Raw genomic sequence first — 72,089 nt, forward strand, 5'->3', positions numbered from 1 at the left:
CATTGCAGGAGAATTTCCTAACAGGCATATTTATGAATCATCTTTTCCATTAAAATTCCCCGAAAAAGGTTGCACATTTAAGTAACGTTGAAATTTAACTAACTAATGATTGGAGGGTGCTTCTTCCTTTTATATAAAAAAAAATGGATAGCGTAGACGTTTCAGTGCTACACACATAGGGGCCTATTTATACATCATTTTGTTCATGAAAATTTCCCGAAAACGTTTAAACAACGTTGAAATTTATTAAGAGTGCATTGCAGCAGATATCATAAATATGTACTGCTTTGCATTCCTCTTTGAACTACAAAGCAGTCCACATAGATGTCTATCGGGATAGTTATTTTGCATAAAGCTGGCATTAGCCATCGAAACCTATGGGGAAGGCATTACAATAGAGGGATCTTCAGATCCCTCACCACAACTTACCTGCTCCTCTGGTGACCACTTTACGATAGTGACCATAGAGGACATAGCAGACAGGTCTTTGCAGGAACAGCAGATTTCGTGATTGCTGTTCCTAGTAAAGATGTTTAATAAATAGTTATGACATTTCAATCCTTATCTTTCCGAGGATTCAAGTGGATTGTGTTGAAAATGCGGTTAATAATAAATATGCCCCTAAGAGAGATCTGTCAGTCAAGTATATCGGATTGTTTATCCACAATTATATGTATACACAGCGATAATGAGTGATTACATGAAAACTCATAGAAAAGATTGTGGTTGTTGAATCTATCGGCTTTTCTTCTCTTTGCCTATTTGCGAACATTCAGTGTTAGAAAACACTTCTAATGTACCGCTGAGAAAATGCGCTATCGATGAAATGGGTAGCTTGGCATTTATCTTTGAAAGTTAAACAGACTGTCGGTTAAGAATTGCAGAGAGTTTGCTGATGAGGAATTCGTGAATAAGTATATTGAAGCACTTTTTCGTTTCCAAGCATATGCTAACATTATACTAATAGCTGCAGAGGAATGTGAAGTGCAGCACGAATTTGAATATATATATTACTAATTCAGTTTAAAATAGACTGTGCTAGTATTTATGTGAATTGCGAGTCTACACCGTTATGAATATACATGTTGGCTGAATTTGATTTCTACATTTAAGCAGTTATAGAAGAGTCCATACAATACTCACAATCAGCGTATGTTTTGAATACACACAAAATAACATCAGGCGCTTATAAAAGGATGTATATATTTTTTTAACAATACTATTTTTGGTGTTCGCTTAATATCAATGCACTGAAATGGGTATAAACATTTAAATTGGATATATGACATCATTTATTGATGTTTTTATTGGTAATATGTTAATTTGAATATGTTGTTTTTTGAAACAATAATATTTATTTTATCTTTTGGATACATAATTGCATACTGTTGCCACTTGTTCAGTGTCAAATAATCACTTCTGATCCTAAATAGGAAATCTAGTAGAACAGGGGTAGTCAACCCGCGGCTCTTTTAGCTCTCACATGCGGCTCAGATGCTGACAGGGGCAGTTCAGTCCCCTGCCAGTGCTTCCTTGCTTTAGGTGTCGGCAGGGGCAGTTCGGTCCCCAGCCAGCGCAACTCCCCACAACGCAGGGAGGTCACAGGGTGTAATCAGTCTAATCAGTCTTACATGAAAAAACAGACAGTATTTTCCTTATGTGCAAAATAATAAACTAATTTGCACCCCTTGCAGTGTAACATGGTTTTGTCCAGGAGAAAACGTACTCATTTTTTTACCTTACTTTCCTTAATGAATCAGGCCCATTGTGCTAATATGACTGACTGAAACATTCAGTACTTTTGTTAAATTGCAGAATGATATAACTACATGTAGATTTATTTTCAATAAACCAAAATTGTTAAACTTGCTACCTGAGACAGTTTGGTGAATTATTTAATTGTTAATAATAACTTATATATAACCTATATTTTCAGTTTGTCATCGTAATTTTACCTGCTATAGATTACCACTTCAAATATCTGGCATTTTCTCCTTACTTTCTTACCAAAGTATCTGCCATTACAGTACTCTTATTTGCCTGGAATTCGGAATTATATTATTACTTTTTCTCATGTTCCCCCAAAACTCCCCTCCGTTTTCCCTTAACTAACTTTACTATGTAACTTGGATTATCACCATTTATTTAACTTTCTTTGCTCCACTTTTACTTTCAGTTTTGCTTCACTGTACCCCCAGTCATACAGGCCCCTGCTGACCTTGGTGTTTTTAATATATGGTAACATCACAGCCGAAACTTGCAATGAGATATGTATACATTGCCTAGGATCATAATTATTGTAGTACAACAGGAAAGGTTGCTTGGCGCCCTAAGCAAGGATTCAGCCTACCACCCCCCAATACTCACTTTCCAGCCCCTCACACACATGACCTTTGTAAAATAAAAATAATAACTCTTACCTCCTCCAGGCTGGATGGGTAGGCTGAGGCCCTGATATACTGATGTCTGACGCAGAATGCTGTCCAGGCTTCACTGATGTCCGGAAGCAAGTACAGAATATCTAGAGGGGAGGCTCCAAATGTTAGATTTCAGAACAAAACTAAAAAAAAACTTGACATCACACGTTAAACCTGACGGGCATGTTTGAGAAAAGTTGGGGGCAGCAGGGGACATGTCAATCTGCTCACAGCTATTCTCACAAGGTTAATTGGCTGCTAACAAAATTCTAGTCTGTGTGTCTGTGTGTGTGTGTGTGTTAGGGAATTTAGACTGTAAGCCCCAATGGGGCAGAGACTGATGTGAGTGAGTTCTCTGTACAGCGCTGCAGAATTTGTGGCACTATATAAATGATGATGATGATGCCACCCCTTGCCCATCAGCTGTTGTCACACATACAACCCACATAATACCACTTTACTCACATGCCCCCCTGCCCACCAAATTATCTCTCACATACACCCTTGCTGCAGGTCCCCTTGCCAGCTTTTTTCAAACATGCCCCCCCATGCCCACCTGCTTTTCTAAAACATGCTCCCCTGCCAAACAGCTTTCCTCTCATATGTCCCCTTGCCAACCAGCTTTTTTTCTCACATACCCTCTTGCCCACAAGATTTTAACAAATAAACAGTTTAATGGTTGAGCAACCATTTATATTTTTAATACTTGCCCACTACTTGTCTCTCCTCTGCTACTATTAGTATAATTAATTTTGCATCTGTGGCATCCTCTCCTCCCTCATTTTCTGTAGCATCCTCTATACCCCCCTTTCCCCCCCCCAACCAGTCTGTAGAAACCTCTTCACCCCATTTGTCTATAAAGGTGAACCCTGTATGGAATACATTTGGGACTGTTCTGGGAAAAAGAGAGGACTATTCTAGGATACAAGGAACCTCTAGTCACATAGGGATCAATAAATCTTCTCTGTGATCACAACTATATCTCAACAATATTTAGTTCTGACAAGTTCCCAAAAAGTTTACAGACCTATTTCTGAAAACTACTTGTATTTTAGTTTTAGTGGACATAAATATGGATAATTATAATTTTACTGACTTCTTGTTCTTTTCTTAATAAGGCACAGATTAAAATTTAAACCAACATGGCATTACAAGAGCCAGGATGATGTTAAAATTTGTTATTATATTAAATCTATGAATTCCCCAAGGAATGATATTTTTTTTACTCTGCCCATCTCTGAATTCCTATTTCCCTGAGCTGGGAGTTCTTCTGAGCCATGTGGTTGTATAATTCCTGATGATGCGGGTAAACTGGAGTTTGTGATAAAGTGGTTTTAAATAGCACAAACAATTTCAACCCTTTAGTTTGTAGACATTATTGAGGAGTATTTGTGGATTGTTTTCTGTGGCATCCCCCCGTGTGGCATACTCCACCCCTTCCCACCCGTCCATTTTCTGTGGCTTTCTCCCCCCCCCCCCCATTGTATGTAGCCTCCTCTATCCTCATTTTTTCTGTAATTACCTGGAAGGAGCCAGGCGCCAGGTGTGGAAAATGTGCAGCAACACAATGCAGACCTAGGATCTGTTGGATAGATAAGACTTGGGTTGGCGTTGCGCCCTGCGTGATCGCTCCACCCGCAATTACTTAAATAATGTCCCATTTTGAGACATTATTAATGATTGCTGAGCCACAGTGTCGCCCCCTAGAGGCCGGCGCCCTAGGCAGCTGCCTAATAGTGGCGCCGGCTATGACAACAGGGTTTGAACAGCAAAAGATGTATTGCTCAGCTGTGGATGAAGAGACAATTGTGCTGCCTTAGTTTAATACATTAGAAAGTTGTGCTGTTCAGACTGTAGTAATATATATATATATATATATATATATATATATATATATATATTATTTATTTATTTTTTTAATGATAATGATATAATGAGTACAAAGCTATCTTTTGTTATAATAGACTTATGTTAGAGATACATGTTTGGATGAGCTTTACAATATTACAGTAAGTAATAGCTACACAGCCCTGATTTATAGTAAAACATAATTATACATCATAGGCTTTCAGTAAGATTGCACAAATAGCTGTGTAGTCCAAGACTGCTGTAAGATTTCAGAACTCCTCCTCTCCTTACTAGCCTTCGTCATCCTTTAAAGCACCTTCTCCCTCCCTCCTCTCCTATTAACTTTCGGAAACCAGCCAAACCTCTTCAGGACATCTTTGAAATCTGCCACAAGTGAGTATCAGTTTATTTACTACTATTAACGTTTATTTACTACTTTGTTTTAATCTCTCAAACAAACATTGAAACCTTAATGCTTTGTTTTGCATAAAATGCAATGTTATTTGTTACAACACTGAGCCACAAGTAGAAAAATGTTAGATTTCTATGTAGTAGTGATCTATATATCATCATCAGTTATTTATATAGCGCCACTGATTCCGCAACACTGTACAGAGAACTCATTCACATCAGTCTCTGCCCCATTGGAGCTTACAGTCTGAAGAATTATTTTCTTATTATTAGGTTTGCCACCTCTGATTGGAGTCCTTTATACATAAAATCATGCTTTATGTAAAGTAGATCATGATGCAACATACGTCTGTTCAATGATTTAGGTTTTTAGTTAAAAAAACTTTCTGTTTATAATTTTCAGGTCCAATGGCAGATTATGCACCTTATGTAAGAAACAGATTGACCTTCTCTCTATGGGATTATGGGGTATTTGCTGCAATGCTCTTTGGATCCACAGGAATTGGACTATTCTATGCTGTGTCACATGGAGGACAGAAAACATCTGATGATTTCTTCATGGGGGGCAGGAGCATGTCAGCTGTGCCTGTGGGGTTGTCCCTATCTGCTAGCTTCATGTCTGCTATACAAGTGCTTGGAGTGCCAGCTGAATCTTATCGCTATGGTGCCAAGTTCCTGCAAATGTGTATGGGTCAGATTTTAAACAGTGTCCTAACTGCCTACATCTTTATGCCAGTCTTCTATAGGCTGGGGATCACAAGCACCTACCATGTAAGGGAGCTGCATAGTAAAGTATTGTGCCTTTCTCAACCTCCCTATCTAACTACAAGCATAGCTATAAATTGCTTATGTTCTTTTCTGCAATTTATTTTATACAGTAGTGTTCTCAGTTCTGCTTTTCTATATCTTGCAAATTCAACATTTACAGACCCCTTGCATTTCTTTCACCACAACAACCTGGAATAATGGTTTTCTTCTTCTACACAGTATTTGGAGATGAGGTTCTCCAGAAGTGTTCGACTGTGTGGCACTATCCAGTTTCTTGTTGCGACTGTAAGTATAAAGCTGTTATAACATATAATGCATTGGCCACATAGACATGCTGTAAATAAACTGTTCCCTTTCTTCTGCAGATGTTATACACGGGTATTGTTATCTATGCTCCCGCACTTATACTCAACCAAGGTTGGTATACCATTACTATTTTAATTGCACAGATGCATCATTGGAAGTTCCCCCTCTCACCTACTTTTTTCTTCTAGTCACAGGACTGGATATTTGGGCATCTCTGTTTTCTACTGGAGCCATCTGCACATTTTATACATCAGTGGTGAGTGAAAACAACATTGCAACATTCCCTGTACTTGCTGCTGTCGTGTCTATGGCTCAGTGATATACCATTGTATTCAGGTGGTCTGAACTATAGCGATTAATCAGCAATTAGCTTTATTCTGTCTAGTGAAAGTTAGGTTTGATTGCTTGCTATGGGTTAATGCATGTTTTGCACCTAAATGCAGTGTTAGTAAATTATCTCTTGTGTCTAAGATTTATACTAGGAAATTAAACCTGCCTGCATATTTGAAACAATTAGAAATCTATCCATGATTTTGATTGAATATCTGTGTTTGAAACAATTTGGGTGTCAGGATTCCCAATATAAGAACACTGAGAAATCGTAGTGAACGAAGTGGTTTTTATTAAACACCGGTACACAGGTTTCAGGATGCAATAATATAGTTCAAGAGTCAGTACTGAGAGGCTGGAAGACAAGTCTGATACTGAGACCTGACAGGCAGGTGAAATCACGGTTATCAGTATATCTGGATAACTCAAGAGGCAACAGGCACCGGAGGGGCGGGGGTCAGGGCTCAGGAGACATAAGGCACCGGAGGATCCACGGGGGTCAGGGCTTAGGAGACACGAGGCACCGGAGGAGTCACGAGGGTCAGGGCTCAGGAGACACTAGGCACCGGAGGAGTCACGGGGGTCAGGAGACACAAGGCACCGGAGGATGCACGGGGGTCAGGGTTCAGGAGACACGAGGCACCGGAGGATGCACGGGGGTCAGGGCTCAGGAGACTTGAGGCACCAGAGGATGCACGGGGGTCAGGGCTCAGAAGATACGAGGCACCGGAGGAGTCACAGGGGTCAGGAGACACGAGGCACCGGAGGATGCACGGTGGTCAGGGCTCAGGAGACACGAGGCACCGAGGGATGTTATTAAACACCTGTAAACAGGTTTCAGGATGCAATAATATAGTTCAAGAGACAGTACTGAGAGGCTGGAAGACAAGTCTGATACTGAGACCTGACAGGCATGTGAAATCACAGTTATCAGTATATCTGGATAACTCAAGAGGCAACAGGCACCGGAGGGGTCACGGGGGTCAGGGCTCAGGAGACACGAGGCACCGGAGGAGTCACGGTTGTCAGGGCTCAGAAGACACGAGGCACCGGAGGAGTCACGGGGGTCAGGGCTCAGGAGACACGAGGCACCGGAGAAGTCACGGGGTTCAGGGCTCACAAGACACGAGGCACCGGAGAAGTCACGGGGGTCAGGGCTCAGGAGACATGAGGCACCTCGAGAATGCACGGGGGTCAGGGCTCAGGAGACACGAGGCACCGGAGGATGCACGGGGGCCAGGGCTCAGGAGACACGAGGCACCGGAGGATGCACGGGGGCCAGGGCTCAGGAGACACGAGGCTTCGGAGGATGCACGGGGCCCAGGGCTCAGGAGACACGAGGCACCGGAGGAGTCACAGGGGTCAGGAGACACGAGGCACCGGAGGATGCACGGTGGTCAGGGCTCAGGAGACACGAGGCACCGAGGGATGTTATTAAACACCTGTAAACAGGTTTCAGGATGCAATAATATAGTTCAAGAGACAGTACTGAGAGGCTGGAAGACAAGTCTGATACTGAGACCTGACAGGCATGTGAAATCACAGTTATCAGTATATCTGGATAACTCAAGAGGCAACAGGCACCGGAGGGGTCACGGGGGTCAGGGCTCAGGAGACACGAGGCACCGGAGGAGTCACGGTTGTCAGGGCTCAGAAGACACGAGGCACCGGAGGAGTCACGGGGGTCAGGGCTCAGGAGACACGAGGCACCGGAGAAGTCACGGGGTTCAGGGCTCACAAGACACGAGGCACCGGAGAAGTCACGGGGGTCAGGGCTCAGGAGACATGAGGCACCTCGAGAATGCACGGGGGTCAGGGCTCAGGAGACACGAGGCACCGGAGGATGCACGGGGGCCAGGGCTCAGGAGACACGAGGCACCGGAGGATGCACGGGGGCCAGGGCTCAGGAGACACGAGGCTTCGGAGGATGCACGGGGCCCAGGGCTCAGGAGACACGAGGCACCGGAGGATGCAAGGGGGGCCAGGGCTCAGGAGACACGAGGCACCGGAGGATGCACAGGGGCCAGGGCTCAGGAGACACGAGGCACCGGAGGATGCACGGGGGCCAGGGCTCAGGAGACACCAGAGGATGCACGGGGGCCAGGGCTCAGGAGACACGAGGCACCAGAGGATGCACGGGGGCCAGGGCTCAGGAGACACGAGGCACCGGAGGATGCACGGGGCCAGGGCTCAGGAGACACAAGGCACCGGAGGATGCACGGGGGTCAGGGCTCAGGAGACATGAGGCACCAGAGGAGTCATGGGGTCATGGCTCAGGGGACACGAGGCATCGGAGGAGTCACGGGGTCAGGGCTCAGGAGACACGAGGCACCAGAGGAGACATGGGGTCAGGGCTCAGGAGACACCCAGAGGAGTCACGGGGTCAGGGCTCAGGGGACAAGAGGCACCAGAGGAGTCACAGGGGTCAGGGCTCAGGAGACACCAGGCACCAAAGGATGCACAGGGGTCAGGGCTCAGGAGACACGAGGCACCGGAGGATGCACAGGGGTCAGGGCTCAGGAGACACGAGGCACCGGAGGATGCACGGGGGTCAGGGCTCAGAAGATACCAGGCACCGGAGGAGTCACGGGGGTCAGGGCTCAGGAGACACGAGGCACCGGAGGATGCACAGGGGTCAGGGCTCAGGAGACACGAGGCACCGGAGGATGCACGGGGGCCAGGGCTCAGGAGACACAAGGCACCGGAGGATGCACGGGGGCCAGTGCTCAGGAGACACAAGGCACCGGAGGATGCACGGCGGCCAGGGCTCAGGAGACACGAGGCATCCAAGGAGTCACTGGGTCATGGCTCAGGAGACACGGGGGTCAGGGCTCAGGAGACACGAGGCACCAGAGGAGACACGGGGGTCAGGGCTCAGGAGAAACAAGGCACCAGAGGAGTCACGGGGGTCAGGGCTCAGGAGACACAAGGCACCAGAGGAGTCACGGGGGTCAGGGCTCAGGAGACACGAGGCACCGGAGGATGCACAGGGGTCAGGGCTCAGGAGACACGAGGCACCGGAGGAGTCAAGGGGGTCAGGGCTCAGGAAACACGAGGCACCGGAGGAGTCACGGGGGTCAGGGCTCAGGATACATGAGGCACCGGAGGAGATACGGGTGTTGGAATAGCTGGGCAACTGCTTCAGACTGTGGAAGCTGGGTAGCTGGGTAAGCAATACACTGTATACACAGTAACATAGAAGAGGTGTCAAGCAGCACAGGTAATAGCAATTGATCAACTGGCAAGGCCTGCTGGGGGGAAGGCAGTCTTTATAGGTCAGACACAGGTGCTAAGCATCCCAGAGTAATGAGCTTACCTCAGGCAGGTAGGAGAGCAGTCCAAGTACCACAGTGCCCCCTTTTGTGGAACAGTGGTACTGCAGGCTGGATACACTCAAAGGCAAAAGTCCAACATAGTACCTGGCAGACAGGAGCTGCAGAAGGCAGATTGTGACATTGAGGCATATGTTTAATTATCTGAAGTTGTTTTCCCAAGATTGTTCCACTTAAACTTCCCTTTATGACTATGTTGCCTATTTGTAACACTGCAAAGACGTGTTTTTTCATGGGCTGAATTTATTTTTACTTCATCCTTTCTTTCTGCCTGGAAAACACAGCAACATCAATAGAAGAGATATATTTAAACCATACTTGCCTACTTTTTGGACCTCCTGGAAGGGAGGCCGAGGGACAAGTGTAGGGGAAAGGCAGATGAATGGATTTGCGTAATCTCTCCCCCACCTCCAGCTGTGCAACAATGTGGTGGCAGGGCCATGTGATGTGATTCACATTGAATCGCTTTTATCAAGGTCCTGCCCACTTCAGAAGATAGTGTAGCACAATCCAGGGGGCTAACTTGCTCTGCCAGGAATCAGGGATGACTCCCTGAAAGTATGGAGTCTCCCAGACATTCCAGGAGAGTGGACAAGTGTTATTTAAACCTATTTATAATTTTAAAAATGTAAAAAATTATGTCTCTAAAGATACCATTACTTTCAATGGAACTATTAATTACACTTTGATATTTTGGCATTGTGTGGGAAGTATGAATGGATGAGGTATGGGCAGGGCCGGATTAACCATAGGGCTAACTGGGCTACAGCCCAGGGGCCTATGGCATCCAGGGGGCCCTTGAAAGTGCTCAGCAGCAGTATTGATCGGTCGGGGGCGCCCCCGGCACGATCAGTGCTGCTGAGCACTTTCACTGCGGTCCTTCTCCGGCGCGCTGTAGTCTCCTTACTGAGGAGATCTCGTGAGTCTCACTCTCACGAGACCTCCTCAGTAAAGTGTGTACAGCGCGCCGGAGAAGGAGGTAAGTGCCGGGGGAAGGGGGGCAGCTCGGATCACGAGGGGGGGGGCCTCACGGGGGAATGGAGGCCCCCTTAGCCCAGGGGCCTCCATTCCCTTAATCCGGCCCTGGGTATGGGACTGAGGTACTGGTGTATGAAAGGAATTTTCCCTGATAAAAATATTATATGCTGGGCAATAACAACTTTACATCATTTTTTGGTAGCCACAAAATATTTCTATTTGGCAAATGCGCCTATATGCCTGCCTCATGCATACATTGGTGGAAGTCCACATTCTGGATAGGGAAACCCGTGCTAATGTTGTGTGGTTGTGTCTATAACTGAAAATGCTCATTGTGGAACAGTAAAATTGCTGTTTCAAAGTCCATTCTATTATTACTATAGGATCACTCATTTATTTATTGACGCAGTACCTTGCTGGGAGGTATAGTGCTCTGAGGTCCCATGCTATACTAGAAACAGCCCCCCAAATGTTCCTTCTCCACCTCAGAATTATGATCCTTAGTGAGTGAACCATTACGGATACCACCATTTAATGCAGCTCCCTCAGACACTTCTTTCTACTAAAAGCATCTTTTTTTCCAATCAAAAAGAACATTAGACTAAATGGCATTGCACTGCAAACAATAAACATAATCTAATAAATCAGTTTATACTATCAGATGTCCATAAATGTGCAAGACTATAATTACACACCAGTGTGTTGGGACAGTGGGGCCTATTTATTTATGGATGCATTTCCTGTACCCAATTATCATTCTTTGTCACAACGAGATGATATACTGCAGTCATTTATTAAAAAATCATGCTGGGACAGCGCATCCGATAAGAGACTTTCCTGGTGATGACTTTACTATACTAACAGCTGACCCGGAGTCTTAGGTCGTGCTTGCGCAGAGCCATTTTCAGTATTAATGGAGAGGAGAGCACAAAGCCTGCCGTAGAGGGATACAAAGATCTCTCCGCTGCTATGCTCTCTCCTTAGGGCAGAACGGCATCTTCAGATGTCGCTAGCCATTGTGGTCAAGCTCCGAAAAGTTAGGCTTTTCAGAGCTTGATAAACTGGCCCAGACTGCAGGCCCCATTGAGAATTATGGAGACCGCAATATAATGCAATACCTAGCCCAATGCAGGAGATATCTCCTGTGGTAGACTTTTGTTAAATAACTAGGATTCTAAATTATGCCTTAACAATGCAGAAACAGTTGTTTCCACATGATTTAAGGCTTAATACATAAGCTCCATAGTCTGATAGTAGGGGTCCCATGTGTCACGGTTTTAACTGACAATACTTCTTCCATAATTTAAACCTGTTATAAACCCATATTAATCAGAAAATGTCCAAAAGGTTCATGTAACTCTTATATTTTATTTGGGGCCCGACAGAAATCGTGTGGTTTTTCTGCTTTTTCATTTGAAAGGTGTTATAGGAGAAATGTTCAAAAAGATTATGGAAAAGTGTTGGGGGATTTAATTATCTTCTTATGTATTCATATTTGCAGTTTTGTTTACAATATTTTCAAATTGTAATCTGATAAAATGTATCACATGGAATGCAGTGGTCGAAGTGGAAGTTTAGAAGTGGGGTATGGAAAATATAAGTGGATGGCATTTGATAGTTTCACAATGAAGGCAGTAAGAGAAGTGGCAGTAACCAGTTCGACCACTGATGGAATCTGTGTCACAAGTTGAATATGTCACCCAATTACGTGTTTTATCAGGATAACCAATATTCCCTAATAAGATTAACTACAGCCAACATATTTTATTATGTATTTGCAGTTTATCATCTTGTTCTTGTCTGTTGTAGGGTGGTATGAAAGCTGTGATCTGGACAGACGTATTCCAGGTGCTGGTAATGATCTCTGGGCTTTTTGCAATTGCTATTCGTGGTGCTCTACTTGTTGGTGGAGCCTCTGATGTCCTAGAGATTGCAAGAAACTACTCCAGGATAAACTTTGGGGAGTAAGTATATGTTGTAACCATGAAAGGCCCAATTGGTAATTTACCAAAGGGCAAAACATGTACCTCTTACAGAGCTTATGCTATTTGCACCTATATTTGCGCTAATGCACTTCTTTATACATGGTATTGCATGACAAGATGAAGTATCAGTGGGGGTGCAAAATGTTTTAACTTCTGATGGTAGGAGCGGGACAGAAAAGGGTGCTCCTTGATAAGTGTGGTCGAAGTGCATTATGCACCCATATGCAAATTTGACATTTAGTAGGACATGATTAATTAATTCAGATTATTGAAATGGGATTGAAGAGGTAGAGAAAGCACAATATGGTTGTTTTCTGTTTAGCTGAGGGGCTGCTGAGGATTTTTCTGCAAATGGACTTGAATTTTACACGTCCTTGGAGATGGTAGAAGCCAGGAGGAAACCAATGCTTTCAGTTTGACACCTAATGCTCCTTTAAGTTGCAGTGCATTCATACAATGCATTTAAATCATGATAGGATGCTAATGTCTTCTCACTATGAACCAAAATGAAAAAGGTACCTTGCAAAGAATAGATAAAAATAATAGGGCACAATAAATAAATCAGTTTTGTTCATCAAACAAGATCAAGCAGCTGTAAAGAAGGCTGCACTTCCTAAATAATGACACAAATTACTCGAAAAGTTTCAGCACTTAAAACCTGTGTGTAGCAAGTTTGTAAATAAAAATAAATAATATTAAAAAAAATATGAAAAAAGTTTCATGGGTCACCAGATAAAGTTAAAAATAGTTGAACAAAACAAAAATATGTAGACTCTGAAATCACAATAATATAGCAAAATAAAAACATATGTAACTACCCTGTCACACAGTGACGTTGAGCGGATCTAAAGAGGTTATAAATTAACCAATGGGTGCATATATGGATTACTGAACTATGAAAATTCCAAATGGAAATCAAGCTCTTTTCTAGGACAAAAATAACTATAGATGCAGATTTCGAAATAAAGTTCTATGCATAGATTAGCTATTACAATGAGATGTTGCACCTTAGGTTGTTAATAAGCAGTAATTGGTTGTGCCTGCTAGTATGCAGTTTACATGCCATCAACAATCTGGAGCAAGAGAGTGTTCAATCAAATAGTTAGTGTGGATAAAGTCGGCTGTACCAGCCAAGATCTAGAATTAAGACTCGTCAGCAGCTCTCACCTGTCCGGGTGTTTAACTCGTCCATCCGGCAATCTATATTTGGTGAGGATGAAAATATCAATACACTCCGGCGTCAGTGAAGAACACACTCCCATAATGGGCTGGCAGCAGGTTTTCACCTTGTTTCCGGAAATCCAGTGGTACATCTAGACGTACTACTGTCAGGCTGGCAATAGTGCAGACAGATCTGTACTGTGGATAGGTGGTTATGTAGTCCCGCAAACTCTCTTGTTAAATGCACAACTCCTTCAATGTGTAATAAACCGCAGGGGGCAATTCTCTGTAGTGCAATATATGCAAATCCAAAAGCACTTTGACAGGGTAAGATTCTAGTAGCCTTAAGACAGCAGACGCGTTTCATTGCTAGATGTAACTTCTTCAGAGGGAATAATGAAAATGTCTCAGAGCTAATTTGAGCTTCCTTTATATAGATTCATTCATCAATTAATTAACTCAATTTAACATAACAGCTGGTGACCCATGTTTGTGGAATGAGACCTAAGATTTAATATATAATAACACTCAATTCACTAAATGTTAGAAGGAAATAAATCCAAAATAAATTAAATTAATAAAAAAATGTATAATAATAAAGAAACGAGATATAGATCTCTAATTAATTGAACAAAATATATTGATGTTTAATTAATAAGGGTATATTGTAGATTGAACTACTACTAAATGTAGATACAAATGAGCAAAAAAACATTGAAAATAACTAACTCCGTAAGTACATGATCAAAGATTACATATAAATGTAATATCTATATCATCTACTAATATACATAAAAAAGATCCAACAGATGAAAAAAAGAATAAAAAGAATAAAAAACACCATAAAAAATAAATGAAAAATATATGCAAATAAAAAATGAATATAAAATAAAAATTAGAACAAAATAAAACAATAAAAAATGAAAAAAATAAAGATCTTACATAGTCCCATTAACAGAAATCTTATCCATATTAGAGATAGTTTACATAGAGGGAATTGGTATGCCGGTTACTTCAAGTACTATAAGATATTGAAAAGCTCCATGGCCTCATTGAAACCATCAGGAGAAATACAGTTAAGTTTGTGCATCCATCTCACTTCCTGTCTGCAAAGTTTGTTGTATCTATCCTCCCCTCTTATAGTACATTTTACATATTCAACACTGTATACACATAAGCAGATTGGGTCCCCATCGTGGACAGCAGTAAAATGGCGTGAAACACTATGTAGGGGATATTTGTTTAAATTGTTCCGTCTGTGTTACCCAAATCTCCTTTTAAGGGATCTGGTAGTTCTTCCTATGTATTGTAAAGAACAACTGCATTGTAACATGTAGATAACAAAATCAGTATTACAACTAATAAAGCCAACTGTGTTAAATTTCTTCTTATTACTGGTAGAGACAACCTCCTTAGAGCCATGTTTGATGTGCTTACAAGTAATACAATTCGTCCTTGCACATCTAAAAGTGACATTCAATGGTCTAGACAACCAATTGTATGTTGAATCTAATTGCTCAATTGGTCTATTACTAGTTCTCATAAAACTAGGGGCTAACATATTTTTCAAGTTACAGTTCTTCTTAAATACAATTTTCAGTATGTCTGAAAGAAGATTGTTTAAAATAGGATCTTGTTTTAACATGGGATAATGATTACTAATAATTCTTTTTATCTGATGTGATACACTGTTAAATTTAGAAACAAAAGCCAGGTCTGTAAATTGAGTGTTAGACTGAGAGATCTTCTGTTTGGGTGTTAGTAAAACAGACCTATCCATTGTCTTTACCTCACTATAAAATCTCTGTAAATGGTCAATAGGATAGTATCAAAAGAAGCAATATATAATTTGCTTGGCGCTCAAACTCTATAAGGGTGGAACAATTATGTCTCAGACGCATAAGATGGCCCTTCGGAATATTCTGTTTCCAAACTTTATAATGGGCACTCTTATTAAAGAAAATTCTAGGTATCAACCCTTTTTTTATATGCTTGCGTTACAATCTTGGTACCCTTGGCGGAGAGAGTCAAATCCAGGAAATCCACAGAGGTCCTACTAAACATGTGTGACCTTCAAATTATACAATTTATCATTAAGGTGCGAAACAAAATCTAGCGCCCGCTGTTCACCACCCTTCCAAATAATAAAATGGTCATCTATATAACAGCCATAGAAGGACCAGGTACATCACAAATCCCCCACCTCAAATGCGCTGCTCCTCGAACGCACCCAGATTGGCATAGCTCGGGGCAAACCTGGTCCCCATTGTCGTTCCCATCTCCCATGTCTTCTCACTACCTTAACCAGCCATATCATAACCTTCTATTAGGAATACTGTTAGGGCAGCATGAACAATATCATACTGGAATTCTGATTATAAAATGTCATCTGATGCTTCTTTGTCCAATTCTCTGATGTAGACTATGCATAGATATAAAAATATGCAAATGAAACAGGTATACAATGTACACACACACACATTCCAGCACAAAGACTTATATTGCACTGAAAAGTTGTCTTTACATCGAACACAAAAAATCCATTAACCTAATCCAGGAATAAAAGTATAGCCAGTAATTCTGACCTGAAAGAGGGAAGAAAGGCCAAGGCAGCATATTCCATATATTAACAATGATGACTAGAGTGTGACTTTAGTTAGACATGTGCAGGGCAGTGAAACTCTCTTCTCATACCAGCTTTGACCCAGACCCCCGCAGACGGTACACTTTTTGGACATTTCTCTTTGGTAGCACTTTCCTGTGGCTATCCATGTATGGGGTCCATCAGGCGCAGATTCAGCGCTACATTTCTTGCAGGACTGAACGTGAAGCCAAACTGTGAGTTATTTTTCTTTTTTATGAAAGATTACAATCTAAGTTTGAGCTATATAATTTAATTTCTTCTTTTCTGTTTTTGAGTAAGTTTAAGTTAATATATTTTTTTTATATATTCTTTATTTAAAGTTTTGGCTATAAAAAAGAATGGTAACATTACAAGTGATTTGACAGAGTTTCAGATACATGAGACCAAGCAACAATGATATATTATTATACATATATATTTTTTCTTTGTTAGAAGCATAAAAACAATATGGGGAGGGAGGAAAAGGGTAAGGGAAGAAAGAGGGGTTTAGGGGAAACAGTGAAGCCAAAGACTGCAAATACAGAAGACCAGTAGCTGAGAATAGTGAATGTAAAAAGTGAGGTGGGATTGAACCAGAGAGAAGCTCCTGTCCATGAGGTTAGCAGAAGGTAATCTTTACCATAGCCATGCTAGGTGGATGTAAGTAGGGAGATCGAAAGAGTGTAGACCCATAGGACTTTAGACAACTCAGTTTGTACCCTCCACCTACTTATTTAATTAACGAGATTATTACAAACATATTTGTATAGGTACAAAACATAAAAAATTAATTTCTCAACCGAGAGTTAGTCCGTCTACTCGACTAGATTAATGTGATATTTAAATAAATGTGGCTAAATTCTTAAAAGTTACCACCATCAGTATTTTAATAAATATCTATCTCTCTTCAATACAGTCAATTAGCAATCACATTAAAAGTCATATTTTAGTGACAAGTTTGTACTTTATTTATTTCTGTGGTTTTTTTTGTAAACAATTGAATTGAATAATAAGTGGCAAGAAAAATTTAAAGCAAATAAGTGACAGACAAGAAAATTGTATCTTTGATGCGTCAGATAGTAAGCTTAGAAATAAATAAAAATCTAATGATGAAATAAAAATATATAATGATGAATGGTTGCTGTGGTTAATAAATGATGTATAATTTAGATTTATTTGTATTAAAATTGCAATGTACAGTCATGGCCAAAAGTTTTGAGAATGACACAAGTATTGGTTTTCACAAAGTTTGCTGCTTCAGTGATTTTAGATGTTTTTGTCAGATGTTGCTATTGTATACTGAAGTAAAATTACAAACATTTCATAAGTGTCAAAGGCTTTTATTGACAATTACATTGAGTTTATGCAAAGAGTCAATATTTGCAGTGTTGACCATTCTTTTTGAAGACCTCTACAGTTCGCCTTGGCATGCTATCAATCAACTTCTGGGCCACATACTGACTGATGGCCGTCCATTCTTGACTAATCAATGCTTGGAGTTTTGTCAGAATTTGTGGGTTTTTGTCTTTCCACCCGCCTCTTGAGGATTGACCACACGTTCTCAATGGGATTAAGGTATGAGGAGTTTCCTGACCATGGACCCAAAATTTCCATGTTTTGATCCCCGAGCCACTTAGTTATCACTTTTGCCTTATGGCAATGTGCTCTATCATGCTGGAAAAGGCATTGTTCGTCACCAAACTGTTCCTGGATGGTTGGGAGAAGTTGCTCTTGGAGAATGTTTTGGTACCATTCTTTATTTATGGCTGTGTTCTTAGGCAAAATTGTGAGTGAGCCCACTTCCTTGGCTGAAAAGCAGCCCCACATGAATGGTCTCAGGATGCTTTACTGTTGTCATGACACAGGACTGGTGGTAGCGCTCACCTCTCCTTCTCGGGACAAGCTTTTTTCCAGATGCCCCAAACAATCTGAAAGGCAATTCATCAGAGAAAATTACTTTACCCCAGTCCTCAGCAGTCCAATCCCTGTACCTTTTGCAGAACATCAGTCTGTCCCTGATCTTTTTCCTGGAGAGAAGTGGCTCCTTTGCTGGACTTCTTGACACCAGGCCATCCTCCAAAAGTCTTCACCTCACTGTGCGTGCAGATGCATTCGCCTACTGTCATTCCTGAGCAAGCTCTGCACTGGTGGTGCCCCGATCCCACAGCTGAATCAACCTTAGGAGATGTGCTTGCTGGACGTTCTTGAGCGTCCTGAAGCCTTCTTCACAACTATTCAACCTCTCTTCTTGAAGTTCTCAATGATCTGATAAATGGTTGATTTAGGTGTAATCTTACTAGCAGCAATATCCTTGCCTGTGAAGCCCTTTTTGTGCAAGGCAATGATGACTGCACATGTTTCCTTGCAGATAACCATGGTTAACAGAGGAAGAACAATGATTTCAAGCACCACCCTCCTTTTAAAGCTTCCAGTGTGTTATTCTAACTCAATCAGCATGACAGAGTGATCTCCAGCCTTGTCCTCATCAACACTCTCACCTGTGTTAAGAGAGAACCACTGACCTGATGTCAGCTGGTCCTTTTGTGGCAGAGCTGAAATGCGGTGGAAATGTTGTTTTTGGGATAAAGTTCATTTTCATGGCAAAGAGGGAATTGCAATTAATCTGATCACTCTTCATGACATTCTGGAGTATATGCAAATTGCCATCATAAAAACAGAGGCAGCAGACTTTGTGAAAAATAATATTTGTGTCATTCTCAAAACTTATGGCCTTGACTGTAGGTGTAATTTAAAAAATGCAGCTCACATGCAAATGTAACTGATTTTTATATCTTTATTTGTGAGATTGTAACCAGATATATGGCATTTAGTGAGAAAAGATGGTGACTTTTGCAAACAGGCAACAAAGCAAACTTGGCTTGTCAGTAAGCAAGCAGTGCCAGGAAGAGCCCCAGTGCTATTAAGCTCACAGATAGTTGTTGCACATTTTTTGCATGTCCACTTTCCTTAGGCGTTTCAACCCCACACTGCGAGTCTCCTTAAAAACGTGTGTTCAGCCCAGCTTGGTGCGGATTGCTGCATTATTAGTGAGACCCCACTCTCATTGTCCCCCTGCTTTTCGAGTAGTCAGCCCAGTCTTCAGCACTGGTGTTTTTGCAAAGGCTGCATTTATATCCTGGATTATATGTTCAACTCAAAATCAACTCATAACAATGTACCTGTTCACACACATTTTTTTCTTATACATTAAACTTGTCTGTCATATTATTACATGCATCTGTAAATCAGGAACAAGATGTGACGTAGAGATGAGAAATATTTTCAAAAACGGTTATGTGAAATATTCTCATTTCACAGGTGGTTGAAAAATTTCACGTTTCACAGCAGAATTGGACCCAATCCAGCTAGACCACACATTAGATTGAATTATCTGCCATTGTCCAAACTCTATTCCTAGCAGGGGCAGGCTGGGCTGAAGGGCATCTGCCCCCTTGCCGGTCTTAGAGTGGGCTACCTTGGGCTAGGTCACCTGCATTTTTTTTTCCTTTAAAATAGACTGCTTTGTCGAGTCTTGTCCCCTGGACTAAAATTTGCCTGATTTTCAGACTATAAATTTAGCAAAATATAAACTTACATATACAGTGCTGAATGGCAATCCAGGGAATGGTGAAGTGGAACTCAAAGATTGTATTGTGGGAACTTTGCACTTCTGCAAAATAGCTTGTTGCACAGCAAATCTTGATTTGCGTAAAATGGTGCTGCAATTTCACTCATCTCTAGTGTGAAGGTGAAACCTGGAATAGTAATGGAGAAGGTGCTTGCATACTATGTGCATTCATTCATGTATTCAAATGGTAAACTGAAAAATATTAAAATGCATATAAAATAAGCAGTGTAACTTCCATACTAAGGTAATAGTGAATTAAAGACAGAGAACTGCACACTGTTAAGTATGTAAAGGAGCATGCAATATCTCAGGCTAAAAGTGATCATCAAGCAATTATTTGCATTTTGCCATTTTGTAAGGGTACACACAATTATGCACTCTATCAGATTTGTAGTATCAATGAGAATCTTTGTCTCCAGCAGAAAATACAAAATACATCTAGCATGTCTCCGACAACAATGAAATATTAAGTACTGGTTTAAAGAACTTGCTGTTCACACATATTAAAATACTTACGGGAAAGTCTTAAATTCCCACCTTTACAGTGCCCCTCAAAAATCAAAAATACAGGTAACAATAGCTGCATTACTAAATTCAAATGTACAATCAGTCAATAATTTCTAAACTGTTAAAGTCCTATTAACCTAACACTTCTTCTTCTTTTGCTACTGGTCTTGGTTGATTGGAGCCTGAGTTTCTTTTCTCACAGAGCAATACTGGTGAATCAAGTGGTCCTTTGCGTCATCGTGTCAAGTGCGGTCACCTGTGGCATTATAATGTTCACATTCTACTTGAACTGTGACCCTCTTCTGGCTGGACATATCTCTACTCCTGACCAGGTAGTTATCCATTTAAGGAGGTAAAATTATTGTGACTTGCTTTGAAAAAATTAATCTCTACCATATTGACTTTAATATATGAGGAATTCTCAGGAATAAAGTAATAATTTACAGGCTAGGTCCATACTTGTATCTGTTTTATAGAGTGAGTGGGTTTAGTGAGTTAACTGAATGTTAAACAGGAATTTCATAAAACATTATTACATGTCTCTGTAGCTACCTGTTTTTAGTAGATATTTGCTCAAACATGCCAAATGGCTTGTTCTGCAGGTAAGACTAACAAAATCTGTTCATAATATCATTTGCAATAATATAGGAAAATAGTAAGAAAATAGTAGATAGAGAAAAAGAAAGGCAAAAAGTGGGCATACAAAAAAATGATTCATGCCTTGTTCTATTATAGTACATGCCATACTTGGTGTTGGAGATATTTGAACATTATCCAGGTATCCCAGGGCTCTTCCTTGCCAGTGCATACAGTGGGACCCTCAGGTACAATGCATTACAAACATTAAAAATACATTTATATAAATATTATTGTAGGTATGTACCCTTAATCATTTGTTGTTCTTTCCTCTCCAGCACAGTATCTACAAGTATCAATGCTATGGCTGCAGTGACAGTTGAGGACATCATTAAGCCAAGGATGCCACAGATTTCTATGAAAAAGCTATTATTAATTTCAAAGGGGCTTTGTGAGTGTCTCAAAATAATTTGCCAGCATATTTTTTTGTACTGTGGGAGGACCCTGAGCGAATCCACGTGAGCACAGAGAGAAGATACAAACTACACACACATAGTGCTTTGGTTGATTTCCCAGGTGCTGCACTGTAGCAATGTTAACCATTTTGCCCCCGTGCTGCTCCATATATGGTATAACAAACATTTACATTAGGCTTATTTAAGTGTTTCAAACTAGTGCAATTGCTATTCCACTGATTATATCACCACAGTATGGAAAATGTATTTTAAACTTGTTTGAATTATGTTTTTAGATTTTTCATGTTGTTCTCAACAATTTCTTAAGATAACTACCTTAATTTAAATAACAAGCAGGGCCATATCCCACAACGCTGAGATCTAAACATGTAAGAACAAGTGTTTCTTGGTAAATGATGCCATGCTCTGATGGGCTGAGACTCCTGTAGCAATATGTATTCTCTAATAATATTTACAGTTGTGCCAACTACTACTACTTGCCATGGACATCCCCAGTTTGAAAAGATTTGTTCCTGTATAGAGGACACATATGGTGCTATGCTCTTGTGTATAGAAATTAGGCATTGAGAACTAAATGTAAGTCAGCTGTTATTAAATAAAAAGTGTCACTAATTATTATTATTATTATTAATATTATTATTAATATTATGTCAAATATTACCGATGTACAGTAGATATTATTATCGTAGATTTGTAAGGCGCCACAGTGCTCCGTAGTGCTGTACAGTTGGGAAAAGAGCACATACATAAAACAGGGACATGGAATGTAGATAATATAAATGTAGACATGACAACAAAGTGCAGAGAATGACCAGTTCATGATAGATCTTACATTATAGTACTCTTGAGACAGTTAGGGCCTCATTAAGAGCATTTTTCGCGTAAAGATTCTGTCACCAAAAAAGCTTGCTTATTTGTGTCAAACTCAAAACACATATTTCTGTGTCAGGCATACGTCAAGCATACAAATGCATATACCTATGCCCCATAATAGCATAGAGGTGACGCTTGACAGTGTTAGTAGTAAATGAGTCACATTACCCTATGTGTGCACAATACAACGTAATGAAGTGTCATGACAGTGTTATTAGTCAACGTCAAAGTTAGATTTTAAATATAAAACGTAAGACCAACACCGTTGTTTACACTTTTAAAAATCCAATTAGTCTTCTTCTCACAGTATTCCAAATGGAAATGACAAATAAGTAATTCAAAAATACAGAATAACATGGATGTACTATTAGCTGGAGAGGTTAGTACATAAATAGACAGTCAAAAGTGGATGAATAGTGTTGCAGTGTCATCATCATTATTACATATCTTTACACTTGGCTTCCAGTAGTCATAATATATATGCCTCCTAAAAAGCATATCTCAGGATGTCTCCAAGTCTCATTAGGGTGCATCACCAAGGGACATGCTATGCTTAAGTGAACGTGCCTTTGCTGTACTCAATTAATGTTTGCCCAACCTCATTATGTATCTCTCATTCTATGGAGACGTGGTGGCATGACAACAGGGCATTGCCCCTTCCTCTACATACAAAAAAGAAGATAGGCCTTCCCTTTACCTTTTATACATTATGGAATATGAAGACTAATTAGGCAAATGTAGGATTAAGGTTTGTAACTTCGGTTCCCAGTCATAAATAAAATGCAGGGTATGAAGTAGTTTTGAGATACTGAGACTCGTTTAATAACAGCAGAAATGCAGGCGTGCAGCCTATTTCATGTTACCTAGAACCTTACCTACTTCCCAGTTTGACAAGTGCCTAAGTGCAAAATAGAAGAATATGGGTGCTGAGATAGAAATGTGTCACTTCAATGTCATGACTAATGTAGAGCTTTTCCATTTTTCTTTGAAAAAACTGCTTATTACAGCCTCATTTATGTATTTAGATTACATTATTATACACACATGATTCGGTTCAGACAGGTAATCTTGTCACTTGTTTTGCTTGTGAATATAATACGCTCCTCGCCTTCCCATTCTATCCTGCTATCGCTAGGTGCCTATTAGTGTAGTCATTGACTATTTTCCTTCCCTTATTGTCACCCTGATTGGTTATAAGAGTATTGTTAGCATTGAAGACAATTCCAAGACCCCATTAATTTGTTGTGTATTAATATAGATAGGTGTTATTAATGAATACATTTGTAATAAAATCTTTAAGCACTGTAATATGGGTGACTGATTCATTTTTCTCTTCCTCAGCTCTGCTTTATGGGTGCTCATGTATTATAGTAGCTGCCTTATCATCATTGCTTGGTAGTGGCGTTCTTCAGGTACTTGTAGTAAAGTGTGGGGGAGAATGGAGCATGCCTCTATTTATTCATCCTTTAACTGTTTGCTTCTCTTTCACAGGGCTCCTTTACAGTAATGGGAGTAATAAGTGGCCCGTTGCTTGGGGCTTTTATGCTGGGAATGTTTACCATCTCTTGCAACACTGCTGTATGTATATATTCCCAATACTGTATTTAATGTGGCATAGGGAAGATGTTGTATGTACATGTGACTGTATGGGGTGATGTTGGAATGTTGCTCTTTCTGTATAATAACTATATAAATATTAAGCATCTGTCTCAAGTAAAATTTCTCCAGCTGTCATCCTGAGTTATAAATGTGTGCCCCTCTTTCTCTGTTTATTACTTCATGCTATAATGCCTTAGACAGTATTTAAATTACAGCTGTAATCTCACATGATCATTATAAAACAATTTGATGATATCACAGGATATATCTCAGGAGTGTAGTGTGTATTTCAATAATATTTAGAGTTACCCAGAAGATGGATAACTTTATAGACATATCTAAAAAGTTGAACTGAGAAGAATCTATACAGTTGTGACATACTGTTAATGTAACACACAGTAAATGTTGCCTATTTACATATCTTTTTATTGTAGTCAGGTATAGGGATGCTGAAAGACAGATTTCAAACATATTAAAATTTCAATTTAATTTCATTAGTATGATGACCATAAACATGTTCATGTACAATTGTCAATAGACCTTAATTCAAATATGTGGTTCAACATTTTTTGCTTGTGTTTCATTTGTGCTCAAGGTTTGGCAATTGTGACTGAAGCTCATATTCAGCGTTAGCATTAGATTTAGTGTTTTAAATTTTTTTAAAACACATTTTAAAATATATTTTTAATTTAATTTTTTTTTAAAAAAAAAAAAAAATCACACCTCAAGCACTGCGTTCATAGCTCACCAAAATGTATCAAATGTAGCTTGAACGTGTGCAAACTGGCTTGATTATGTATAAATTGACTGAAACATAGTCAAATCAGTTTGAACCTGGTAAATTTTTAAATTGATCTAAAATTTGATAAATTCCAGCAAATGTTAGCTGCAACCAGTTTCAGCATCTCTGTTTGCATTCGGACACCCCTGCACTGATTAGGATGAAACCAACGCAAGGTGGTCCAGTTGGATCCTGGCCAGGTTTTAAGGGGGTTAAGGTCCCGCTTGGACCTTCCGTTGTACGCTGGGCAAAACTTTGACCCAGAGAGCCTGTTCTGAGCCTTTCACTGGATGGATTTGGTTTGTTTGTCTGTCCGGTTATACATTCAGAAACCCCTGCACTGATTGGGATGAAACCAACGTGAGGTGGTCTAGTTGGATCCTGGGCAGGTTTTAAGGGGGTTAGGGTCTTGGTTGGACCTCCTGTTGGTGTATGCTCGGCAGAACTTTGACCCGGGGAGCCTGTTCTGAGCCTTCCACTGGATAGATTTGGAAAACATTTAATAGAAATACAAAAATGACACAAGGCAGCAATCTAATGGGTGTGTTGGTAGAGCATCTAAGCTGTTAATTATTTTTAAAATTTTGACAGTTACATCCAACTCATTGTTAACTTAATAACCTGAAGATTTAAATACGGGCAACGCCGGGTACTTCAGCTAGTAATAAATATAGCCCATTAGTTGATTAAATGGCACAATACTAGATAACATCAGATCCAGTCTTGAAGATTAATCCCTTTATATTTGAGATCTAGTCCTGTTTTCTTTTTAGACTTGGGCCTGATGCTGCGTTGTATGTATGCCAGTTTGCATAGCGTAAATTATTAAATTTACATTACACATGCCCAAAAATAAAAAACATACACATATGCGCCAATGCAGATTTCAAAGTATCTGGCACTTGCAACTCCTTACTACAGGAGAGGTGGAACAGTAAAGGGGCATGTAAACGCAGGGTACAGTTAATCAACTAAGGGTGTTATCAATGACCTGCAGAAACAGACATATACACCTGTTTGGAGGCATTTGCACCTGCTAGGGGGCAGTTGCAAATATACGCTAATGATGTTGACCTCTTTTAAACCAAGCACATACGTATGCTACCAATTTGGTGGAAATATGTTCTGATCAACTCTGCATCAGCCTCCTAATAACTATTCTTGAATTGATTAGGAATTCCTGAATTGATCAGGAATGAGGATATCTACCAGAGATGGATGGTGTGAGTAATATGTCAGTATAGCAGGTGCTGCAATGTTAGAAACTTACCTGCCCCACGTTCCTGCTTCACACTCCTGTTCTGCTGATTCCCCTGCCTCTTTGTACAGGTCAGGACTTCCTGGTTCGGGAGTTCATATGATCGGGGATGGGAGGCAGCATATACAATCTACAGACTATATAAAGCACACTTTGACACTGCAGCTTTGTTAGAGCAACAAGTTATCACTTGGCATCTGGCTTTCCCTGTGTAGCATTGCGCTACATTCTGGTGTTTCCCTGTGTATGATCTATTGGCTTGTTAGACCTCTACTTGTGGACATCCATTCTGCTGCCTGTGCTTCTGTGTATCCGACCCGGCTATCCATACTGACTACTCTGCTGTCTGTGCTCCAGTGTGTAAGAGACTTACCTAACCCTTGCTCCTCTCGATTGCAGCTGCTGCTGTTTTTCCGGGTGCGCGGCTGCGGTCATGTAACCCAGAGGCGGGGAATTTGAATTCCTTTCTCCTATATCTTGCACGCTCTGACACACTACCTGTGTCAGAGCAACAAGTTACAGCTTGGCGTCTGGCCCCCTCTGTGTATCCTGTGCTGCTTTCTGGTGTTCCTCTGTGTATGACCACCGGCTTGTTAGACCACTGCTTCTGTACTACTCTACTGCCTGTGCTTCCAAGTACCCGACCCGGCTATCCAAATTAACTACTCTGTTGCCTGTGCTCCTGTGTATCCAACATGGCTATTCTTACTGACTACTCTGCTGCCTGTGCTCCAGTGTATCCAAGCCAGCTATTCATACTGACTACTCTGCTGGCTGTGCTCCCGTCTATCCGACCCGGCTATCCGTATTGACCATTCCGCTCTCTGGGTATCAGGTATCCGACCCTGCAACTCTTCTGTATGTGGTATCTCTTCAGTGTATCCAACCCGGTGTTCCACTGAGACGTGACGGGATTCTTCTTTATGTGCTGATCTACCTCAGCAAAACAATCCTGCCATACCATACTACTACTATACCGCTACAGAGTCTGCTCTCTGAATCCCTCATCTACAGCCTCTCACCTATTACCTCAGGGGGCTAACCTAAGGGCCGTGACCTGCGCTACTCCAGCAGCAAAACCCATTCTGCCTTGCGGCGATTCTTGGTGAAGACCAGGGGTCCGTTAGACACTGCGCCTTGGGAAGGCCTACGATAACACTGACTAATAGGAGTCTCCAGTGAGAAGTAACACAGTGTATCCGATCCGGCTATCCATACTGACTACTCTGATGTCAGTGCTTCAGTGTATCCTGACCCGGCTATCCATAGTGACCACCCTGCTGTCGGTGATCCAGTGTATCCGACCCAGCGACTCTCCTGTGTGCAGTGTTTCTTCAGTGTATGCAACACGGTGTTCTACTGAATACGACTTAGGATTCTTCTGTGTGTGCTGTACCACTTCAGTTAAAGCCTGCTTTGCCTCAATGTACTACACTACCACTATAGAGTCTGCTCACTCTTTTCCAGGCTTTGTCTCCTACCAACCATCTATCACCTCAGTGGGTTAACCTAAGGGCCACGACCTGCAAACCTTCCTGCCTTGCGGAAGTTCTTGGTGAAGACTGGGGGGTTTGTTAGACTCCGCGCCTTGGGAAGACCAGCGCTAACACTGACCGATAGAAATCTTCTGAGAAGCGTAAGTTTGCTCTGACCCCTATGATGGATGTAGCTTGTAATCGCTCTCTGAAGGATCTCTTGAAGCATCTGAAGGGTCAAGTTGAGGAAGGTCATACCTGAATCTATTAACCTACTGATACTTCCTTGGTTGAGACTTCATTCCCCGAATCTGGAATGACACCGGGTCAAGTCCTGTTTTGGGGACCCTCTTGTCATTCTCATTGCTTGCAAAGAGTGGTATTGCGCCAGGAAGAGGCTTCTCCAACTTCTGAATTGTCTTCTGATATTCCTCCTTAGTACCACTCCTATGCTGATGCAATCTACGACCAGAACGCCTCCAAGCTACCACCACATAGACCCTGGGATTGCACAGTCAAACTACTACCCGACAAGATGCCACTCTGTGGCCAAGTAGCAGTCTGACCCAACCTAAATCACAGGCCATGTCTGCCTAAATAGAAGATAATTTGAGATGAGGTTTCATCAGAATGTCTTCTTCACCTGCCAGCGCCGGATTCTTTTTTGTAAAGAAAAAAGCTTGCTGTCTTCACCCATGCATTGACTATCGGGCACGTAATGCAATCACCATGAAGAATAAATATCCTTTACCTTTGATTTCTGAATTATTTGATAGGATCAAAGGAGTTAATTTATTTACTAAGTTGGACCTCAGAGGGGCGTAAAATTAAATTTGTATCAAGCATGGTAATGAATGGAATACAGCATTTAATATGCATGACGGTCATTTCGAATATCTAGTGATGACCCTGCTGTTTTTCAAAATTTTGCAAATTAAATTTTTTGAGACATTCTTTATCAGTTCATATACTTAGATGACATCCTCATATTCTCTTCCGATATTATTTCTCATCAAGAACATGTCTCCTGCATCTTTGAGAAAAAACAGCTTCCCTATTTTCCAGCAGCCTAATTCCGCTCTTAATTTTTTTTTTGAGGGGGGGGGGGATTGATGCCTCTTCTATCGATGTTGGAGCTATCCTGTCTCAAAAAAAATAAATCTGGGAAACGTTGTCCCTCTGGCTTATTTTTTCGGAAATTGTCGGCAGCTGAGGATAACTATTTAATCGGACACAGGGAACTTATTGCTATTAAACTGGCACAAGAGTGGAGACATCATCTAGAAGGAGTCCAGTTCCCTGTAACCATCTACATGGATCATAAAAACCTCCTGTACCTGCAATCCGCATCATGATTGAACCATCGACAGGCCAGGTGGTCTCTATTTTTCTCTTGTTTTGATATGGTTATTACATTCAGGACTGCTTCCAAGAATAAAAAAGCAGGTGCTCTTTCTTGTTCATTTGACCCTATTGATTATGAAGAATCGGATATTACAGGACCAATTATCAATCCTGATGGCATAATGGCTACCACTTCTACTCTAAAGATCCCTCAGCTGCTTCATGCTTTGCTGATCATTATGGGAACAAGGAGACTAAGGATCTCATACTCTGCAGCTACTGATGGCCTTCCTTACAGTCTGATGTTGCGAAATTTGTCGCAGCAAATTCGCTTTTGCATCTGCTTCCGATTCCAGATTGTCCTTGGAGTCATCTTTCAATGGACTTTATTACCGATTGGCCTTGTTTCAAAGGATGCACCGTGGCGTGGGTCATCACAGATTGTTTCTGTCGAGCTGCCCATTTTGATACTTTAAAGGAAATCTTTTGTCTCAATGGATACCCAAATGTGATTGTATCTGACCGGGAAACTCAATTTGTAGCAAGATTTTGGAGAGCATTTTGTCGTGTATGTGGAATCAAATTAAACTTCTCTTCTGCCTACCATCCCCAAAAAAATGGTCTGACAGAGAGAACCAATCAAGGGCTCGAGAAGTTCTTTGGGTGTTACATCTCAGCAAAACAGGACAACTGGGTTGATCTACTACTCTGGGCAGAATTCGCCCATAATAATCATTGTCATGAGTCAACTGCATTCTCTACTTTTTAGCCCTTCAAGGTTTTTATCCCAAACTTCCTTCGTTCTCTGAGTTACCACCCATCTGAGTTCCTTCTGTAGATTCTCTTCTGCAGAATTTTTCTTCTTGGCGGGCCCAAATCTAGTAGAGATTATTTCAGACCTCCACCTCCAGCAAAAAGTAATTTTATAAGAAGAGAAGACCTGCTCCTCTGCTATCTCCAGGGGATAATGTTTGGTTATCCACCCGTAATCTTCGCTTGCAGTTTCCTTCCAGGAAAGTTGCTCCTCGATTTATTGTCCCTTTAAAATCATGGATGTCCTCAAACTGATGGCGTTTAGATTGGAATTACCTCCCTCTTTGAGAATACCTAATGTTTTTCACGACTCCCTTCTAAAGCTACTTGTCATTCACAAGTTCTCTTGTCCCAAATAGTCTTCTTCGGCTGTTTCCGTACAGGATCAAGAATATGAGGTCAAGGAAATCTTAAACTTAAGTGTTTCCAGAGGTACCCTCCAATTTTTAGTCGACTGGAAAGGGTATGGCCCCGAGGGACATTCTTGAATCCCTGCTAGAGATCTCCATGCTCCAGATATACTAAACAAATTCTGTAAAAAATTTGCTGGTCTGTGCTACTGTGTATCCATCCCTGCTATCCATACGGACTACTCTGCATTTGATGCTCCAGTGTATCCAACCCAGCGACTCTCCTGTATGCGGTGTTTCTTCAGTGTATCCGACCCGGTGTTCCCTTGTCTACGGCTTAGGATTCTTCTGTGTGTGCTGTACCACTTCAGCTAACTAAATCCTGCTTTGCCTCCCTGTACTACACTACTACTACAGAGTCTGCTCTCCTTTGTGCAGGCTTGGTCTCTTACCAACTGTTTATCACCTATCTTGTCAGAGGGCTAACCTAAGGGCCGTGACCTGCAGACCTCTGGCAGCAAAATCCATACCGCCTTGCAGCGGTTCTCTGTGCCTTGGGAAGGCCAGTTCTAACAATGACCGATAGAAATCTCCTGAGAAGTGTAACATGCAAAGGGTAAACATAAAATCAAATAACATGGTCTTAGTTTTTTTCAGCCTGTGACAAATCAGAGACTGCAAGCTTTAAGAGTAAGTCTATACTTGCTGCTCTGTGCTAGGCCAATTTTTGAAGCCCCTATTCTACAACAGACAGATATACACCTGACAAATGGTAAATTAAGTGCTTCTATCACTTACAACTTATGACTACAAAACTACACTTTGAGTCCCACGCTTCCTTGAACAAAAGGGAAAAGATATTTATTTTAAGGTGTTAGTCATGTGGCTCTTTCAGATGATTCTGAGTTCAGTGAAAATATCAAACAAGGAGTTTATAAAAGGGAACTAGGCAAAAACAAAAAGTTATAATATAGATTGTCTGGTCAATACAGCATGTGTAAATTTATATTACATATTATTGATATGAGTTATGTAACTATGCTGTGTGCATAAATGTTCTTTGCATGTTCTCATTTCTAATTTCCTATCTTCAGGGTGTGTTCTCGGGTCTTGCTGTGGGCTTTAGTCTGTCTGTCTGGGTAGCTGTTGGAGGTACCCTTTATCCACCATCCCCAGAAATAATGGGAGTTCTGCCCACCTATGCAGAACACTGTCCTCTTTATAACTCTAGCCAAGGGATCATCTATGGTTCAGTATCACCAAGAAACATTACAACTACTCTACACAGGTGAGAGATGTATTAAAGGTTCACACAGTATGAAGGAACCTATGTAAATCTTCCCCATACATAAAAGACAAACATGGGTAAGAGAGGTCTATGCATTTAAAAACATTCAGAAGATGTTTTTACTATACCATAGATAATTGATAGTATGCTTTCATAAAAGGAAAGGTAAATTGTAAAATAAAAGTATTTTCATCACAAATCATACTCAAACCACTTGATAATCTGCTATTGAATCCAAAAACATTACAGGGTATATTTACTAAAGTGGAAAAAGTGGAGGTGTTGCCTATAGCAACCAATCAGATTTTAGTTATCATTTGTTTAGTGCATTCTACAAAATGACAGCCAGAATCTGATTGTTTGCTATATTGTTTGCTATTCAAACCCGTAGTTTAGTAAATATACCCCTAAATCTGATAGCTGTAATAATAGGTATAAATATCTTAGCACTTTGTAGATCTTTGGTTATAATTTGACCTAAATATATTTTATTAAGCAAGTCCAATAAACTCAATGCTGGCCACACACAAAATCAGTTTGTCATTTGTGCAATATGGCTTTGACATACAATTGAGGCTCACGCTCTACAATCACTGTTTTTTTTTTTAAATGAACTTTTTTAATCATCATCACTTATTTGTTAGGTGCTACAAAACTTTGCAGAGCGAGTCAGTATAACAAATCATACAAAAAAACAATTCATGCATAAAAACAGAACAACAATTAGACCCTTCATCCACAAATTAGATTTGGCTTTAGAAAAACCTTAAAGCAAAACAGGAAGTGGTGCTTAATGTATTGCCTACTTTTTTATAGTAACATGTCTGATTCTGGATTAATTAAATTAAACTGTCTATGGTTTGTAGAAGTGGGTGTAAACAAACCTAAGCACTTTTTACTGCAGTCTGAAGATGGCACAATGTAAGCTCAAGGATAAATCACATGTATGTTGTGTCATTATTAATAGATTTCGGATTTATGCACATGGCCTGCAAAAGTCTGTTCACTGACCTACACTGCTATAAAATAAGTCAATGTATAAATAATCACAGATAATCACACAAATATCAGATTCACTAATCCAGCTGCAGAAATAGACAGTGTTGGTTAAGTTTTTTTTTTCTCCTGCACAGGACTAGCATTGCTGATGAATTCTACTCTTTGTCCTACCTGTATTATGGTGCCTTAGGAACCCTTAGTACAATTATAAGTGGAGCTGTCATCAGCCAGCTGACAGGTAACACAACTTTTAACTTAGATAGAAGGGGTTATCCACTCAAGTTAAAGAAAAAAATAATCTCTTCCCTGTGATGCAGGTCCTACAAAAAGAGAAACATTAGCGCCTGGCTTGCTTTGGTGGGACACAATAAAAGGATCCTGTTTGAAATCAATGGAGGAGAAAGCTGATGCTGAGAAGGTTTGTGATTAAGATGATAGATTTATTAATTTGACATAAAACTTACCAAAACAAAAACAATTAACAACCTGCTGGCAAGGGGTTGCATAACTAGAGAGAAAGGGTAGGAATTTATTAATTTATTTTTGTCTGTTTTATAAATGAACTGGAAAAGTGAATATAATTATGGAAGTGAAAAGTTAAATAGGCTTGCTATGTTATTGTTGTCCTAGGATAAGGCCTTATCCACATAACCAGTATTATGTCTGTCTCCCCTCACTATACTGCATTATCTATATAAACATCCATTCATCAAGTCTTTTACCTTACAAAGATAATCAAACATGCAATACATAAATGCATACATACAATACAGATAATACATTATAGATTTAACAGACATGATGTTAAAACTTATAATATCCAATTCTGTTATATATATATATGTATCAGTGTATATGCTGTAAGACAGAAATGTATATGAGTGTGTGGCTCTTTTGTGTAGTGTGTGTTTAGATGTAACAAGAAAAAGAGAAAGAATGTGTTTTAAGCAAGCTCATGTTTGTGTTTAAATAGGAAGAATATGTGTTTTAAATGAGAAAGAGACAGAAAGTAAGATTGCAAGCATCGTCATCATTTATTTATATAGCGCCAACATATTCCATAGCGCTTTACAATTGGGGACAAACATAGTAAACTAATAAACAAACTGGGTAAAACAGACAAAGAGGTGAGAAGGCCCTGCTCGCAAGCTTACAATCTATTACAAGGGACAATGGGAGTTTGACACATGAGGTTAAGTCTACATTTGCAGTCGGCCCAGCCAGACTGCAAAGGTAAAAGTGACTCAAAAGCTGAATGATCCTGTCACACAACAATGTTGGTCAAGGGGTAGTTGTATAACAAGTGGTAATAGGGTAGTGTAGTGAGGTTAAGCACATGTTTGTGTGTGTTTAAATGTGTAAAGAGAAATGTGTTTAAGCAAGCACATGTTTATGTGTGTTTAAATGTGTAGAAAAATGTGTTTAAGCAAGCACGTTTATGTGTGTAAATAGAAATGTGTTTAAGCAAGCACATGTTTATGTGTGTTTGAATTGGATTTGTACAAACAGGATGTGTTTAAAGATAAATGTCTGGCGTGTGTAAAATAGAAACATGTGTTCAGACCAAAGGATAATACAGAACAAGCATAGAGAGAGAGGGAGATGAGGGAAGGAACCTTATAAACCTTTACCCAGGATTCATTGCTTCAGGTAGGGGTTGTTAGCTTTACTACACCTCCCACAATTGGAAACTGCCTGAAATGATGACTCACTGCTCTGTGTTTCTTAGCTGTGACTTCCTGTCCTGTGAGCACATGTTTTCTTTTGTTTGCAATGCTCTCTGCCAAATGCCACATGTGAGACAATTTCTTTGTTTGAAATGCTCTGGCTTTCAGGCAGTTCATATTTTAATCTGCGCAAAAGTTTGGCGCATATAAACAGCAGTGGAATGCTAGTGGCCATTATGAGTGGCTCAAGCTCCGTCATCATCGGGGATATAGGAGCTCCTTCACAACAGTCAATGCAGAAAACACTTATAAGCTTCAGAGGTGAATTTTGTAATCAGTCAGAAGCGACTTTTGCTATTGCTGGTTACCATTAATGTGTATTTGCATTATCCCGTAGGCTGGTGCAAATAATATGGTTGTAAAAGGCAAACACACCCTTACTGTACTCGGCTTATGTTACAATGCCCCCGCACCCATCACGCCTCTTTAGGTGTAAGCAGGAGCTAGTGTGGATTCATGCCACTCTGCACAGGAGTGGGTACTTTTTTTGTTGGACTTTGTGTGAATCCTCCACTAATATCAGTTTTTGGTGGAATTCTTTGTTGATGCAAAAATAAGATAAACATGAACCAGCGATGTATATTCTCAGGCCCTAGTGTAAATGGAATGAAACAAAAACACTTATGGTCAGAAACAGATACTAAAATGTTAAGTTAAAATGCAGGGGCACTGCCCACGAGGGGAATCAGTACATCCCGAGATTAACGCTACAAATGGGTATTTAGCTCTGCATCAGGCCCATAGAGTTCATTGATCTTTATAGAATAACGGACTGACTATGCACAAAGTCCTGTTAGAGTGGCTTATGTCAGAACAGGAATGGTGAAAAGAAGAAAATTCCCTACTCTCACATGTCCCTGCTATGACATCCACTTCAGTGAAGTGCATTTGTTAGTCTGTTATTCCAAAGAGACCAATGATGTCTATATGTGTATCTGCCTCACCACTGCTCTCTTCTTATAAACCAAAACAGAGGAAATCGGCAAGTGCAAGTGTCCTTAGACAGAATAAAGCCTTGTAACAGTTGGATTAGACTGCCTGGATTCATGGAGATTTGCATGAAGTTATATGAATAAATGTCTTGCTACAGTTGTGTCTGAGTTTTCCATTTTAAAAAAAAACAAAAGCTGAACTATGGTCTTATTCTGCAGATCAAAAAAGAAAATGAACAAGAAATAAAGTACCAAGCGATGATGGTTTTTGCTTGTTTCCAGCCATAAAAAATAATAGTAATTTGTAAATAACAGTTGATAATTTATGGCTGCCATTTTTTATAAGGAAGCAAACAACATACAGTATATGGCTTGAATGTTGATTGTGTCACACATCAATCAATAACCATGTGCCTCCTTTTGCAGTCAGTGTAGGAGTAGCATGGTGACTGAATGCTAGTGGGAGGATGCTTGCAGGCACAGTTTAGATCATATCACCAAGACCCAGTGACGTGCTCAGATACTGCTGAACTATGCTGAATAAGGATTGGAAAATTAGGTTAGACATAGTAGGGACTAGCACAAAATGACCAGAAGCTAGTAAAGAAATTGCTCTGAGAGGCTGGGACTGAGAGGAACAGTTGGGACCAAAAGATAGAGGAGCATGAAGACAGACAAGACTAATGTAGGCGAGTAGAAAACCAGATGCGCAAACAGGTCAAAGTCGGGAAGCTGAAGCAGATAGACTCAAAGAACAAAAGCAAACCAATAAAACAACATAAATAAGAAAAACAACTAGATCTACACAAACTCCCTCTTACTGATAATCATCCACCCTTTCCTTTCCTTCTATCTTCAGGAATCCAGATGCTGTTGTTTAACTTTGTGTCTTAGTAGAATGGTCGGCTATTAATAATAAAAACAGTAATAACTTGAAAAGAAAATCAGTTTCTGAACTAAAATACAATAATGTGACAATGATGTTATAAGAAATCTGTAGCAGACAAAAGTTTTCTCGAAGTACTCAACAGGTGGAAAATGATGAAAAAACAATAACATTACAAAAGCATACTGTATAGGGCTTAACTGAAGCTTTCAGATGTTTATATGTTGGGTATATTCATGTATTTGAAGTGTTGAGTTGAAAATGCATGACTGACTGATATACTATAACTCTAGGATTCTCAGGCAGTAGACAAGATCAACATTCACTGTTCTACATTTCAACTTAACCCCAAATTCTTGAAATCTGAGAATAATGACTTCATGCTGAATCCAGATCCCACCTGTTACCTGGAGAAGGAGAGGAAGAGTGTTGCAGAGAATCCATGCACTACTTTTTGGACTAGAGACAAAGTTAACAAAGAGTCTTACATATAGATTATCCTGAAAGTGCGGACATAGAAGCTACCAAATATACAAAGCGGACAAGAGATATTCTAGACTAGTGGTATATAATGTAGATACCAGCTGTATTTTCTAAATCCACATCAAGCCTATGTAAACTTATACATTCTCTACATGTTGAGTTAAAATTGAACTAGTAGGGCAGAGCCCCACCTCCTAGCCAGAGCCCATCCTCCACTCCTCTTACAGCCCTAGCTGAAAGCCGGGGGGAATTGATGGACCAATCACAAACTGCAATCAGACACCCCCCTCCCAGTCATCATTTTAAAAAACTGGCTGTATGTAGGAGCTCCCAGGGCTCCAGCTAGGTGTGTGGAAACTCTGTACTATCCCTTTTATTAGGTGGTAGTGCAGCTTTGAATTTTCTGATTTGTTTTTGCAAATCTTTACAGCATTTTAACAGTTAATGGGAAACTTTAGAATACATAAAAGGGAAAAATACATCCTGTTTTGCATAAATTGTTAAACGTGTTTTTTATTTTAGAGTGTATGTATGCACATTGGTGTTTTTTTGCTATATTCAAGAATCAATTTTAATAGCACGTAATTATTACATTTCATCTGAGTTTTTATTGCCTTTCTTTGCTCCCTGTCCATTATTTATGTTAACTTATGTTTTTATTCCCTACGTCCCTGGTTGTATGTACTTTTTTTTCAGTGAACTGTCTGTAATCCCTTCATTTGCACTATACTTTATCCCAATTTGTCTTTCTGTTATCTTGTTCAAGTAAGTTTCACATGCTGTGTTTCTCTCCAGCCTAACTTTTGTCCGACACCCTGTTAAGTTCCAGGTGTCTTGTTTGGTAAAATCCTCATGAAGTGATACTGGGCTTATGAGCTGAAGGCTGGTTCTGTATTTGTGTTTTGTGTTAGACAGTCAATGTTTTTGACTTTTATCTATTCTTATTACTACCAAAGACAGTTTTTCCAGTGATATTTTGTTACTTACAATGTTTGTTCTTCCTACCCAATGGTTCCATTAATTCCTCTGTTGATTATAAGTTTTACTAGCCCTAGTTCCAAATCATCTTTGGTTTAATCACTACAGACACATTTTGGACAAATTTCTTAAGCTGCAAAACTGCAAGCCCATAATACAAATTCTGTTTTTAAAAAGAAGACACGTTTGTAGGTGCAATTTTACTAATGTAATGTAAACCTAAAAATATATATAACTGACATTTGAATTAAAGTCTGTCCTGATGTCACCTTACTGTGATTACTTTTTAAGACCTCAATGAAACATTAATAAGCAGTATTTGTAGCTGAAAAGTATATGCATATGTATATGCATGAAATCCGGCAAATGGTCTTCCAAAGTGTTTGCATGTAAGCACTCTCTAAGACCAAAAGTGGGAGTACTTATATTTGTCTGCACAATACATATGCTTAATAAATTATCTATGCAGAGTAACATTGTAATTATTAACCAATATATTTAATCTTTATTCATTATTTGTATTCATAATCTGTATTCATATTCATTCTGTGTGCGCTTGTCAGGTACTCTCACAGTGGTTCTGATAGATGTGTGTACATATCCTTAAAAAGATAACTTTTTAGTTTTGGGTAGAGTTCGGTGAACTAAAATATTAAATGAACACTTATTTACCTTCTACACTCTTTTCGTCATATATGTCAGATATATAGGGCAGATATGGTGTTGGGCAGCAAAAAGTAAGTGAAAAAAAAAAAGGGTTTTTTTTATCTGGATTTCACCTAAATCTATTTTTTCAGATTTGGGTGGAATCAGGGATGTTATAAGCAGCGCCTTTCCCCCTTCTCAGATGCTACCATACTCTTCTTTGGATGCTACCTGCCCCTGACATCTTCTTACATTTGGGGGGGATCCTATGTCACACTGGGAGTGTGAGGCTGGGATGTGACATCATGGCCCAGCACCACACTTACAGTCCATTATCGCCAGCAGCTTCTTTACTGTGAAGCTCCCAACTGCTGCTACTTTATGTCAGTGGCTAGCACTTAGTGTGGGGGCACCGCCAGAAAATTACATTATGTCACTCATAAACCACTCGATTCTGGCACCATTGGCCGTGTGGAGTTTTTTAAAATTATTGATGCGTATAACTTGATGTTCGACCACTAATCAAAACACAGACACTACTCTTTGATAACCTCTACAGACTACATAATTACACTTCTTTGTGGCATCTGCCCTCAACATATATTATATATATGTAGATATATGGAACTTCCCATAAAAATCTTCTTCAACACCAGTGGGTTAAATTTATGCAGCTTTCTTTGGAACTATGTGACATAAAAATGCAATGGGGGAATCTACAAAAGATCAATTTCGCCACCGATTTTAAATGGATCAAAATCACTAAAAATTACCTCCCCCCAAACAAATACAAGTTCTAATCTGGAAAACAGAGATTTTCTTTTAGACTCATGCAGTTTGTATAAATTTCAATTGATTTTAAAAAATTGATTACACCAAAGATGTTTTAAAAATCTCTCAGCTTTTCTAGTTACTTGCAATGGTCCATTCATTTCAGTGTTAGTTTAGTGCATGCACTACATGCAGAATCCCCTCTAAAATCAATGGATCCATTGAAATAAATTGTAAAACCTCCAGTAATAAATAAAAAAACAGGAAGCACATCCCCAACCAAATACTCAACCAGCCCCAACGGCTTGGTTTCCACTACAAAAAGGAGACTACGAGCATGAGCTTCCTTCAAACCAGCTTCAGGCTCGTGCACCTATTGGTGGGGGGCATGCTGTTTTGCAGCCTTCCCCCTCTCTCCAGAGAGACTATTTTTGGAGATGGGTTTGAATGTTGATTATATATCCATTATATAAGTATTGCTGGATAAGTTATCTTCTCATTTATTAGTGACAAAAGGCTATTATAATAAATGTTCCATAGAAGAGGGTTATTTTTGTAGGAATTTATATACCCTCTTCTAGCCTTTCCATTTTACCGTGTTCTATTTAATCGCTACTAGGGAATATTTTATAAAGTAATATCTTTTCTTCAAAATTTAGAGATGTATAGTAGTCCAAATACCATGGGAGCACAGCCCTATATAAATGTATAGTTTACTAATTAAAAATAAAATAATAGAATGTACAATCTGCAGTAGGGAGATATGTTTAGCTGTCATTTATTTTTAATATAATAATCACAGTGATGATTGGCTGGTAATATAAGAGTAGGGGAGAATCTACTAAAGGTCGATTTGCAGAACTAGTGAGAATAAATGCTTCTTGTTTCAGTGATTCACAGGTCACTTTGCTAATCTTGAAATCTATTAAAAGGGGAATCGAGCTATACATCACCTGTTATCCAACCATCCCAAACTGCAATCACTGGTTTCTCAGGAAAATATAAAATACTGTGAAAGGGAGTGAAGGGGATGATGTAGTTATTTCATATCCATTATCTGATTTGTTTTGTGAAATTATCAATCAACAACAGGTTGGATGGTCTGCAACTTCCAATGGTGAGGTACTGTAGATAAAATTCCAGCGGCATGCACATTCACAAAGAAAAGTATGAGCCATATATAGTGAGGATTCATCACAATACTGACTACTGATGACAGGTAGAAGTGTCAACACTGACATCTGCAACATTGCCACCTTACACAATAAAAGCATGCAGCCTTTATAAAGCCCTCACTCTTTCCAAGCTTTACATGAACAAAGTTTGGATTTATGTTTTCTTGCTTGTGCTTCAAAATCTTGTTTGTTTGCTTCTCCATAAACATCAGTTTTGCCACCTCACAATTGTACCTTCTCCAACCCATCAACTTCATTTTCAACCCCTTACTTTTCTACCATATCTATTCCAAAAACTTAATCTTTGTCTCTCAATACCCCATCCTCTCAGAACAAAGCTGGAGTTGGAGTGTCTCTGAAAGCTTCCTCAGCCAAGTGGTTCTCTCCTGGTAACAGCCAGCACCTTGTGCTTGTGCCCAACTACGGACCACACTGGGAAAGATTATCAACAACATTCAGAGATACATGAAATGGAGATTGGCCTGTGTGGCTGATGCACCCTATGATTTATTTGCCAACTCAATCACCTGATGACAGAATATCAGATCTGTCTTGAAACAACAAATGTCAGCCTCCATTCTTGATCAGGAGCCTAAAATTACTGCAACGTTTGTTTTATGATGGCAAGCACGAAAGGATTCCTAGCTCAGATTTGCCTGCCATTCGAGTAGCATCGTTTTTCACAGAGATAAAAGTGGGACATCATCATCATCATTTATTTATATAGCGCCAGAAAATTCCGTAGCGCTTTACAATTGGGAACAAACATTAATAATGTTAGGAACCCCTCTAGCCGGTACAACACAACCCGGAGTCTGCTCTGCCAGTCTGGTGTTCACTGGAGCCCCTAGTGGTGGGGACAGACTTGGCCGCAGACTAGCAGAGGGTCGTGAGGTGCGTACCGGCTGGGAAGAACCCAGGAAAGCGGAGTGAAGTCCAGGCAAGGGTCGAGGGCCTACAGCAGACAGGGAATCCAATAAACAAGCCAAGGTCAAGGGTCACGAGCAAACAGGAAAGTCGGTAAACACGCCAGAAGTTGGGGTCACAAACACAGGCAGGGTCCAAATCCAGGCAAGGGGTCATACACAGGCAATCCAACAAAATATCCAAAGGACAGGAACAAGGAGCAGAGCAGGTCAGCAGAACTGATCACAGAGAGCTATAACCGGCAGTGAGGTTGCAGACCTCACTGCCTTAAATACACAGGTGGACCAATCAGAGCCTAGCTCTGCAATTACTCCCAGGAGACAGTTAATTAATAAATTAAAGCTTAATAGCCGCCAGGCTGTCCCCTGTTGCCGGGACGCGGCGCTACACTGCAGGGCATCCGACCGTTGCCTCAGCATGGTGACGGCCGGGGAGCACAGGAAGCGAGCCGCCGCGGGTGGTGACAGTACCCCCCTCTTGAGGAGGGGTTAAGGAACCCTGACACCCAGGTTTCTTAGGAAATTTTTTGAAAAATTCCTTCAGATGTTTTGAAGCATGAAGTCGTCTTCGCGGGACCTAGGACCACTCCTCTAAACTGCGATTCCTCCACTGTACTAGGAAATGCACCTGACCCTGCACTCTTTTAGAGTCGAGAATCTTCTGAATGATGTATTTTTGTGGTTTGTTCGTATTCCGCACGGGCAAACTCGAAGGCTGGGATTGATTTGGGTATAGCACAGGCTTAAGCAGAGAGCAATGGAACGTGTTGGGTATCTTCAACGAAGCAGGAATTTTCAATCTGAAGGCTACAGAATTAATCTGTTTGATAATGAGGACGGGACCAATGAATTTAGGCCCCAGTTTCTTGCAAGGCTGCCTGAGCTTAATATTTTGCATAGAAAGCCACACTTTCTGGCCCACTTTGAAGGAGCAGGTGGTACAGTGGCGATCCAAATTTTTTTTTTGCAGAAAATGAGGCCCGTCTTAAAGAGGATTGCACTTTTTTCCAGATGACCTTGAGATCAGCGGCTGTGGAACGAATCTCCGGGATACCAGCAGATTTGAGGTAATATAAAGAATTGGACCTGGGATGAAAACCAAAATTACAGTAGAACGGGGAGGTTTGAGTAGATGAATGAGATGAGTTATTGTAGGCAAACTGCGCCTAGGGTAACAAGGAGGACCAGTTGTCATGAAATTCTGAAGTATAACACTGTAAGAACTGTTCTAAGGACTGGTTAACCCTTTCAGTTTGCCCATTAGACTGAGGGTGGTATGCAGACGACAGACTAATCTTGATTCCGAGAAGGGTACAAAAGGATTTCCAGAATTGTGCTATGAACTGGGAACCACGATCGGAAACGATATCAGTAGGGAGTCAATGGAGACGGAAAATATGTTGGATGAACAGGACGGCCAAATCACGAGTGGTAGGAAGCCTGGTTTGCGGTATGAAGTGTGACATTTTGCTACCACGACCCAAATGGTATTGTGTCCCGCAGAGGGTGGCAGATCGACTATAAAGTCCATGGACATGTGTGTCCAAGGTTTTGCAGGAATGGTCAATGGGACCAACTGGCCTACTGGATGAGTCCTGGGGATTTTATTCCTGGCACAAACCTCGCAAGAGAGGACATGACTTTTGACGTCAGCAGACAATGATGGCCACCATACAGTGCGGGAGAGGATTTCCAATGTTTTATAAATTCCAGGATGTCCAACAGTCTGACTATCATGTGCTTCAGCAAGGACCACTTTCCTTAAATGAACTGGGACAAATAAGCATCCTACCGGAGTATTATCAGGAGCTAATCTTTGAAACCTTTGAAGCGTGATGCACAGGTCTTGGGTTAACCCAGCATAGACTGTGGAAGAGGGAATGATAGGCTCTGGATCTGTAACTGGAACATGATGTGCCAAGAAGCTTCTAGACAGAGCATCTGCTCGGACATTTTTAGAACCTGGTCGGTAGGTGATCACAAAATTAAAATGGGTGAAGAATAGCGACCAATGGGCCTGTCTGGGATTTAGGCGTTTGGCCGACTGTATGTATTGTAGGTTTTTGTGATCCGTTATAACAGAAATTAGATGTGTAGCGCCTTCGAGCCAATGTCGCCACTCCTCAAAGGCCCATTTAATCGCCAACAGTTGGCAGTTGCCCACGTCATAGTTGGCTTCTGCTGAAGAGAACTTACGGGAAAAGTAGGCACACGGATGCAAGTGATGAGTATGAGGGTCCTTTTGAGATAAGATGGCACCAGCACCGACGTCGGAGGCATCGACTTCAAGAACGAAAGGACTATATTAGATTTAGTGTAGTCAAGATGAGCATAAACTAATGGTGTGATATAACTTTATGTTTCGGAACAGGTTGTAACAATGTTCTCTCCAATGGGTTATCCCAATCATGTGGAGATAATTAGCACCACTGAGTGTATTCACATAACTCTTCAAATCAATAGAAGTTTAAAACCACATTTGGATGAATAAACACCTTGCACAAAATAAACAATTACAAACATATATAATGGAAAGAATACTTCTATTCAAATGACGAGATCCATATGTCACAATATTGTGATCCTTCCCTTCGTGTTATTTTGAAGTGATGTATTGCATGTGAAAAAATAAACATATAACAGTGTGACTGTCACGGGCACTAGGAGTCTTTGCCCAGGATATCACCAGATGTAGTCTTACCAGAGTAGTGTATGCACGCAGTGGTCTTCTGGTAGCAGGGTGACTAGCGGAACAGGAGAATCAGCAGATGGTGAGAGGATGCTCGAGGAAAGTCTATGACTAGCAGTAACAGGTTATGAGTTAAACAATATGAACACGAGGATCTTGATGGACGTGAAGACGTGAGGAAAGTCAGTGGTCTGCGTACAGCAAGTTGTACCACTGCTATAGTGAGAGGAATGTCCAGGGATAGATAGGAGGTAGTGAAGTCAGTGGTCTGCGTACAGCAAGTTGTACCACTGCTTGTAGTGATGGGGCAGGTTCCAGGTGCAAGTAGGTAACGGGGAAGTCAGTGGTCTGCGTATAGCAAGTTGTACCACTGCGTATAGTGAGGAAACTTGTAACTGGTGCCAATAGGAAACAGGGAGTCAGTGGTCTGCGTTCAGCAAGTTGTACCACTGCATATATAGGTGAGGATAGGCACTAGGGTAGATGAATGGAGCATCAAAGGTAACACGGAGAGCACAAGGAACTTGATTCCAATGGTATATATAATACAATAGCAAATGACTAGCGCTGCTTGGAGATACAAAGTCATTACTGAGATCCAGGACATATGAGACAAAGTCAATAGCATCTATAACTTCGTGAGATAGAGGACTCCGTAGATGAGCAGAACACAGTCCAAGCGGATATGCAATAAGCTGGTAAAGTCAATAAAAGATAAGCGGTTCAGTTGAGCAGGCTGTCACAAGAGAAACACAGGGATAGCTGAGCGGCTGAACGCCGACACGAGTAGAGACCACAGGAGAGTGGTAGCGGTAATCCGTGTCTGTGAAGCACACAGAGAACATCACACGAGAGGAGCAATGATGATTCTTGCGGAGGTCAGCAGGAATAGTAGACACGATGAAACACGGGAGAGTTGAAGCGGTCAGGCAACCGGCAATGCAGTAGTCAGGAATCAGCTAGGACTGAAGACACGATGAACACAGGAGAGTTGAAGCGGTCTGGAAACCGGTAATGCAGTAGCGAGGAATCAGCTGGGACTAAAGACACGATGAAACACAGGAGAGTTGAAGGGGTCTGGAAACCAGTAATGCCGTAGCGAGGAATCAGCTGGAACTGATGACACGATGAAACACAGGAGAGTTGAAGCGGTCTGGAAACCGGTAATGCAGTAGCGAGGAATCAGCTGGGACTAAAGACACGATGAAACACAGGAGAGTTGAAGCGGTCTGAAAACCAGTAATGCCGTAGCGAGGAATCAGCTGGAACTGAAGACACGAGGAAACACAGGAACACCTTCAGAGACTCACAGGGAATGAGACTCCAAGAACAGGCAACGAGGTATTGACCACAGGTGCTTTAAATAGGGAGTGTTGCCTGATCAGCCAATTAACTAAAAGCAACAGGTCTGAAGAGTTCATAGAGGCTGCGCATGCGCAGACTGTCAGGATGGCGGGCGGCCACGGTTCCTAACAACGGGAGAAGAGGCACTCATAGTCCGGTGAGTGACAGTGACATAGTTTAAACCAAATTATTTTACATAAACAAGATAGAGTTGTTGAAGAAAATATTTTTTCTTAGACGTGATTCAATCCATGATTTGTTCCACCACAATTTCTCTCCTATGTGGTTCTACTCACTAGACAATTAATAAACATTCACCTTCAGTGCTCAAATAATTTTGTGATGTCTGGTCCGTCACCAGCCAAATCCTTAAGTGAAAACACTTACAAGAGGAAAATTGATAAAAAAGGCCTGCTATCAAATTTCTTTAGATCTTTTGGGGGGTATTCAATTACCCTTGATTTTGCGATATCGCTACTATTTTACGCATTTTAGCGTTAACATAGAGTGCACACAATTCCATTCCCCTTATTTTACGTGTTTAAGTCGGAAATAAACTATGTTACGCAAATTCTCACCTTCTCACCAAGTCTATAGAACAAGTGCAGGCAGGCTATTCAATTGTAAATTATCGCGTTACCGCATGTACAATAAAATCGCGTTTAGTCATTTTTTCAATCGCACCATTGAAGGTGTTTTAAAAGCGTTAATGTATTCTTTAGTTTCAAAAATTATTTTAATAGTTTTTTTTGTTAATATTACACTATTAACTTCTCTCAAATGATGATATAAGTGTATTAAAAAGAACTTTAATCCCATGAAAATAAAAAAGTTTTTAAAATGATATTGAAATACACCCCGTTTTGAAAAAAGCAAATGGTATAGTCCAGTGGATTAAAATTAAAAACATTAGTTACATTTCCCAGTCAACTGGCCTGAGAAAAAGACTTTGCAGAGCTGTTGACTGAGCCAACTGTTTGGATTTGTATTTCTAATTTTTTTTCTAAATTATTAATAGTTTTATATCTACCTGTATTGATCTAGTTAATTTATACTTGATTTTTTATTTTATTTTTTTTAAATAGAAATTTCAAATTTACAAAGGCATTTTCTATTACCGTTTGGCAGTTTATGTATGCAGCATGTATTTATGAATATGCACATGCTGGTTTGCTAGTTGGGGGAGAGGAAGGAAATGGTTTTGAAATAGAGGAGAATGTAGCTGTGCATGTGGCTGCAAATGAGGGAGAGAATGCTGTGGCTCCATTACTTGATGCAAGGCGTCGGGTCCCACGGCCCCGTCTGTACTGCACACGTCGGTTCCTCGATGGGGTCCCTGAGGATGAGGTGATAAGATTATATTGCCTATCCTCAGATGCAATTTATTGCTTATATGACCTCCTTAAAGAGGACCTGGAACCAACAGTCCCCATAAACCATGCTGTGCCTGACTTGGCAAAGCTGCTTGGGGCATTGCATTTCTTAGCGTTGGGAACTTTTCAACCGACATTGTCTGTAATTGCGGGTTTCTCCCAACCCACATTTTCACGGAGTTTGTTCCAGGTCCTTAAAGCCATGAAAAAACATACTAGGGAATTTATAAAATTCCCACAGTCTGAATTAGATTGGCGGTAGGTCAAATCCGATTTTTATAGTGTGGCACGTATGCCAAACGTCCTGGGTGCAATAAAAGATTAAAGAAAAAACTCCTAGGCGCTAAACAAAAACAGACAAATAACAAAACACAGTAATTAAAAGTGTGTATTACAAAATGCTTCTGGCCAGATAGCATTCACAACAATAAAATCAATAAAAATAACAAAAATCAAAAAACAAAACCAATTGGTCCGGAAAAAGCGTGGGTGCTCACAAATGTCTCATCACAAAGTCTCCAATACAGAATCCCTTAAAGGCTTATCTGTCCAGATCCAAGTAAAGGAGAGATCCGTCGCCCCAACCTTCCAGCACAGTATAAAGTGTAATAAAATAAGAACTTACTATAGATTGCACCCATGTGGCACTCACACCTCCGCACAGAATGGAAGAGTTTTCGAAACCGAAAGCACTTCCATTCCATGAATGTACAGATGGTGTGTGATGCCAGAAAAAAAATTCTAAACGTTTGTGTTGGCTTCCCTGGTTCGTCTCATAATTTTTTTATTTTGCAAAATTCAGGACTGTTCAAGAGGTTTGAGGAGGGAGATTTTCCTCATGGATGGCTCCTGGGTAAGTTATATCAACGTATCCGCTATTAATAATTGTTTATAAAATGTGAAGAACAGTAATAAAATGAATGTTTTTTTTTTTAATTAGGTGATGCAGGATATGGGAGCCGGCCCTGGTTGCTCACTCGTGTCCAATCCAATTTCTGAAGCTGAAAGAAGGTACCAAGCGGCACATATAGCCACCAGAGGTGTAATTGAGCATACCTTTGGGATACTTAAGAGCCGGTTCCGCTGTTTGGACAGGTCCGGCGGTGCGCTTCTGTACTCACCATCAAAAGTTTGCCTTATTGTTATTTCTTGCAGCATTCTGCACAATATCTGTTTGGCAAATAATTTGGAGGTAGAGATAGATCCTGATGTTTTACAGGATCAAGACCTTTCTTCAGCCGCAGCATTTGGTCGGGAAACAGGAACTCGTGAGCGCCAGCGTTTAATTTCGGATTTTTTTTCATGTAAGTGTGAATTTTCTTTATGTCATAATTTTTTTTATATATATAATTTAAATAATAACTAATATTTTTTCTTTTATTTTTTTTCAGGACTGTAATTTAATTAGTGGGAGATATCTCAAAAAAATCGTTGAACAGCGTTCGGTTAAAGGTTTTGTTTATATATATTTATTTTTTTTAATTTAAGTTTAATGTTACTAAGTTATTTAAGATTTGAAGGATGAGCTGTGGAGTTTGTTGGAGGTCTACACACATTACCAGCACTCTCTATTGGCCAGGTGGGTGTCATCTTTTTTAAAGTGCACTATGCTATGTTCTGTGTAATGCAACCTTATGTAAAGTATCACTACTGACACATACTCACACTTACTCCAATATGTTCCTGTCACAACCATTTGACTGTGGATTGCAGACGGAACCAGCGGCTGGATTTTGAATAGTGCATAGATTATTGACCCACTTGTATTGGTTTTTTTTTGTTATATATAATGTATACTGTTAAAATACCACACAAATCTTAACTATAAGAGAAATGACTGTTTTGTTGTACCAAAAAAAGTTAATCACTCTTTAAAATGTATTAATACATTTTTTATAACCAATTTGATGTGTTGAAAAAATATTTCTTTTTCTATTATATTGTACAACAATCATTACAAATTTGTTTTCTCAGAAAAAGGTATGGCTCGGTTAAGTGTTGAAGGTAGGTCAATCTGGACAAAACAAATTAATTAAATACATACATATGCCACTTGGCCTACCTAGGACAATTAAACCAGAGGAAAGTCCTTGTTAACTATATAGATTATAATAATGAAAGACACATGTTTTAAAGAAAAAAATAACATATTTTTTAATAATTAACATTTTTTTTCTTTATGCAATATAATTTCTCTATCATTAATTATTTGTGTTTTCTGTGGTCTTTGCTTTTCTTCAATTTCTTGTATTTTTCACAGTAGTTCTTATATCCTCTTCAGTTGTGTGAATTTTTTTTTTTTTTAACATACATTTACATTCTAATTTCAACATTATCATCATTGACAATCAATCCTATTTTAATTTTCAGCAGTATTAAGTATTATCTGGTAAAAATTAGTGATAATCTTTCTGTAACTATGTATTATTTTTTCATTGTTAACATCAATAGCATTAACAATGAAAATATTTTACAATGATTGTTACAATAGTAAAAAACAATAGAATATATAAAAAAAAATGTATTATACATTTATATATCAATAACATACCATGGTTAATTATATGTTAAACTAAATTCTTGTCTTCAGTTCTTCTTTGTGATTACATCATGATTCGTAGCATAGACCGTTGGATAATTATTAAATCTTTTGTCTAAGGGATTTAAACAACAGAAAAATTGTAAATATAATATCTAATAATATAAAATGTAACATAATCAGATTAATGTAAACAAAAATATATATTACACTTACCATTGTTAAATATTGTTCCACTATTTGAAGGATTACTTTCACACTAACTTTGTGTATTTTCAACTAAAAAATGTTAAAATATTTTTTTAAAATATATACATATACATTATATACCTATATATACGCACACACACATATATGTGTGTGTGTATATATATGTTTATGTGTATATATATATGTGTGTGTGTATATATATATATATGTTTGTGTGTGTATGTATGTATATATAGATATATCTATCTATATATATATATATATAACATAAATTTATATCTTTCTGAACTTTTAAAAAGATCTAAATACATACCTTTTTACATGTAATGTTCATTGTGATCATCAAAATTAAATATTTCAAAATGTTCAAACGTTGAAAACTTTTTAAACTTGTTGCTCCAAATTTATAAATCGATCAATTATATCTTCTTTTATTTCTGAAAAAAATAAATTAGAAAAAAAACAGATTATTTAAGAAATATATTGTTACTAAATTTTGTTTCTTTGGTTACATGTGTCTTACTAATTATTTAATATGAAATATGACCATAGATTGGGTTAGTGAACGTAATAAATAAATAAGTATTTGACATTTTATTAGATAATAAAAAAATATTAGATTAAAATTGACTTACGTTGGGGGTAGATTGCATCACTGGATCCTCTGATGATGATGATGATAGAAGTCTTCTTGCAGATTGCAAATTTTCTGGGTTTGGCCTTGCAGACGGCACTGTCAAATCCAACGGTATTTCTGGGGTCCTTAAGCTGGTTATAGCACTTTGATGTTGTCCTGTTTGAGGGATGGTTCCTGACAGATTCCACTCTGGAAAGTTAACCGAAAGATTTTCCAAATGCCTTCTTGATCGCATTTCTTCATTTAAACTTTGAAGGTTGGTGGCTATCAGGATATTGGCTGCTGAAGTCTGTTGCTGGTTCTGAGAAATTTGGTCTAGAGTATTGGAAATTCTTCCAATACTCACTTCGATTCTCTCTTGGGAGGCTAAGATTCCAGAAAGAATAGTGCCAATGTCTCTATTGGTGTTAATCTGTAATTGCCTCTGTTTTAACATTTCCTCTGAAAGTCCAACAATGGCATCTTTGATTCCCCTCATGTTGTCTTCCATTGTTCTCCTAAACACTTCCTGCGAGTTTTCCATTTCTCTTGCAAAGGTTGTAATTCTAGAAAAACTAGATGTGGAAGGTGCACTTTCTCCACGTTGCATTCTTGATTGTGAGGTGTCTTCCAAACGCTGAAATGTTTGCTGCATGGCCTCAAAAGCTGTTGTTGTAGCTATTTTTTTTTTAAATAAACATATACACATACATACACCTATTTATATAGAAAGATGCTATATTGTTTTACATAAATAAAAAAAAAATAATTTATGACTCTACACTTACGCTGAACCACAGGAATTTCTGGTGAAAACGTTGCAGAAACAGACTGATGGGAATCTTCAGATTCTGGATAAATAAAACATAATTAAATTATTAAATGACGTTAGTTACATTTGTCAGTATGATAATGTCAGTATGAACATTGCACTTTGTAATGAGGATGTAAATGTACTGCTAGGTACACAAAACGATTGATTTCTATCCTAAACGGCAAAACTATATACCTTTAACCAGTGGTCTATGATGAAATTTAGAAATAGCTGCAAAGTGGAAATTTAGAAGTGACGGTATATAAAATGAAATTGAATGGATTTTATAGTTTTACTATTAAAGCAGTAGGAGAAGTGACGGTATAGCACACCACTGTATATATACACCACAGCTTTGACAAATGCCTTTAACAAAAAACACTATACTTACAAACATTGTCCAAAGAGAATTTTTACTAACCATTTCCCGCAAAATCACATGTTTCAGTATCATAAATATGGGTTACATCACTGTCTGCAGCTCGTGTCTCTTGTTGCTCCTCCCTCCGGTTTTCTAAAGCTAAACAATAATACATGATATGTTGCTTTTATAATCTAAAATTGTAAATGATTTATTTCATCACCAACATATTAATATATTATTTTCAAATATTTACAATTTGAAATATTTATCAAATAAAAAAAAAAATGCATTGCAATGTTGATTGTAGACTGTATATTGGACTATCATTTACCTGTAACTGATTCAGAAATGTTCTGCACTGACGCCAATTCTGTCCTTGAGGTACATGGCTGCTCTTCTAACACAGTCTCTGAATCTTAAGCAATGTTAAAATTTTGCATAAAATAGGATTTTAATAAATTAAAATTTATTTTTTTAACCAACCTCTTCTTCTTTTTTCAATGATGTTAGTCAATCTAGAAACTGATGAATCAATTATTCTTTTTCTTTGCATTTCTGTTTGAAATAGGTTTGTTTAAGATAATTAAGACATTGATATATTATTTTTTTTAAAAAACAACAACAAAAAAAAAACATTAATCATACATACCTGTTGTTGCCACACGTGATTTTTTTTTCTTAGAGAGTGTGATGTCTTTCTGTGTTTGAACAACCCGAAAAACAAAAAATTAAAAATGATATTTAGATATTGATTGAATGAGTCACATACATATATTTATAAAAAAAAAATTTGCCTGACACTCAAAATTGAACCCTGACAAAAAGGTTAAAAATAAAAATTTGTTAACTATGGGCCTGATTCATTAAGGATTTAACTTTAGAAACTGCTTATTTTTGTCTCCTGTACAAAAGCATGTTACAAGGGCTGCAAAATAGTATTCTATTTTGCACATAGGTTAAATACGGACTGTTTTTTCATGTAGCACACCAAAATAGTTGATGGCTTATTTCTACAATTTAAAGTTGACATTTGTGTGCTACATGAAAAAAAAGTTAGCATTTAACTTATGTGCAAAACAGAATACTAATTTGCACACCTTGCATTGTAACATGGTTTTGTCCAGGATACTTAAATAAGTTTCTAAAGTTAAGATCCTTAATGAATCAGGGCCCATGTAATTAAATATATTAGAATAAAAAATTTAAAAAAAGATATGGCTCGAGACCAAACTCCTCCTTTATATGCCTTCTTTGACAGTATCATTATATATATATATATACACACTAGACATACCAACACATACATCGAAACACACACATACTTATATATCTATATATAAATATCTGTACATATCTACACACACACACATATAGATATATATATATATAAATACATATATATCTATATATGTTGATGTATATATATCTATGTAGGTATGTGTGTGTGTACATATATTAAAATATATACACATACATACTATGGTGTAACAGACAAGAAAACAAACACACAAACATGTGTACGTTTTAGACCATAAAAACAGTATATTAAAGCTAGACATGTATATATAAGAGTGTTTATTAAGATATAAATAGATCAATATCTAAAATATAACCCCAATGGCTATATTGATCCATTTATATCTTAATAAACACTCTTATATATACACGTCTACCTTTAATATACTGTTTTTATAGTCTAAAACGTACACGTTTGTGTGTATGTGTGTGTTTGTTTTCTTGTCTGTTACACCATAGTATGTATGTGTATATATTTTAATATATGTATACACACACACACACCTACAAAGAAAGATATATATATATATATATATATAAAATCATATGCACACATTCACAATCACCTGTTTTCGGTTTATTCATTCATCTTTATCAAAAATATAACCACAATGGGTATATTTTAGATAAAGATGAATGAGTATAAATAAAACAGTGGTGATTGAGAATGTGTGCATATAAAATATATATAATTCTAATTTAAAAAACCATTTGGCTGCAGTATATACACCCACACCCACATCTTATGTTATTATTTCCGTGGGGTGCTTTATCTGTATATTGGTTTGTATGTATACAGATTTTAATGGACATGACCCCTTAATGACCCCTGGGCAATTATAACATAGGATTTTTGTGTGTGTGTGTGTATATACTTTAGACATGAAATATGTGTGTGTGTGTGTGTGTGTGTGTGTGTGTGTGTGTGTGTGTGTGTACATGTGTGTGCCTGCCAATATATAAGTATGAATATAGTCAAACAAAAAACACTTACCAACTTTGCTGTCAGGACGTCCTGTTGACCTTTTCTTAGATGGGCGCTTGGAAGTTGGCTCTACAATTAAATTTAACAGTGTTTAAAATTATTTAAAAAAAAAAAAAAGATTAAAAAAATGAATAAACACATCATCATAGATATAAACATATATACATACCTTCAGATAAATATGTTGAAGGTTCCTCTTTGTCCACAGCACATTCCACGAGCACAGGATCCAGGACCTCAGACAGCCTCACTTCCCAGGGTTTCATGCTGATATTTGCAGGTTTGCCACCACCAGTTCCTTTTGCATGCCTCTTGGACGCAGCCATCTTCTTCTTTACAATCCGCTTGCATTCCCGTTTCCTGCAATACTCAACAGATTTTGGCACTTGCCCACAAGAAGTCACCGTGTCAGAGATCTGACGCCAGATCTGGTTCCTCTGTTGATGACTTGTGACATGTGCCCGTTTACCATAAAGTACATCATAGTTAGTTACTATCTTGTCCACCAGGATGTTGTTCTGCTGCTCAGAGAATCGAGGTGCTCTGGTGATGTTACTACCACCCTCCTCAGGATCATCCCCATCATCATCTTCTTCAGCCACTGTAGATTGCTGCGAGAGTCTGGTAGACACTTTTAGAAGGAATCTCTGTCTTCTTCTTTCTTGTGCTCAATCTCTTTCCTCTGTTCCATGCTGCCACTCTTCTCCACTGCTGATATCTTCATTATTTTTTATTATAGAAATGTGGGTGGGAAATTGCGAACGGGGGGAAAAGTGTAAAAAAAAAAGAAATTCATAGAAGAAGGATATTACGCGATAAGGTGCTGGGTTTGGTATTACAATTGAATACTGTCATTTCCGGGAAGTTGAATTGTTGCGATCTACGTTGTTCCGTTTATTAGCGATATATTACGCAAATAAGCGGACAATTGAATACCCCTGGGCTTAACTCTATCCTTCTCGCCGCTTGGCCTTTCAGACTCTCATTGCTGCCCCAAATGTGGCTCTCCTCGGGCGGACCTAACACATTGTTTTTTGGACTGCCAAAAAAAAAAATTCTGAACCCAGGTATGGAGGTTCTCAATAGCTCACTTGGTGACCTTCGCCCCTCTGTCGCGAGAGTGGGCGATTTTGGGATTTTACCAAAAGAGTGTAAGATCAGTAAAGGTTATCAGAAAGTGTTGTTGGCCATTTCGGCGGCGGCCAGAAAGAGTGTCCTCCAGGTCAGGGCCCAGAATAATCCCCCCCCCCCCATTTTCACTTTTTAAGGAATAATTATACCATATCCTCCGCATGGATTGGATTGTAGCCTCCTTGACTAAGGAGACTAAAGTGAGACAATTTTTGACACCTGGGAGTATGATAGATCTTCTCCCACATTCTCATAGGATTCAGATTTGGAAAAGTTTTCATAACACATCCTGGTATGAACTGAGGATGTGTATCAATGACCTCCCAACTACGCTGTCTACAACGGACTGATGTGCTAATTTTTAATTACTTGTAAACCTCTTTATTAGTTGTGCTATTACTACAAGGACTACTATGTAAGCGATCAAATTGTTATTATGCTTTTTTTATTGTTTCTTCTTCGTTGTACCTACTTTTTATACATGCTGAGAATCCCTGGGGTATCTGCACAATCTCCACTCCTCTGGTACTTCAGATGGCATATATGGGGTCCTGTTAGTTCCAGATTTTACTGCCCTTTCCAACCAACGTGTTTTAACCTCTTTGGACAGGTCTTTTTGAAAAACATATTATATTTTTTTCATATGTACACTGAGGGATTATACCTGGAAGGAATTCTCAGCATAGAGGGAAGACAAAAGATCTAAATAAATTTGATAGCAGGCCTTTTTATGAATTTTCCTCTTGTAAGTGTTTTCACTTAAGGATTTGGCTGGTGAAGGACCAGACATAAATTCACATTGAAATTATTTGAGCACTGAAGGCGATTGTTTATTAATTGTCTAGTAAGTAGAACCACATAGGAGAGAAATTGTGGTGGAACAAATCATGGATTGAATCACGTCTAAGAAAAATATTTTCTTCAACAACTCTATCTTGTTTATGTAAAATAATTGGGTTTAAACAATGTCACTGTCACTCACCGGACTGTGAGTGCTACTTCCCGTGTATTCAGGAACCGTGGCCGTCCGCCATCCTGAGGGTCTGCACATGTGCAGCCCTTATCAAGCCTTCAGTACCTGTTGCTTTTAATTGATTGGATGATCAGACAACCCTCCCTATTTAAACCACCTGTGATCATTACCTGGTTGCCTGATCTTGGAGTCTCATTCCCCATGAGCCTCTGAAGGTGTTCCTGTGTTCCTCGTGTATTCAGCTCCTGCTGATTCCCGTTTATTCTATTGTGGTTTCCAGACCACTTCAACTCTCCTGTGTTCATCGTGTCTGCACTCAGCTGATTCCTATCCGCTGCCTCCGTTGCTTCTACAGAGTTCCTGCTCACTTCAACTCTCCTGTGTTCATCGTGTCTGCAACCAGCTGATTCCTATCCGCTGCCTCCGTTGCTTCTACAGAGTTCCTGCTCACTTCAACTCTCCTGTGTTCATCGTGTCAGCGCTCCGCTGCTTCCATCTCTACTACTGGATATCAGACCGCCTCAACTCTCCCATGTTCTTCATGTTTCTAGTTCCACTTACTACTGCTTCCTGAGTATTGCCTCGTTCATGCTGGTTTACCTGCCGTGCGCTGCACCAACCTGATTACCGCTTCCACCTTCCAGTGGTCTCTCCTCCTGCCGGCCTTCAGCCGTTCAGGTATCCCTGCACGTCTCTCTGACAGCCTGCTCTCCTGAACCGCGGTATGCATACTTCTCATTGACTTTGCTTGTGTATTGCATATCCATCTGGACTGAGTTGTGTTCTCCTCCGGAGTCTCCTATCCACTGAGGCTATTGCTACCATTGACTTTGTTTCCTATTGCCTGGATAGTTATTGTGACTTTGTATACTTAAGCAGTGCTGCTCAGTTATCATTGTATTGTGGATATCATCGTGGGATCAAGTTCTGTGTGCCCCGTGTATACTCTGCATTACATTCATCTCCTCGTGCCCCTCCTCACATATATATTGCAGTGGTACAACTTGCTGATGCAGACCACTGACTCCTGTTCCCTGTGACACCAGTTTCAAGTATCCTCTCACATAAGCAGTGGTACAACTTGCTATACGCAGACCACTGACTTCCCTGTTACCTACCTTCACCTGGATTCCATTCCTTCACCTAGACAGCGGTACAACTTGCTATATGCAGACCGCTGACTCTCACTACCTCCTCGCTACTCCTGGACATTCCTCCTCACTATAGCAGTGGTACAACTTGCTATACGCAGACCACTGACTTTCCTCACGTTTCCTTGTCCATCTAGTTCCTCGTGTACAGTCATCTACTCTTTACCAGTGCTGCTAGTCATAGACTTTCCTCGAGCATTCTCTCACCATCTGCTGTTTCTCCTGTTCCGTTGTCACCCTGCTACCAGAGAACCATATTACCAACTATATTACTCTGGTAAGTCCATCAGCTGGTGATATCCTGGGCAAAGACTCCTAGTGCCCGTGACAGTCACACTATGTTCTGTTTATTTTTTCACATGCATTACATCACTTCAAAATAACACGAAGGGAAGGATCACAATATTGTGACATATGGATCTCGTCATTTAAATAGAAGTATTCTTTCCATTATATATGTTTGTAATTGTTTATTTCGTGCAAGGTGTTTATTCATCCAAATGTGGTTTTAAACTTCTATTGATTTGAAGAGTTATGTGAATACACTCAGTGGCGCTGATTATCTCCACATGATTGGGATAACCCATTGGAGAGGACATTGTTACAACCTGTTCCGAAACATAAAGTTATATCACACCATTAGTTTATGCTCATCTTGACTACACTAAATCTATACAGGCCTATATCAATGGCAAGATAGATTTCCTGATCCAACTCCTGATATCCTATTAAAAGCATAAGATGCCTCAATTAGAGTATTACCAGCTATGACATATGCAGAATTTTCTTTTAACATTTATCACAGGGCTTAACTCTATCTTTCCTGCCGCTTGGCCTTTCAGACTCTCATTGCTACCCCAAATGTGGCTCTCCTCGGGCGGACCTAACACATTGTTTTTTGGACTGCCCACTTATTAAAAAATTCTGAACCCAGGTATGGAGGTTCTCAATAGCTCACTTGGTGACCTTCGCCCCTCTGTCGCGAGAGTGGGTGATTTTGGGATTTTACCAAAAGAGTGTAAGATCAGTAAAGGTTATCAGAAAGTGTTGTTGGCCATTTCGGCGGCGGCCAGAAAGAGTGTCCTCCAGGTCAGGGCCCAGAATAATCCCCCCCCCCCATTTTCACTTTTTAAGGAATAATTATACCATATCCTCCGCATGGATTGGATTGTAGCCTCCTTGACTAAGGAGACTAAAGTGAGACAATTTTTGACACCTGGGAGTATGATAGATCTTCTCCCACATTCTCATAGGATTCAGATTTGGAAAAGTTTTCATAACACATCCTGGTATGAACTGAGGATGTGTATCAATGACCTCCCAACTACGCTGTCTACAACGGACTGATGTGCTAATTTTTAATTACTTGTAAACCTCTTTATTAGTTGTGCTATTACTACAAGGACTACTATGTAAGCGATCAAATTGTTATTATGCTTTTTTTTATTGTTTCTTCTTCGTTGTACCTACTTTTTATACATGCTGAGAATCCCTGGGGTATCTGCACAATCTCCACTCCTCTGGTACTTCAGATGGCATATATGGGGTCCTGTTAGTTCCAGATTTTACTGCCCTTTCCACCAACGCTTTTCAACCTCTTTGGACAGGTCTTTTTGAAAAACATATTATATTTTTTTCATATGTACACTGAGGGATAATACCTGGAAGGAATTCTCAGCATAGAGGGAAGACAAAAGATCTAAATAAATTTGATAGCAGGTCTTTTATGAATTTTCCTCTTGTAAATGTTTTCACTTAAGGATTTGGCTGGTGACGGACCAGACGTCACTTCACATTGAAATTATTTGAGCACTGAAGGCGATTGGTTATTAATTGTCTAGTAAGTAGAACCACATAGGAGAGAAATTGTGGTGGAACAAATCATGGATTGAATCACGTCTAAGAAAAAATATTTTCTTCAACAACTCTATCTTGTTTATGTAAAAATAATTGGGTTTAAACAATGTCACACTATGTTATATGTTTATTTTTTCACATGCAATACATCACTTCAAAATAACACGAAGGGAAGGATCACAATATTGTGACATATGGATCTCGTCATTTGAATAGAAGTATTCTTTCCATTATATATGTTTGTAATTGTTTATTTCGTGCAATGTGTTTATTCATCCAAATGTGGTTTTAAACTTCTGTTGATTTGTAGAGTTATGTGAATACACTCAGTGGCGCTGATTATCTCCACATGATTGGGATAACCCATTGGAGAGAACATTGTTACAACCTGTTCCGAAACATAAAGTTATATCACACCATTAGTTTATGCTCATCTTGACTACACTAAATCTAATATATGCTAGGGGATAGGAGCAGAGAGAGAGTAAAATATCTGATGCTTAAGCATGAGTCTCAGGTCTCTGTAAGGACCTATTTATCAAAAAAAGAATCAAGTGTATGCCCAGGTGCCCAAGTTGCAAAGGACTAGGAAGCCATGCAGTCTAGAAAATCAGGATTGCGAAGCAAAGGGAAGTACGGAAATGCATGTGGGAATAATAATTTTAAAAATAAATTTTCAGAAAGCCAAATCCAATCTGGCAGAGTCGGAGCAGGTTAGTAGCACTGGGAGCACCTGAACAAAATACGGAAGTCTGAGAAATGTGATCATTTTGATCAATTTTAATCTGCCTCCAAAGGAAAGACAGCATTTGTCCCATCCCCTCAAGTCGTTCAGCTGCTGTTATGGCTTTGGAAATATTGATATGATACAGTAAGGAGATATCCTTGGAAAGCTGTATGGCAACGTCTGCCGCCCACGATGGTCTCACATCTCCTCTTTGAAGATACATAGCCACTGACTTATCAAAATTGACCATGAATCCCGAGACCAAGCCAAATTCTTTAATCCTATCCATTAGGGGTTAAAGAGAAAATTACGGATTGGACAGGTACAGCATAACATGATCAGCAAAGGCCATGATTTTAAGTTCTTTTGTGCCAATTTTGATTCCTTCTAAAAGGTCCCGGTTCTTCAGAACCCTGAGCATTGGGTCAAACACCAAGTTGAAAAGGAGTGGAGATAGAGGGCTTCCTCTCCGTTCTTGACGTAGTATATCTAATGACTGTTTCTTATTTTCTGTTGAATCTATGTATAACACTGTGAATATTTTATGTAACCTTTCAAAGTGTATTTGGTTAACTGACCTGACCTATGCAAGTGTCAATGGTCTTTTGAAAGCAGCCAGGCCCAGAGACAGATATCTGAGTAGTTTGTGTATGCAGAGGAGTTAGGCTTAGCCAGGCAGAAAGACCAGAGGCGAGAGATTCTCTGAGGTGCCCAAACATATATCTTAGTGATAGATAATTTACTTCGGGAAAACTCTGTGAAATTTTGGGAATCAATCTGACTTAATTGAAAGCGTAAATTCCTAAGGTAGGGGTGAAGAGCTTGCAGGAAGGTTTTAAAATCTACAATAAGGTGTGCATTTCATGAGGGGTCTATCAAGACTGAAATGTCCCATCCTTTTCTTTGTGTTCCCTCACACACAGCAAGACTACGTCGTAAGTAGTACTCTGATTCTATTTTCTATTTTATTTTTTGAAACTTATGTACAGCCTAATGTATGTTTGTTTATTACCTTTTTGTAAATAAGCCTTGGAAATATTTTTCAGATTAAACATATTTAATCTAGCGTATTCTTCCGTGATTCCTTGTGAACTTACGAAGTCCAGGGCGGCTCATGCTACATATGTATGTGATTTAAGTGTGAAACATTAGTACGTGGTTCTGATGAACGCAAGGACACCATAATAAATCATTTGTGGTGGCAGAAAAGGTGTATTCATTGTTAATTAACTAAGGTGATGCCAGTCACGGAGAGCTGTTCAGTTTGCTGTATCTGGGTCGTTTGTGATACCATGTTCCCCATGTCATCTTTAATTTAGATCCCGTTAGGCCATTGATCAGCAGAGAGGCAGAAGGATTCATGTAAAAGAACGCTATTAACGCCTTAAAATACCGCATATGGGATAAGAGTTCATGTAAATACTTGTCACACACCGCTTACCCACGGCTGCCACCCGGTAACCTGAGCATCATTCATTCCTCATTCTCTGCTTCTTCCTTGGCTGTCAGGCCAGCAATCGACTCTGCACATGCGCAGACAATCATCTCACCTGTGTTCACCTGTCCCGTTCATTCATTGGTTACCTCTCATTTATAAGGCTCCTCCCAGCTTCTCTTAGTGCTGGTTCTTCTCGTTAGACTCCTGGCCTCGAAACAGCTCATGCACTCTGCTGGAAATCCACTCATTAGTGGTAACTCCTGCAGTTCATCGCTGTCATCTCTCAAGTGTGCTGCTGCAATCACCTATTACCTGCTCCACTCGTTAGTGGTAACTCCTGCAGTTCATTGCTACCATCTCTCCAAGTGTATTGCTACAAATCACCTATTACCTGCTCCACTCATTAGTGGTAACTACTGCAGATCATCACTACCATATTTCCAAATGTACTGCTGCAAATCACCTACTATCTCTTTGTGGACTATCACTGAGCATCACTCATTCATTGGTTACCTCTCGTTTATAAGGCTCCTCCCAGCTTCTCTTAGTGCTGGTTCTGGTCGTTAAGACTCCTGGCCTGGAAGCAGCTAATGCACTCTGCTGGAAATCATCTATTACCTGCTCCACTCGTTAGTGGTAACTCCTGCAGTTCATTGCTGTCATCTCTCCAAGCGTGCTGCTGCAATCACCTACTACCTGCTCCACTCGTTAGTGGTAACTCCTGCAGATCATCGCTACCATCTCTGCAAGTTTATTACTGCAACTCACCTCTTGCCTGCCCAACTTGTTAGTGGTAACTACTGCAGATCATCGCTACCATCTCTCCAAGTGTATTGCTGCAAATCACCTAATACCTGCTCCACTCGTTAGTGGTAACTACTGCAGATCATCGCTACCATCTTTCCAAGTGTACTGCTGCAAATTAACCTACTATCTCTCTGTGGAATATCCCTGAGCATCACTCAGTAATCCTATTCATTTGTGGCTATCTTGTGCCTACATTCTTCTCTGTACTAGGTTCTCTAACACCGCTCACTGGGAACTCCTCTAGAGGGCCGCGACCTGCAAGGTGGAAGCTGCCAAGCCCAAATTCCCTTGCGGGAACTTCTGGTGAAAACCCTCCACTCTGTTATATGCCGCGCATCTGGGTAAAGTACCATCAATCCCAGGCAGAACAGAAGGATCCCACTCATCCTAGTGAATCCTAACAGTAAGAACCAGCCATGACGGATCCCGATAGAGAACCTTCAGCTAAAGATCTACTCCAACATCTCGTTTGAAGGTTAGAACGGCAACATACTATACAAGTGCAAGTATTACAATGTTTGCAATCTCTGGCAACCCGCTTGGACGCTCTTCAAGTAACTCCTTCACCTCCAGCCGCAGTTCAATTCCGACTCAGCCTCCTGTATTCGAGGCATCTCCTGCTTCCTCCACGTTACGCCTCCCCACTCCTTCCAAATTTGATGGGGACCCCAAGTTTTGTAGGGGATTTTTGAACCAATGTTCAATTCAATTTGAGCTCCTTCTGCAGAACTTTCTTACCTCTAGGTCCAAGGTCGACTACATCATATCCCTGTTATCTGGACAAGCGTTGGCCTGGGCTACCCCCTCTCTGGGAGCGGAACGATGACCTCCTCACTGACTCCTCTTCCTTTATCATGACTTTTCGGAAGATCTTTGATGAACCTGGTCGGATTATTTCTGCAGCTTCCTGTATTCTCCGGCTACGCCAGGGTATACATTCTGTGGCACAATATGTTGTTGAATTCCGGACCTTATCTTCAGAACTTCAGTGGAACGAAGAGGCCTTGGTAGCCACCTTCTGGCAGGGCCTTTCTGATAAAGTGAAGGATGCCCTATCCTCCCAGGAATTACCTACTCTTGATTCGTTAATTTCTCTGTGTAACAGGGTGGACCTACGGTTCCGAGAAAGATCTTTTGAGAACATTCTCAGCATGTTTAAACAAGTTTAGACACAGCAATGAAGATACAATAGAGAAGTATGATAATAATTTGATCACATACATATTATTAGAATAAAGTCCTTTTTAGGAATAGCATAACTATTAAAGAGAATTACAAGTAATTAACAATTAGCAGATCAGCCTGTTGTAGACAGTGTAATCGGGCGGTCATTGGTGCACATCCTCAGTTCATACCAGGACATATTATGAAAGCTTTTCCAAATCTGAATCCTAAGGGCACATTCATGAGAGGATTTATCTTACTCTCCCAGGAATCAACAAATTCTCTCACTTTAGTCTCATTAATGTCACACGCCGGTCCCATAGATAGGTGCCGGCGCTGTGACTTTCCTTTAGGAGCGGTGATTGTGCTTACTCCTGCTTCTGAGACATTACTTTTACACAGCTGTTCCTTGCTACCTTGTTCTGGACCTCCTCCCGATTCTCATTGGTTCTGGAGTATTATTTAAACCACCCATGGTTCTTGGCTCATTGCCTGTTCTTCGTGATACTTACTCTGCACTAGGATCTGGCTGCCATAGCTTGACCTTCTGTTTGTCCATTGCTGTTACTTCTCTCCGCTGTTAACCTGCACGCTGAACTACTACTGTGAGTTGTTTGCTGCACCTGTGGTTATTTTTACAGCTCCACCCGGCTGGTTCAAAATCGCTATTACTTCACTGATAGATCTACTGCCGAAGTTACCTGTCACCTGTAATTCCATGTTTGGCTCAGTTGAAACTTCACTCTGCTGTTACCTGTACGCTGCACTGTTATCATGAACTGCTTGCTGCACCTGTGTCTATTACTTCAGCTCAAGCTGCTTGTCTCTGTCCGGCTGCGATATTGCTGTGAACCTACTATTGAATCTTCGGCTGAGTTACTTGTCACCTGTAGTTCCACGCACGGCTCAGATACACTTCGCTCCTCCGCTACTTCTAGGTAACGAACTGTTTAATCTACTTGTGTTCATCTATGTCATTTGGGATTGTTATCTGTACAACCAACAAGTTCAATGCTTATTGCTTTTCCACAATGAGAATTATTGCAATACCAGTAACCCATCTGCTATGTTGAATCATCTTTGTTTTCGGATCAGCCAGGTCTATATTATTACTCTGTTTGGACTATTGCTCTACCAGTGATTCACATGTATCTGCCGTGTGTTACTTTATTGGATCCAAGTGTTCTCCATTCATCATCCTTGCGTTTGTACTATTGTTTTACTCATCTCATGCAGTTGTCAAGGGTTACCAACTATGAAGTAGCATGATGAGATTTGTCTCTGCATTCTGACCAACTTGCTGTGTGTTTAGTCTCTGCCGTTTATATATTCTCTCATTCTTATTGTACCATCAGCCAATACATTACTTTGCAGCACTACCACTATCTCCAGTGTTATTATTATCAGTGATGCTTGTGAGCCGTGAATTTTTAATCCTGTGAATATCATCATTCTCATTGTCCAATGTGTTCTGCCTCCACTACCCTCTGCTAGTTCTAGTCTGGGAGACCGCGACCTGAGGAATAGGAGTAGCGGAGTCCATATCACTTTACGGGGATCCCTGGTGAAAACCTCCACTCCGCACTCCTGGGCAAGTTCCATCTAAGCAGAGGCAAGGGATCTACAAAATCATTCAGAGTCGTGATACCTTAGTCAAGGAGTCTTCAATCCAATCCACACGCAGAATATGGTATAATTTGTCCTTAAAAAGCGAGACTGGCGGGGGGTTATTCTGGGCCCTGACCAATGGTCAACAACAAATTCCGACAACATTACTGATCTTACAATCTTTTGGTAAGATCCCAAAAATAGCCCCCTCTGGAGACAAGGGGGCAAAAATAACCAAATGATCTATTGAGAACCTCTATACCCCGGACAAGAATTTTTTGATGAGTGGGCAGTCCCAATAACGATGTGTTAGGTCCGCCCAAGGAGAACCACATATGGGGCAGCAATGAGAGTCTAAAAGGCCAATATGAAAGCGACGTGAAGGGGAGAAATAAGCCCTATGATAAATGTTAAAAAACATTTCAGCATATGTCATAGCTGGTAACACTCAAGTATCTAATGCTTTTAATAAAATATCAGGAGTTAGATCAGGAAACCTAAATTTGCCATTGAGATAGGCCTGTATTAGATTTAGTATAGTCAAAGTGAGTTCTTAGCAGAGAGCAATGGTGTGATATAGCTTTGTGTTTCGAGACAGGTTGTAACAGTGTCTTCTCGGGTTATCCTAATCATGTGGAGAATTTTTTTGTATCACTTAGCTAATATAATGGTGGCACTGGAAGAATGCTAGGGGATAGGAGCAGAGAGAGGGTAAAATATCTGATGCTTAAGCATGAGTCTCAGGTCTCCGTAAGGACCTATTTATCAAAGAAAGAATCAAGCGTATGCCCAGTTTGCCCCAAGTTTCAAAGGACTAGGAAGCCATGCAGTCTAGAAAATCAGGATTGCGAAGCAAAGGGAAGTGTGAAAATGCATGTGGGTTGAGGTGAAACATATGACATATTTGATGCCAGAGTTTTCGTGTGGACATTAACAAGAGATTAGTAAAAACGTGTTCGGGTATTTCCTGATCATGAAGATGTATAAACGCCAAGACATGGAGATCAGGGATGAAGTTTTGATCTAGTGTAGTGCAAATGTAAACATCAGTGTTATGTAAAGCTGGGTACACACTACACTGTTTTCATCCAATAATCGGCTCAAACAGCCGACATACGACCGCTCGTTCAAAAGTCGGGTCAGTGTGTGCAGTGACACGATGGTCGAAAGTCTGCCCAAATGGACGATTATCGCCTCATTTGGTTGGTCGTACCGTTTAATATTTTCAGTCCAATCTCGTTTCCGCTGTGTAGTGTGTATAAACTTCCGACCGATCCACAACAGTGAGTACGAAATTACAGTCATTGCTCACGACAACATGGCTGTAAAAAGTCGCTAAAGGGACGTCGGCTCTTCCCTTTATCGTCCTAAACAAGGCTAGTGTGTATGCAGTCCATGGACCGAGCGATCGGATCATCGATTGCATGTAAAATCGCTCTGCATAAAAAGTTGGTCGAAATTTCTGTAGTGTGTACCCAGCCTAACCAAGATCTCAAATGGTGCATCAAAGCTGCTTGATTATACTGTGATATATTCGGCATGTTCAATCCATCATGCGATCGAGAATATTGTAATTTAATTAGGCTAATTCGTGGTTTTTTGGATTTCCAAATAAATTTTGAGAAAGCCAAATCCATTCTGGCAGAGTCGGAGCAGGTTAGTAGCACTGAGAGCACCTGAAGAGAATATAGAAGTCTGAAAAATGTGATCATTTTGATCAATTTTAATCTGCCTCCAAAGGAAAGACAGAATTTGTCCCATCCCCTCAAGTCGTTCAGCTGCTGCTATGGCTTTGGAAATATCCTTGGAAAGCTGGATGGCAACGTCTGCCGCCCACGATGGTCTCACATCTCCTCTTTGAAGATACATAGCCACTGACTTATCAAAATTGACCATGAATCCTGAAACCAAGCTAAATTCTTTAATCCTATCCATTAGGGGTCAAAGAGAAATTTACGGGTTGGACAGGTACAGCATACATGATCAGCAATACATGATCAGCAAAAGCCATGATTTTAAGTTCTTTCGTGCCAATTTTGATTCCTTCTAAAAGGTTCCACTTCTTCAGAACCCTGAGCATTGGGTCAAACACCAAGTTGAAAAGGAGTGGAGATAGAGGGCTTCCTCTCCGTGCTTGACGTAGTATATCTAATGACTGATTGTTATTTTCTGTTGAATCTATGTATAACACTGTGAATATTTTATGTAACCTTTCAAAGTGTATTTGGTTAACTGACCTGACCTATGCAAGTGTCAATGGTCTTTTGAAAGCAGCCAGGCCCAGAGACAGATATTTGAGTAGTTTGTGTATGCAGAGGAGTTAGGCTTAGCCAGGCAGAAAGACCAGAGGTGAGAGATTCTCTGAGGTGCCCAAACATATATCTTAGTGATAGATAATTTACTTCAGGAAAACTCTGTGAAATTTTGGGAATCAATCTGACTTAATTGAAAGCGTAAATTCCTAAGGTAGGGGTGAAGGGCTTGCAGGAAGGTTTTAAAATCTACAATAAGGTGTGCATTTCATGAGGGATCTATCAAGACTGAAATGTCCCATCCTTTTCTTTGTGTTCCCTCACACACAGCAAGACTACGTTGTAAGTAGTACTCTGATTCTATTTTTATTTTATTTTTTGAAAGTTATGTGCAGCCTAATGTATGTTTGTTTATTACCTTTTTGTAAATAAGCCTTGGAAATATTTTTAAGATTAAACATATTTAATCTAGCGTATTCTTCCGTGATTCTTTGTGAACTTAAATGCCAATCAAGTCCGTGTGTGTAAAACGGACCCGTGGTCTTATCTAACAAGAGCCGCTGCTAAAACTTATCTTTGGAAGTGTTTATGAATGAAATTTAAAATATTAAGTACGGAGCTGTAAAATGGGTCCTTCCGAATAGATGCAGATTTGATTTGGCTGGAAATATAAACTCCGCAGCCGATCATCTGTATGTGTTTAAAATGTGGTTATGAAGCGACTCAAGATTCTGTTACCAAGTTTGATCCATAGTGACCAAACAGGTTTTATTTGGGGGCGACATTCGGTAACCAATGTGAGAAAAATCCTGCTGAGTCTTCAGGCTTTGAAGGGATCGGGGAAAGAGGACCCAGCTCTACTGCTCTCTTTAGATGCCGAAAAGGCATTCGACCTTGTGACCTGGGACCACCTGTTCAAAACCCTCCATAGATTTGGATTTCCAGATCAATATATCAATGCTCTAAGGACATTATATCAGGACCCTAACACACAAGTATTAGCTAATGGTTTTCTCTCCGCCCCGTTTAAGGTGGAAAGGGGAACCAGACAGGGTTGCCCATTGTCCCCACTGTTATTTGCACTGGCACTGGAACCTCTCGCAATTGCTCTACGGAAAAATAAAGAATACACGGGTCTAAAAATAGGTAATCAGGAAGCTAAACTGGTGCTCTTTGCAGATGATATGCTGTTAATGGTATCCAATCCAGAAAAATCAATTCCTGCCATTCTAAGTGTCATCCAGGAGTTCAGTACCTTTGCAGGATATAAAATAAATTTTGATAAGTCCGAAATACTTCCATTATCGGGTGCGCAATCTATAACAAATAATACGGCTCTCACATCTCAGTTCACGCTGAATCATACTAAAATCAAATACTTAGGAATTTACATTCCCTCTAGACTTCACAAATTATATGAAGTCAACTACCCACCTGTAATTAAAAAAATTATAACACTTTTAACTAAATGGCATGATCTCCCACTTTCCCTTTTGGGACACAATGCAGTTATTAAAAGTGTGATCTTCCCGAAACTGTCATATCCAATACAAATGCTCCCAATAAGTTTAAACAAAACCGATACTCATACCTGTACAAAATTATTCTCCAAGTTCATCTGCCATTCTAAAAAACCAAGTATGGCAAGAAGTAAGTTAATTCTGGGAAAAGCTCAGGGAGGAATTAACCTACCAGATATAAACTCATTCACGCGCTCAGCCTTATTTCGTTATATTATTGACTGGCTTTTTCAGCGCAGCTACTACACTGACAAAAACTTGGAAAATGCCATATTCTATCCGCACACCCCGGCTGCATTATTACACCTGCCCAAATCCAAGATACCACCACAATTTGCGGAAAGCATTTTATTCAAAGATACATATAGGACATGGATCCATATCAATAAAAAATACAACAGAGATTTTAAGACTACCGAATTTATTCCGATTTGGGGTAACCTAGCATTCCAACCTAGCTTGGAAAACATCAATTTCCTGACATGGCGAGATGGTGGGATAATGGCAATAAAAGACATATTTGACCCAGGTGGGCAACGTATATACGTTTAGTCAACTAAAGGAAAAGTTAAGAATATCAAACTCTCAATTTTTTATGTATATGCAGCTCAGACACTATGCAAACTCGATACTAGCTCAGAGAAAAATAACAGGGAGTCCAGATGGTTTGGAAAGCTTACTCACCTTCTTAAAAACTATTAAATTCAAAATTAGATATGTTTATGCGGATCTGGTATACTCACAACTCGCAACTCCCTGGAGTCGAACGGTGGACGCTTGGCAAAAAGATATTCCCAGCATAAGTGACCCAGTTACTTTAACCTGCCATTTTGAGCATATTTGGAGGTCGCTGTCCACCACTCGCCTCCAGGAAATTCATTTAAAAGTAATTCACAGGGCATATATCCCACAGTCAAGGCGTCGCTTTATGGTTGAAGGGAAGTCGGGCTTTTGCCCGAAGTGCAAGTCCCAAAGGGCAGATTGGCTGCATAACTTCTGGAGCTGTAGGAAAGTCAGGAAATTTTGGAATAAGTTGGTAAACTATATTAATCACGTGTTTAAGATACAGGTTACATTAGCCGCAGAACCCCTTTTGCTGGCTGATTTCACCAATTGGAGAGATCGCAAGCCGTCCTCTGACATCCTAGCGGCTCTGACGGTAATTGTAATAGTAGCAAAAAAGCTAATCTTACGAAATTGGGTATCACCGGTTTCCCCGACTCTAGGAATGCTCAAAATAGAGATTTTAGATATTATATACTTAGATAGGAGAGCCACTCTCCCAGACATAGAAAAAGGTGGTATAAGGTTTCAGAAAAAATGGGGAATATATATTGAATCACTGGAACCTTTAGTCCAGCAGAACATCTTTAAATTGTTTGAGTACTGGTATTTACTCAGGCAATTAAGCTAGGGAGATAAAGATAAAGATATACACGGATAACCGTCACCTCCTAGAAATTCTATAGTTGCAAATTTCCGCTAAGTAGGAAAAGATCTGATTAATACATTTCTTCACAATATACTAAACCATAGAGTTTACTAAAATAAACAACTAACCTCCCTCCCTTTTATTTTATTCTATTGTGTTTCAATTGCATTCAAATTTTGATTGTAGATCATATCGACCAGCTATATCTGTATTTGTAAATGTACAAGATTATTTACAATGTTCTCATGAATCCTAAATAACGCAATTGGTAAGACGTTATTAATATTTGATGTTGGTATTTAAAGCCAAATTGTAATGAATACTTTAATTGTTTTGAAAACATTGGAATATGTAACAGATATGTCATTATTTCCTGTATCTGTTTGTAAGGAAAATAACCAATAAAAAGATTTAAAAAAAAAAAAAAAATGTGGTTATGAACTGTATTTGTGGTTTTCATTTTTGTACAAGTTTTTTTTATGAAGCTTATTACGGAAGCGATTCAGGTGAAAAATCCGCGGGTCTGTTCACATATATACAATCTTGATTATTATTCACTGGATAAAAAGTTAGTTATCTGTATTTTTGTATATCAAAGATGCTATATCCAAGTAGAAACATGTTATGGATTGTGTCGATTCAGACTTTGTATATTTTCTCTATGGAACGATGTAACGTCCTTATTGTGCACACCTGTTAACACTATAAAAAGGAACCTCCGGACATGTCCACCAGCTTGAGAAAGACTTTGTAGAGTCGAAACGCGTTGGTTCAGTGTGGACGGTGATATCGATTGCTCAGTATCTCCATTTGGTGATTATAACATCTTGGGGCATATCGTTGGGTCATCTTGTACTCTACCTGATTTCTCTGTAATTGCTACCTATACATCATCTGGTACGGGCATTTGTATCCCGGTCTTTTATGTTTTTAGAATAAATACATGTTTTTACATACTACACCAGTATATTCCTTTCTTTCCCTCCGATTTATGGTTGAGAGAAGATAGGACAGACCTCGGCAACAACCAGTAATCTGTATATCCCGGGCATACGAGGATTTATAAAGAACATTCCCGAGAAAACAGACGATTTATCTTACAAGTAACCGCTACGGGAATGCCAGTTTCACTGCTACTGTAAGTTTATTTTCAATAGATCGAGATTTTGAAAACTTCTTACAGCTTATGAACATTACGGATACTGCAAAGTCAGTTTTAGTATATATTTTCTGTATATGTTGAAAACTCAGTGGCGCTGCAATCACTCCCTTATCTTTATATATTAGTAATGCCTTAAAATCTGTGTCAAATCGCCTATGGGATAAGAGTTCATGTAAATACTTGTCACCCACGGCTGCAACCCGGTAACCTGAGCATCATTCATTCCTCATTCTCTGCTTCTTTCCTGGCTGTCATGCCGGCAATCGACTCTGCACATGCGCAGACAATCATCTCACCTGTGTTCACCTGTCCCGTTCATTCATTGGTTACCTCTCGTTTATAAGGCTCCTCCCAGCTACTCTTAGTGCTGGTTCTGGTCGTTAAGACTCCTGGCCTGGAAGCAGCTCATGCACTCTGCTGGAAATCATCTATTACCTGCTCCACTCGTTAGTGGTAACTCCTGCAGTTCATCGCTATCATCACTCCAAGCGTACTGCTGCAATCACCTACTACCTGCTCCACTCATTAGTGGTAACTACTGCAGATCATCACTACCATATTTCCAAGTGTACTGCTGCAAATCACCTACTATCTCTTTGTGGACTATCACTGAGCATCACTCAGTAATCCTACTCATTTGTGGCTATCTAATGCCTACATTCTTCTTTGTACTAGGTTCTCTATCACCGCTCACTGGAAACTCCTCTAGAGGGCCGCGACCTGCAGGGTGGAAGCTGCGAAGCCGAAATTCCCTTGCGAGAACCTCTGGTGAAAACCTTCCACTCTGTTAGATGCCGCGCCTCTGGGTGAAGTACCATCAATCCCAGGCAGAACAGAAGGATCCCACTCATCCTAGTGAATCCTGACAACGTGTCAGTGTCAATGAGACAATCACTATAATTCCCTGTATCCAGCAGCTGTTATTCAAAGGTTGGTAGATTTAGTTATTAGATTTTAAAGCATGTCAGTCCCGATGTCAAGACAATTATCAGTCAAGAACAGGTAGACGAGACACCATTTTTACAATTCCAGCGACCAGGTGGATTTTGATCTCGGGAAGCAGAGGGAAAAGGGAATAGACCAGGGGTAGATTGGTATCTATTCCACAGGGCCTCCAGGAGGTAGTAGTGTAGGGTTTGGGGTAAAGTGAGAAGGGCAGTTTTAATAGGGATGGAGTGGAGAGGATATTAGACTCCTATAGATAGGAGAGTCACCTAGTATGTTTCCTCGGGTGTCACGGTTCCCAAAGCCTTCAACCTCACTTCACCACAGGGATGAGATCCAGGCGATATCACCTAGCTTACAGAGCTACTTGTAACACTCCTTGAAGTGGCCACAGGTTAGCGCGGGTGACACTTGGGTGAAAGGCAGGACCCAGCATGCAGGCAGTTGTAGGCCTACTTCGTTTTCCAAAGCAAGAAGAGAAGCTCCATCGGTCACCCACTGGACATTTGCCAGCATCACCTACGGATATCTTGGCCAGAAGGGTCCCACACCGCCTCTAGCAACCAGGTAAATTGGTCTCCGCCAAACCGACGGGTCTCCCCAGTAGGTCAGATGTAGTCACTCCTGGAGGAACTGTTGTCAGGAGAGGTATTAGGTGTGTGCTCCTGTCGCTCAGCTCACACCCAGTCCAGCTCAGTCATGGACATATGCAGGCAGCCACTTTGCCGTTGAGCTTTTCTGTCAGATAGATTTCAGGGAGTGGGTAGTTCACGACAAAACGCCTCCACCCGGGAGGGAGACTTGATCAAGTGTCCTGGTGCTGGTCACCTTAATCAGAGATATTACTGTTCAATAATTGATTGATAACAGATTGGTATGCTGCCAAGGATCAAGGTGGTTTTGCGGTCTCTTTGTCCATCAAGGAGAGCACATGTGGTTGTCCCGAAGTTAGGACCAGACTCCGGGGATCAAGCAGGGCCCTCCACAGGAGAAATAAACACGCTTCGTTGTTGCGGGGGGAAGCCTGATATAGGGATGCTCGT

The 72,089-nt window shown here is 39.9% G+C and overlaps 2 protein-coding genes and 1 long non-coding RNA gene across 3 annotated transcripts; 1 reads left to right on the forward strand and 2 right to left on the reverse strand.

Moving 5' to 3' along the window:
- The first annotated feature begins 5,122 nt into the window (after window positions 1-5,122).
- On the forward strand, window positions 5,123-36,929 carry SLC5A5 (solute carrier family 5 member 5). The gene is made up of 15 exons (XM_075190750.1): window positions 5,123-5,447; window positions 5,664-5,729; window positions 5,810-5,861; window positions 5,939-6,006; window positions 12,200-12,354; window positions 16,234-16,374; window positions 20,497-20,626; window positions 21,030-21,118; window positions 21,209-21,321; window positions 23,561-23,631; window positions 23,711-23,797; window positions 30,934-31,127; window positions 32,261-32,364; window positions 32,444-32,544; window positions 35,965-36,929. Exons 1-15 carry the CDS (start codon window positions 5,157-5,159, stop codon window positions 36,163-36,165), a joined length of 1,863 nt encoding a protein of 620 aa, XP_075046851.1. The 5' UTR covers window positions 5,123-5,156; the 3' UTR covers window positions 36,166-36,929.
- Window positions 36,930-48,233: 11,304 nt separating this feature from the next.
- Window positions 48,234-50,453, reverse strand: LOC142107363 (uncharacterized). The gene is made up of 3 exons (XR_012679952.1): window positions 49,440-50,453; window positions 49,118-49,241; window positions 48,234-48,709 (listed from the first exon to the last, which is right to left on the reverse strand). It is a non-coding gene; the product is annotated as an uncharacterized LOC142107363 (long non-coding RNA).
- A 2,022-nt stretch (window positions 50,454-52,475) lies between these two features.
- LOC142145102 (uncharacterized) lies at window positions 52,476-59,007 on the reverse strand. Its single transcript, XM_075204552.1, has 4 exons — window positions 58,738-59,007; window positions 53,049-53,490; window positions 52,889-52,948; window positions 52,476-52,483 (listed from the first exon to the last, which is right to left on the reverse strand). Exons 1-4 carry the CDS (start codon window positions 59,005-59,007, stop codon window positions 52,476-52,478), a joined length of 780 nt encoding a protein of 259 aa, XP_075060653.1.
- Window positions 59,008-72,089: the final 13,082 nt, after the last annotated feature.

The sequence above is a fragment of the Mixophyes fleayi genome, chromosome 1, assembly GCF_038048845.1.
Source record: "Mixophyes fleayi isolate aMixFle1 chromosome 1, aMixFle1.hap1, whole genome shotgun sequence".
Lineage (NCBI taxonomy): Eukaryota > Metazoa > Chordata > Amphibia > Anura > Limnodynastidae > Mixophyes > Mixophyes fleayi.

What these genes read in the sequence shown, in the direction of transcription:
- SLC5A5 (XM_075190750.1), top strand. Translation starts at nt 5,157, where the DNA reads ATGCTCTTTGGATCCACAGGAATTGGACTATTCTATGCTGTGTCACAT. An exon ending in GGATCACAAGCACCTACCAT is followed by an intron (nt 5,448 to 5,663) that starts GTAAGGGAGCTG and finishes TCTTCTACACAG; the next exon opens with TATTTGGAGATGAGGTTCTC. An exon ending in ACTGAACGTGAAGCCAAACT is followed by an intron (nt 16,375 to 20,496) that starts GTGAGTTATTTT and finishes CTTTTCTCACAG; the next exon opens with AGCAATACTGGTGAATCAAG.
- LOC142145102 (XM_075204552.1), bottom strand. Translation starts at nt 59,007, where the DNA reads ATGGATAGGATTAAAGAATTTGGCTTGGTCTCGGGATTCATGGTCAAT. An exon ending in ATCACATTTCTCAGACTTCC is followed by an intron (nt 53,491 to 58,737) that starts GTATTTTGTTCA and finishes AGACTCTCGCAG; the next exon opens with CAATCTACAGTGGCTGAAGA. An exon ending in TTCAACATATTTATCTGAAG is followed by an intron (nt 52,949 to 53,048) that starts GTATGTATATAT and finishes ATTTAATTGTAG; the next exon opens with AGCCAACTTCCAAGCGCCCA.